General features: G+C 39.8%; 2 protein-coding genes and 1 long non-coding RNA gene across 4 annotated transcripts in view; 1 reads left to right on the forward strand and 2 right to left on the reverse strand.

The window, feature by feature from the left end:
- Positions 1-20596: 20596 nt before the first annotated feature.
- Positions 20597-40484, reverse strand: si:ch211-225b11.1 (uncharacterized protein LOC561694 homolog). Of its 2 annotated transcripts, XM_036143683.1 has the most exons (15): positions 38420-38437; positions 38273-38332; positions 37746-37970; positions 35302-35436; positions 30442-30652; positions 30050-30182; positions 29150-29284; positions 28545-28648; positions 26080-26204; positions 23817-23929; positions 22382-22522; positions 22182-22281; positions 21810-21910; positions 21572-21739; positions 20597-21350 (listed from the first exon to the last, which is right to left on the reverse strand). In XM_036143683.1, the coding sequence occupies exons 3-15, from the start codon at positions 37963-37965 to the stop codon at positions 21237-21239; spliced, it is 1800 nt and encodes a 599-aa protein (XP_035999576.1). In that variant the 5' UTR covers positions 37966-37970; positions 38273-38332; positions 38420-38437; the 3' UTR covers positions 20597-21236. The 2 variants fall into 2 exon arrangements, with proteins under 2 accessions (XP_035999576.1, XP_035999575.1); XM_036143682.1 differs by lacking the exons at positions 38273-38332; positions 38420-38437 and adding an exon at positions 40399-40484.
- A 5152-nt stretch (positions 40485-45636) lies between these two features.
- On the reverse strand, positions 45637-47848 carry LOC118565114. Its single transcript, XR_004932199.1, has 3 exons — positions 47669-47848; positions 45903-46039; positions 45637-45809 (listed from the first exon to the last, which is right to left on the reverse strand). It is a non-coding gene; the product is annotated as an uncharacterized LOC118565114 (long non-coding RNA).
- A 7131-nt stretch (positions 47849-54979) lies between these two features.
- The window catches only part of limk2 (LIM domain kinase 2), a 27093-nt gene continuing 9983 nt past the window's right edge, over positions 54980-72089 (forward strand). Inside the window, exons 1-6 of the mRNA XM_012863548.3 lie at positions 54980-55327; positions 55548-55638; positions 63585-63720; positions 69735-69844; positions 70683-70868; positions 71104-71209. Of these exons, the coding sequence (XP_012719002.1) occupies positions 55237-55327; positions 55548-55638; positions 63585-63720; positions 69735-69844; positions 70683-70868; positions 71104-71209 (720 nt within the window). The 5' untranslated portion in view covers positions 54980-55236. The remainder of the gene's footprint in view (positions 55328-55547; positions 55639-63584; positions 63721-69734; positions 69845-70682; positions 70869-71103; positions 71210-72089) is intronic.

Here is a 72089-nt window from a genome sequence, read left to right on the forward strand (position 1 = left end):
TAACAGAGCGGGTGGCAGAAGTTTGGTCTGAGTCCAGAAAACAGGCTTAGCTCATGCACGAGAGGTCAGGACAGAGAAAGGCAGATAGATCTAAAGGGCAAGGCTGGTAGGCATTGTAACGATCCAGGTCGAGGTCTAGACATCATAAGCTGGGCAGGGAAATCTAAAGAAACAAATAAAGAAAAACAGAGGAAGAACTAGTGACAAGGCCATCACGAAAAGGAACGGCAGACATCTACTAACAAAATGCTTTCAACAATCTGGTGCTGACCCGTTGTCTGTGGTGAGTTTATGAAGAGCAGGAAACAGGTTTGTGGTCTGAACTTGGTTGCAGAGCAGCGGAGAGACAGGCCTGCAGGTGCAGCGAGGCGGCAGGATGAAGACTGCAGACAGGCCAGATCACAACACAATGATCCAAAGCATACCACTAAATCCACAAAGTTTCAAAAAGGTCAGTCCGGTGACATAAATCCCATTGAGATGCTGCACGGTGGCTTGAGACAAGCTCTACACATGATAAACCTTTTAAACAGTGAGTGAGGAGTGAGACAAACTTACCTTAGACCAGTGTCAGAGAGCCGTAGGTGTCTCACTGAAGTTATTTCAGCCAATGATGACACTCTTTTGGGGTAAGTTGACGTAACTTTTTCTTCAGCAAGAAAACACACTTTGTTGATCTTTGTTCAGTTAATGAAACAAGTTTAATTCTTGTTTCCTAGGTTCATCTACATCCCTTTTTAGAGATGAAGAAAACAAGTTGAGAGATCAATATGAGAGCATTTCTTTTCAAAACATTAAATATCTAATGGGATTTTCCCATTTTCTTTCTCAGCGAACTATGACATACAAAGAAGAAACCTGGATCCAAATATAATTTAGGAAGAACATATCCAAGTGACCAAAGCGCAGGAGTGGAAAATGTGTTTGGATAATAAAGTCCAGCAGCTGCCGCTTGAGAGAGTTTTTCCCCTTTGCAGAAAAAGGAATTAAGACTTGGCTCTCCTTGAGCTCTGACCTTAATCCAACAGACCTCCGAAAATATCTGATGAAATTAAAGCTTTACTGAGTGAAACATGAAAGAAACTTTCCACACAGCTGACATGAAAACGTGTTATTCTATAACCGGGCCTGTGATGCTGTAATGTGGGGAGGCAGATTTCACCACATCAGCAGAGAGAGAGGTTTGGTGGTTTGATTGCTTTTATAAAGACTAAAGGTCAAGAAAAGCTGAGGCGAGAAAATTACTGAATTGGAGAGAAAAAGACATGAAGCCTTCAGAGAAAGATGCTTAAAAGCTACTGAGAAGAGCCTGATTGAGCTCTGGAAAGATCCACTAAGGTTTGGTGGTGAAGGTAAGATGAGATCCACCCAGAATGTAGAGCGCTTGAACGGAGGATTGAAGAAAGGTTTTGTTAGCAATCAAGTGATGGAGCAGAAAAAGCTAAGCCAGTATATGAGGAAGGATGTGAAGCACAGAAAGTAGAAAGCTGGCTTGTGTATCTTGATTTTTACAGATTTCCTGGAGATTACTGGAGAAATTCTGCATTAAAAGACCAAGGTCCCCTGTTTCACTCATATCTGTCGTATCCTCATTACATCGGCTTGGAGGTTTTGGTTTCCAGACCAAACATTGTGTGTTTAAAAAGCTCAGCTGCACTGTGCCTTAGCAGAAAATAATGAGAAGTTAAAAAGAGGAGCTGAGATGTGTTTAAGGGGTTTTTATCTGGACTAAAATGCAGACAGGGGCTTGAAAACAACGTTGTGAGTGAAGTGATTTAATGAATGAAACAACTGTACTTATAGTTGGAAATGAAGGAAGCCAAGACACAGAGCATGGGCTGAGAATCCAGAGATGACACGGAGGCATAGACATGGAGCAGATCAAACCAAGCAGAGTAACAGAAGAGACCAGCGAGGGAAAGAGAGAACCAGGTAGTTTAAATACAGGGGAGACGTGAGGAGAGAAGCTAGGCCAGCAGGTGAGATAAATCAGATGTGAAATGAGCAACGGCTGAGAATAATAAGAGCAGAGAGCTGAGGGAGACTAATAAACAGGGGCAGACAGTGAGCAAATCTGACAGAATATAATACAATGTGAACAAGAAAGAAATCTAATCAACAACGAATGAACTGAGATTGTAACTCAGTTCTAAGACTACAGAAATTCAAAAGACAATCACCTGTGTGATGTGTTCTGATATTCCAGGTATTTTTCTGTCTAGTGATCTAAAAAAAATCAATAGGAGCTCAAAACACAATAAACAGGATAAGCACAACAGACTAGCCAGAAAAAGATGATTAAAATACTTTTTGTTCATACGGTCTGTTGTGTTCAGATAATTTTTGCTAACTGCGTAAATTATAATTTGTGACTTTCTGAGCTGCACTGGTATCTATGAATGTCACAATGTGTGACCTTTGTGTTTTGCACATACTGTGAGTGTGAAGTTGCAAGTCTCTTTGCAGGTTGCTGATTCACGTACCCAAAAGTGTGGTTACATGTTCTAGGTTGGTTGTCTGCTGAGGTTTCCAAGATGAAGCGCATCTCAGCTTCCTGGTAGGTCAACCCTGCTGCTCTCATCACTGAAGACGCTCGATTATTCACATCCTGTTCTACAGAAACATAATCTGACTGTGATTTTACACGAGCATTTTGCTTCCTTCCTTTGATTTGGATTTATTTGTTCCTTTGGTTTGAAAAAATGGTTGCAGCAAATTGGTTGCCTGGTTTAAGTTTTTTAAGGTGACCAATCTGTGTTTTTTAACTGTGGCTTGTGATTGGCTGACAGCGGTTGGTCCGTGTGTGTGCAAGCATCTGATGGTGGCCCCATGAATCTTAGTTAAAATAGTGTTCTGTTTTTTTTTAGTTATTGTTTTGAAGCTTTTTAAAGATTTATGTACCTTTACACTGACATTGATATTTTAAATTACCCTTTCCCCCCTTTTGTTAAAAAGAGCCTCATTGTGGCACAGCGTGACCCATGTACGGAGGACTCAGTCCTTGATGTGGCCCTCCTGGGTTCAAGTCTCTGGGCCTTTGCCTCATGTCTCCGTCCTTTCTTTCAACCCCATTTCCTGTCAGCCTACTGTCAAATATAGGCCGCTAGTGCAACAACCAGAAAACAAACGTGTCAATAAATCCCTTTCAAATTACTGCATCCCTTTTCCCTGGTAGGGACAAGGTAATTAGAATGAGCCAAGCTAACAGAGTTGGAACATATAGAGGACAATGAAGCCTTCTTCATTTGCTTCCTTCAATTAGGAATTGAAACTTGACAGAACAATGAAAAATCAAAACAGATGAGAAAGAGTTCAGTTTGTAGTTGTGCTGTCATGGAGTGTGGGCTGGATGAAGGACCACAGGGCAGCCTGGAATGTGGGATGATGACCATTATCAGGGTCTTGATTACAACAGAAACATAAGGTGAACAAAACTAGGAGCACGGGCAGATCATCGGGCATGAAAATGGGCAGTAACTGGTGGTAAAAAAATGGTCCGTTTAACAGGATCCAGGACAGAACGAAGGAAGAATAAGCAATGACAAACCAAGAGCTTGAGTGACAAGGGGAGAATGACATTGAATGCAGGTGAGTTAATCAGGAAATCATGTGAAGCAGCTGGGGCAGAAGGAGCCCTGGGAGACAGACGAAGGGAGTCTATTTAACACGAAACGACTTGAGCTGACACAAAAAGAAATGATCAACCAAGGAGAAAAGATAACCCCAGATGTAACAGCAATACTGCTAAATGTACAAAGAACAAGAGTAAACGAATAAACTGAACACCAACTGAAATGGCGAGACCTAAATGAGCAAAACTCAACAACAAGGAAATACTGCAAACACAATCACAAAAGAAAAGTCTAACACCCTAACACCTGGAGTGTGTGACATATGGGTGCTGATGCTGCAACTATCATATTTGCAGTCCTGTCCAGAGCATGCAGAGACTGTAGGCACTGCAAAAACAAACTTAAAAATAAGTAAAATGTTAATTTGTGTTTTTGTCTTTGTTCTGAGCAGGTAAATTATATTATCTGCCAATGGAATGAGTTTGTTGACCCATAAAATAAGACAATTAGACACCCTGCACTTGAAATAAGACAATAGAGATGAGTTGCTCCTATTTTAAGTGCAAAAATCTTATTCCATTGGCAGACCATCTTATTTACCTGCTCAAAACGAGGACAGATACACTCCTTTTAAGAAATTTTTACTTATTATTAGTTCTGTTTTTGCAGTGGGTGTCCTACCATTTAAAAAAAAAAAACAACAACAGGAAATTAAATCTGAAACCATGTGAACTAGGTCTGATAAAGAAAACAAGCCAGTTTTTTGTCCGTTTCATAAAAAGGGAAATAACCTGATCTAATACAGAGCACTATAGGGAAATGCACAAGCCTATTTGTGTGTACAGGGGGAGAAACACAACAAGACTAACTAAGCGGCTGTTGTTGTAATTTTCAGCTCCAATGGATTTGTTTTTCAGGTCCGTATAGTTAGTTCCTTCCCGGTGGCCTCTGGAACATATCAGTCATCCGTGATGGGAATACCAGTGATGTCTCTCCAATATCAGACACTCAGCAATGTGACACATTCATCGATTATGCACATATGCGCACACACAATCACACTTTCTCACTGGAATATTTGCCATTGATCTTAAAACTGAAATAACAGGATCGATGACTGTAGCTGATGAACAGCCTGTTTGACCTTTCAGCTAAAACACACTTGCCTCCCACTCAGCAGGAAGCATTCTGGCTTCATCTGAAATTACATAAGCCTCTTTTCCTGCTTGTTTTTTATATCTCATCTTTTGCGTGAGTTTTCAAAATGCTGCGTACATTTTAACAGTTTTATTTAGTACTTTATTTGAAAGGTAAAGGGATCCAGTTCTTGGTTAATGCTGACTTCTTCTTTAACCTTCCAAGGACATTCCCTCAGAGAGAGCAATTTAAGGTTGTCCTTTAAAATAAAGTAGTCTTGAAAGGGCATGTGTGGTAGTTTTTACTAATTGGTATTCATTTTATCTGAAATTAACTGTAAAAGAGTAGGTTCAGTGAAATCTGAGAGCAGCGTTGGAGACTGCAAACCAGCAGCCTACCCAGGGATATGTGGCAAGCTCAGTTTACTAGTTAGTCACTACAACGATGAAAGACTACTAATGCAAACAGAGTAATCTGAAACATTAAAATCCTGGTAACATTAAGGGAGACATTGTAATTTCTGCTCCTGTTCTGTCCAGCATTATTACTATGATGTGCATGGGCATCACTACTTCCATTTTCTCCGAACAGCAGTGTCACTTGCTTTACGTTATGCTCATCAGCCGTGGCATATGAAGAGTGCGGCGGCTCTGAATTACAGCTGGATTGTTCATTTCATCATGGGATAATTCAGCTCTCTGTTGTTTCCCAGAATCTTCCCCTTTCAGATGTGCAACCCTGTTGGACTGCTTGAACATCTGCCGACTGTTCCTGCAAAAGCAAACCATTGTGCAAAACTCACCTCTGCTGTCAATGCTGGAAAACTTCACAAAGCCCTGTTAAATCAAGAATATAATTTAAAATTCTCCTTTTCACATGTAGAGCCCTTAATAATCAAGCTCCATCATATACCAGAGCTCTGATTACCCCGTATGTTCCTAACAGAGCACTTCGCTCTCAGACTGCAGGTCTGCTGGTGGTTCCTAGAGTCTCTAAAAGTAGAATGGGAGGCAGATCCTTTAGCTATCAGGCTCCTCTCCTGTGGAACCAACTCCCAGTTTTGGTCCGTGAGGCAGACACCCTGTCTACTTTTAAGACTAATCTTAAAACTTTCCTTTTTGACAAAGCTTATAGTTAGAGTGGCTCATGTTACCCTGAGCTACCTTTATAGTTTTACTGCTATAGGCTTAGGCTGCTGGAGGACATCAGTGCCTATTTTTCTAACTATGCTGAGTTCTTCTACTCTTTTTGTTCTCTGTAAAAAAATACATTTCATAGTAGGTACACCTGGTCTGGCGTTCTGTTAGCTGTGACATCATCCAGAGAATACAGATCATCCGCTTTTACCATCTAATGTAGAACAGATTACTAGATCAATGTGTGCTTCTGTGCTTTTTGTGTCTCAACTCTGTCTTCTCTAACCCCCAGCCATTGAGGCAGATGTCTGTTCACACTGAGCCTGGTTCTGCTGGAGGTTTTCCTCCCTGTTAAAGGGGAGTTTTCCTCTCCACTGTCGCTTCATGCATGTTCAGTATGAGGGATTGCTGCAAAGTCATGGACAATGCAGACTGCTGTGGCTCTACGCTCTTTCATGAGGAGTGAATGCTGCTTGTCAAGACTCAATGCCATCTGCTGGGTTTCCTTAGATAGGAAAATGTTTGACCAATCTGTCTGTATAATCTGATTCACTTGGACTTTGTAAAGTGCCTTGAGATGACACGTGTTGTGAATTGGCGCTATATAAATAAAATTGAAAATTTAAATTGAGGAGCCTCCACCCCACCTGCTGTACCAGGTGTTCTCTGCATGTACGCCCACACCAACAAATAAACCTGGACTCTACAGTAAACCTGTAAACCGCTAGAACTCATCTGCCCTCTGAATATACAGAACCTGCCTGCCTCTTCAACAACCATTCCCAGTCTGCTTCATGCAAGAATCAAAGGATCAATATTTATTTAAAAATAAAAAACATTTGAAATGTCTTTTAGGTGTTTTTCTTTAGATCTGTGCACCAGATTCTACCTAAACAAAAGCTACAAACATTACCAAAACCTGAATGTTGCCTCTATGGTCAGGATGCTCATTCCCTCCAACGCTATTTGAAGTTGCTGTGCCCTTTTTCCTCAGCTCTGGGCTGTTCCTTCCTTCATATCCAAGTTTCCAAACGTTACACTTTCTGGGGGCAAAAAAGGTTTCAAACAAAGAGACTGTTTTTCATGGCTGTTGGAGAAATGCCTGCTTTTGCCCGGTTTGCCTACATGAAGCTCACCCACGTTTCCTGCATAGATGATCTTTGTAGCAGAAGTGCTCAACTCATCCTGCCTCTGTGACGCCAGTGAGTGGGCACACATTAATTCGCCCCCCACCCTCCCTTTAAATCACAAAAACAATAGCTAGCGACAGGTTTCCAGATACTGAAGTGGCAGGCTGTGCATCTATTACTGCAAAGTCTGCATATTCGGCTTTCACATCTGAAAAGACTCCTTCATGCTTCAGGAAAATGTGTTTTAAAATAAATTAACTGCTTTGATTTATTTGTGTAATACTTTTAGTAATTTTAGTGTTTCTTAATATATGTGACATATATAAATGCAATGGCTTGTTTGCACCTTGCACGTTCTCATCTTGGACACCATTGTAAAAGAGACTAATAATCTCTAATCTAATGAATAAAAATAAAAATCTATAGGCTATATTTGTCCATTAAAGTTGAACATCTGTAATGGTTTCCCTTTCCATCTGATAACGAGGAAAAGCAGGACTGCAGTTTAACGTCGTGCTCACCTCAGTAGGGGCCCCTTAGGGATTTGTGATGCTTTACGCACAAAACCCCAAGAAAGGCTATGAACACAGATTCTGGCAGCAGATGTGTGGCACAACACCTTTTCATCAACCTGTGCTGTAAACGGACCTTTTTGTCAGGATATACCGGTAATGGAAACAAATACATGATGAAATAATCTAACTAGCAACAGCAAAACCACTTATTTCAGCACTCACTGTGGTCATTTTGGATGTCTCTCAGTTTCCCTTTTCCTTTTTATAGTTATTTGTTCAGTTCCTCACGAAATTAGGTTATTAGCATAACCTGATATTTATTTGAACCACATTCTTACTTAATTGTCTGTTTTTTAGTCTTTTGTATCGGTCTGTAGACATCATTTTGCATTTATTACGCAATTTGTCTTTCTCTGCATGGTAGATGTGCCTCTCTGTTCTCATCATGAAAAGTCTCTTCAAATAGAGGTCAGTTTTGGTTATGCAATGGGTTCGATAGTTATTTGACAAATTATTGGGTTTACTGTTCACCGGCTCAACACACATGCAAGCTGGTTTGCAAGAGGCAAGAAATGATAGCAAAAATTAACACAACAGATGGTATAACAGTGTTTGGTAAATTAAAAGTAATTTAATCATCTTTTTGTGGCTAGTCTGCTGTGAATTGCTTATCCTGTTTATTATTTTTTTGCTGACTGCAGTCAATAATTCCTGAATTTAAAAACAGATTGTGGCTCTTTTGACTCAGACCGCATGTTGAGGGCAGCACACTTTGCAGGTAATGGGTTGAAGGTACTACATGTTGTTTTTTTTTTTTTTTAAATAAACTGAGAACAAGTTATTCAATTGAAGCAGGATTCACCGAGGGGGCACTACCCATCTATGAAACCGTATGATGGCTGCTGCTCTTAATAATTCAGCAGGCTCATTGAAAACTACCAAAGAAATAATCTGCATTATTTATTAGACTCACTGGATTTATCAGAGATATGTATAAATTATGAAAGTTTTCAAAGCTTTTGATTTAAAAATGGCATTCAGAGGAAGCACTTACCAAACTAAATGAGGTTTTACTGTCCATTTTACAGCCGCAAGAATGCTGCGCCAGAACAACGCGGAGGCTGCTAAATCAACCACACATTTAAACTCTCTGTTCAAGAGGCGGCTCAGTGTCGCCGCTGCAGCACGAGATAGTGTTACCAAAGACCTGCATCGTTCACATCCTCCAAAAAGATAATGATTATTTTATCGAGCTTCATTTGATCTCTCTGACTCTGCTGCCTGTCACATCGCATCAGGCACATCTGAAGCGGATATATATATATATATATATATATATATATATATATATATATATATATATATATATATATATATATATATATATATATATATATATATTTATTTATTTATTTATTATTTTTTTCTCAGCACTGCTAAAAAACACTTGGTTCCTCATGTAATCTGTGTGGGGTTGTGTGATTAATATTTTTGTCACTGTGTTGGCGGGGAGAAACATTCTACCAATAAGAATTAATATAGAGTTGTTATTAATAGACCTGAGAGTCAAGAACGACAAAGGTACATAAAAAAACTTGTATTAAACATCCTTCTTTTTAAAAACCAGTGTAAAAACTGAATGAGCTACAGACATTTGGCAAATGACGAGTATACACGAACGTTCCAAAGAGTATCGGGACACCAATGCTGATAGTTGAAATAAGTGGTTCCTACTCATAAAGCCGAAACTGTATGAATATGGTAATAAACCAAATATCTTGCGAGACTAGTGAACAAGAGGGTCGACTCTCAAACAATTTCGTCTATTAAGGATAAAAAGGGTCATATTAAACTTGATACAATGGACATTTGTAGGATTTTTGGGCAACTTTTATAGACATTTATATAGCAACGGAGAACCCCCCGAGGTGCAGGACCTGATTAGCTGATTTCTCTCTAAATTTACTTTACCTAAATTGACTGAGGAAAAAATACAGGGGCTAAACAAGTTATTTACAGAGCAGGATGTTCTGGAAGCCTTGCAAACCTTACAGTCCGGTAAGTCTCCTGGACCAGATGGCCTTAGCAGCGAATTTTATAAAGAGTTTAAATCTGAGCTTATGAATCCTTTCCTGGAGATGCTAAATGACTCATACAATAAAAACTCCTTAACTAGATCTCTCACAGAAGCTAATATTAGCCTCATACTCAAAAAAGGAAAACCAGCAGATGAATGTCCTTCATATCGACCCATTAGCCTTCTGAATGTTGATTTTAAATTATTATTATAAGACTCTAGCGAGGCGCCTCGAAAAAGTTTTACCCTGTGTTATTAATACGGATCAGACAGGGCTTATTATCGGCAGAAACTCCTGCAATAATATGAGAAGGCTGTTGAATGTAATCCAGTTGTCAACTCAGAGAAAGATGGCGGGTGTGTTGATAAGTCTGGATGCCGAGAAGGCCTTTGACAGAGCTGAGTGGCGTTATTTATTTTCCGTCGTAGGTAATTTTGGTGTAGGGGATGCTTTCAGTAAATGGGTTGGGTTGATATACCATAGACCAGTAGTTGCTGTTCGAATCAATGGACAGGTTTCACCCTATTTTCCGTTGGGCAGGGATACCCTCTGTCCCCACTGTTGTTTGCTCTTGCGATCGAGCCCCTTGCAGAAGCTGTAAGGGGCTGAGAACAAGTTGTGTCCAGTGTCCAGATATTACTGGAATATCTGTTGGCAAGAGATATCATAATATTGCCCTATACGCTGATGATATATTGCTTTTCTTAACTAATCCAACAGAATCTATACCATCTGTTCTGGAAGTAATAAACCAATTTAGTATATTTTCAGGGTACAAAATACATTTCTCTAAGTCTGAAATTATTCCACTTGACAACACCACTCGACCCAACCCTTGTCCTTTTAAGCGGTCACCCGCAGGCTTCACTTACCTGGGGATTTCCATCACCCCATCATTGGAAGCAATGCCCAAAGCCAACTTCTAACCTTTGTTTTGTCACAGATTTGTGACGACCTGGGGAGATGGACTGCTCTTCCACTGTCAATGATGGGCAGAATTGCATTACTAAAAAATGAATACTCTACCAAGGCTCCTTTAACAACATCCTATTTAGAACTAATCTGCAAGCCTGGCGAGCAATGAGAAAGGTAGAGGGTCACTCTAATACGCTGGCTCCCCTAACCCCATTGTATGATAACATAGACTTCATCCCGGCCCGACTGGATACGGGTTTTAAGATATGGGAGGAAAACGGGATTTTAACTCTAGGACAGTTATTTAACCAAGGAGCGATTACCACATTTGAACAGATGAGAAAGAAATATAATCTTCCTTCTAGTCACTTCTTCAGGTATCTCCAGATTCGCAGCTTTATTCAAGAACAGCGTGAATATGACTTTGACAGTGAGATTTCACGGTTGGAACGATTACTTATTGGCAGGGAAAAGAAAGCAATTCTCGGTCGGGGATATGCTGAGCTTAAGTCTGTTAATAACATGAGTTTTGATTATCTTCGAGACAAATGGAACACTGAGTTCAGTCTAACAATAAATTAACCAACATGGCTGGAAACATGGTGGCTAGCAGGAGCGATCTCCAAATGCAATAGAACCAAAGAGACCCAATTTATAATATTACATCGCTTACAGATTACACCACAGCTCAGACACAGGATGAACCCAAATCTCTCTGATAAATGCTCTAAATGTCATACAGCAGTTGGAAATTACAAACATTGTGTATGGACTTATATTCCTGTTGAGGAGTACTGGGGTAAAATTGTTGATTTCACTCGATATTTAATGTCCAGCTGGAGGCTGATCCTCAGGTTTTACTTCCTGGCCGACCTAGTCGTCATATTAAAGGGTCCCATCGAAGACGGTTGCTTGGTATCCTGGCATTTGCTGCCCGGAAAAACTTACTGCTTCGATGGATTGATAATGTGCCGCCCACAATTAAGGGTTGGCATAAAGTGTTACCAATGGAATACTTAATTCACAGATCCAAATGTAGGATTGCTGATTTTTGTAAGATGTAAACGCCTTTCCTTAAGTACGTAGGTAAAAGACTTACGACCATTACACTGAAAGGGATGCCAGATGGCGAATAAGAAAATTGGCTAGTGAATGTTTTTGGATCTTGAGTGTCTCTCTTTGCTTTACGGATGTGTGCGTGCTCTGTCACTGTCAAGTGTTATCAGGACTGAGTGCCTTATGTCTATATGTATATGTATAAACGGGTAGTAAGAGATATTAGTTAACGTGGCCTTTTTGTTGTTGTGTTGTTTTGCTTGTTCTGTTTGTTGTCTGTCAACTTCTAAAAATTCAATAAAGATATGATAAAAAAAATAATAAGGGGTTCTAGACACCTCCACACGTCTATAAAAGCCAGCATCTAGACATTCAGAACAATCCTGCAAACATTTGTCATGACTTGGAGGTGTCTGTTTTTGGTTTTGATTTAGATTCTGGTAGTTTGTGGTAGTTTGGGAAAATGACTAATGGCCTAATGCAGAAAGAATACAATGTGTCATGTATGGTTAGTACTAATTTGAATATTCTTTCCTGATTAAAAATCCATTTGAGTTCAAGAAATGCATTACCCATTTTTACATTGGGGTATTTTCTTCTTTCAGAGTTTATTAAAAGATTAATCTGTTTTTGTATGTACTAAAACTACTTTGTGTCGGGCGTGTCAGCATGTCTGTCCAAGCTCACATCTTCCCTTCTTTACAGTCACCTATAACGCAGAGATCCAAGGTGTCCACTATACCAACATTTAGAACTGCACCCGACTGGCAATACTCATAGATTTATATTAAAGAGTCTCCACAGCACCTTCTTTGGGGAGTCGCTTTTTTTTATTGCAGAGGGGGAGAAAGTAAACGTGGATTTTGAAGAAGCCGTCAAACGGCAGCTCACTCATGTCACCGCTCATTCTGAACACGCCCAGGAGATCTAACCCAATTCACGGTGCAATTTGTCTCGCTGACATACCCCGTCATTTATGTCTCTTTCTTCCACTGCCACCATAAATATGCTCAGATGACCCAAAAAAAAGGAAGGATAGATGGCTTCTGTCTTTTCCTGCGTCCACAAGGACAGAGCAGAATCGGTGAGGATCAACAAGATTCAGCAGTGTTGGTTTGACACAGTTTGTTCCTGCCACATTCGCCTTACTTTAACACCTTCATTCACCCGAACAGACGGCTGGTGCAGCTCAAACTGAGCACTGCAAAGGCTGAGCTGGTATAAACCTGGATGTCGTTTCCCTGGGATGAAAGCTGATAATGAACCTCTCAAGAGAGGGTTTGAAAAATCTCCAGTTCATTAATTCTTCTGCTCAGTTTGCTGCTTAGTCTGAAAAAAAAAAGCTCTCCAAAGGTAATCTTAAATTTGCTGCTCTCTTCTGCCAATTTTAATGGAATTATACTAGTTAAACAGCTGATTGACCAGGTTTTCGTATACATTAAACACTGATGAAAAGAACAAAGTATTGAAAGGGAAAGGTGTTGGTAAGACAAAAAAAACAAAAAGATTCCAGAAATCAGGTTTGGATATATTTGCGTTTTTTTTTTTTTTTTGCTTAAAATAAATAAATAAATGGATATGCTGACAGAAAATGCAAAAGCTACATCACTTCTGAGGGGATCTGTTTTCCTACAATCTAAAAGAAAATAAACACCTAACAAAAAAAACTTATAGACATATGAAATCTCTGCGTGACCTCAAGGTAGAAACACACACTGCATCTAATATAAAATCGTTTATGAGACCAAAGACTTTTTCCTCAACGTATGCCAATTATCTGATTCTGTTCTACATCAATTAATGAGGCTCGTGTGAATGAAAAGGAGCGCTGCTGGTATTTTTAGTCACCATTTCAGGATTCACAAAGCCAAACACGGTTTCGAAATTCAGGTCATCATCTGGAGAAGCGTGTCTTCTGTGCTAATGTCTGCATACTGAGGCAGAAAGGTGATATGTATAACCTCATTTTATATTCCATGTCTAAATCCTAAGATTTTTTTTCTGCAGATGCAGTGCCTTTCAAAAGTATTCATATCCATTAAACTACATTTTATCAGGTTACAACAACAAGCTTCAATGTTTTCTATTTGAATTCTAAGTGACAGAGCAGCATTTCCTGTTAGCATCTGAGGTCTGCAACTCTGCAGCGTCTACGGAGTCACCATTGGCATCTTGGTGATTGATGCTCTCTCCTTGCACGCCGTATCGGGTTAAGCGAATGGCCACGTCTTGGTAGATGTGCAGTTGTGCCATATAGTTTGTAGTTTCAGATGACAGACTGTACAGCGCTCCGTGAGTTGGTTAAAGCTTGGGATATTGTGCTCTAACACCACATTAAACATCTCTGAAACTGACCTGTCTGCTGGGTTCCTCGGTCTTTGTGATGCTGTTCGTTCTCTAATGTTCCCGAACAAACCTCTGAGGCCTTTACTGAATAGTTGCATTTAGACTGGGAATTATATTTAGGATCAGATCAGAGGAAAGGGGCAGAGTACAGAGGCACTGTACACTTATCAGCTGTTTAATTGTATCTAGTTTTGAAAACCAAATACCATTTTCCTTCTACTTCTGAAAAACAGTCCACTTTGTGTTGGTGTATCACATAAAACTCCAATACAGAACATGAAAGTTTGTGGCTATAAAGAGAAAAGGTTCAATGCGGTATGTAAACTTTAGCAAGGAGCTGTATACCTTATAAGTAAAACATATCATTTGCAAAATAGGCAGAATGGCAATTCCTTCAAAACTGAAAAATACTGCAGATTAAACAATTTATATAATCCTGCTCGTCAGAAACATAACAGTGACCCGTTAGTGCAGATATGGAGCTAATTTGCTGCACATTTCAGGAATCTTTGCAAGTAAATTCTGGTTTTAAAGGAAGAAGTATATAAATACATATATAAATCACAACTAGGTGGTTTTTAAAGTGATGAGCGATAACTATATTCTAAACACCAGCTAGCTAATGCTGTGGCCTTATTACCAGCAGGAGATGAGCTCTGTTTAGTGGCAGACTTGTAATGAATGCACATCCTAAACAGCTTTAGAGAAAGCTCTGGGGAGAAAATAATAAAAAAAAAAATCGGCATTATATAAAGGCAACTGCGCAGTGGAGTGCACTGTAAAATTTAGCCCTCAAAGCTCCTATCTGCGTATGAATAGTTTGCAAGATTTAGTCATTTGCATTTGAATGAATGGAGATGGTGATCTTAAATAAACATAGATGCTTACTCAGCCATAATGGATGTCTAATTATAAAAAAAAAGGGTGCACTCACTATGTTAGCACTAAACTCTGCTCACTAAAGTTTGCGTTCGTCAATGTTCAACTCTGCGGTGCAAATCTGCTGAGGCTTTGTCTAAAATGGTTTTGCCGTGCTTTTTAGATTACTTGATTTGACTCATGACTCATGCTTCATATGAGTTGCCTATCAGAGGAATCTGTCCTGCCCGAGAGTTGTGCAGCTAAATGCAAATCAAAGAAACCACGAGGCAGAGCAAATATGTAAACGAGCGCCAGAGAGGGGGGTGAGAAGGCGATTTGTTCATAACGAAGCAAATAACGCTTCATGCAAGCCAGCAGTAGCGAAGAAAGGAGTAAAGAGGAGGGCAGCAAAAGACACGTGATGGAAAAGCCTCCCATGAATCACAGAGGACTCGGATTTTTGTTGTTTTCCTGTGCTGCAGAATGCAGCAACTCAGACCTAGATTTTAATACTCAAAATAGACAACCCCATTCAATAGAGCCCTACTTATAAACAAACAAACAGATCCTAAGTGCCTAAATAAAAGACCATTTCTTCTCTCTTTTTTCTTCTGCCTTCTTGGGTTCAGTCGCAGCGGAAGAAATCTTTCAGATGAGAAATGAAACGTCTTCACGAAACTAGAGAAGCCTGGATGCTTTTTATTCAAGCGAGTGCTTCAGCAGCATTCGCTCGAAGAATTTCACGACCGCAGGCGTCAGGGCGACAAGCCTGTAGAATAATTACCACAAAGAAACGCTGCATATATAGACGTCACAGAGCGCATTAAATGATCACAACAGGACAGTTGGTATAACACTGAACAGGTAAGGCTTGAAAGTCTGTTTCTGAATCGATGAAGCTCGGGACCTCTGGAGCTTATTCATTTACTGGATGATTGATATCTGCCCCAAGTAAATAAAACAGAGTGGCTCCTGAGCTGCAGTCATATAGAAGTTAGAAAATCCCAGTAAATAAATGTTGGCATATTAATGTTGAATCTTATTTCTATTAGTCTTTGGAAAAGAAAAGGATTATTATACTGCAGGTGAACACACTGAACACACTCTCCTTTGATGGTGAGCTGGCCAGGTCCTGCAGCAGCAAAAACATCCACAACTTCCACGTCAGTGATTTATCGTTGATTTGAATATTTTTTCAGGAATTTTTTTCCCTGTGTTTGGTACGTAAAATATGCCCGTCTGTTTTGGTCCATAAAAGATTCAGTTTGAAACTAAGAACAATAATCCAAAAGCTACATCTGGATCTGTCTAGACCTTTGTGAATAAGGACATTCAACGGTGCGACGCTTCGTTGTTGCACAACTCCTCCTGAAGTCAAATTTGTGTCGTCTCTTTCTGGATCTCACATCAAACGGAAGCAACATCCTGCTGGAAGTCTTGTGCTGAGGCTTCTGGGTTTTTTGGAAACTGATTTTAGCACCTTACAGTCTGCGCTCAGGGTGAACTTGCTTCCAATGGCCGGGCCTCTTTTTGCCAAAAGCGATTTTATGAGCGTACGGGTTGGATGCTGTCTTGTGGAAACATTTTAAATCTTTGAATGACTCTGTTGTAACGAGTCCGTCCTCCATGAGCTCTAAGTGTCACCAGTCCCGTTTTCTTTTCTCCATTTAATTCTTGTATGTTGAAAAGTATTTCCGACGCAAAAAGGCTTCAAAGGTCAAGAGTGATTTCCCCCCTGAAACTATTAGGCGTTTTAATGCAAAGAAATGAAGAGTCATCTGAAGAAGTCCTTTAGTTTTTTTTTTATGAAGCCTTGAAATTTCTATTGCATAGCCTCATTTCTGCTTTTTGCCACGGCGTAGATTGATGACCGCAGCACCCGGAGGAATTGTTGTGAGCCTCCGCAGGAATTACTCCACTACTGGAAGAAAAAAAAAACTAAGCTCAATTGCTAATTTAACCCCCTGGCTTGCAGAGATAAATAGCTTCATACCACACAACATGATTTAGATAGCGACCCATCTCCCCTTTCATTGCCCATCCAGACTCACAGCCACCTCCCTCTCCTAGGTCTGGTCATTAATTTACTTCCCCTTGGGCTCCACTGTCTATAGCTATTGATCGCACAGCCCCCCCCAGTGCTAATTTAATGCCCGTGATACGTTCTGTCATGGAGGAAGCAGGAAGGGAGTATTGATTAATGTACAGTTCTGCAGAGGGCACTACAGCAGCACTTTATGACAAGGGAGTAATTAACTTCCTTTTTAGAGCTCAGCTCCGATCTCCTGTGGTTGAAGTGTTTTTTTTTTTCCTCCAGCTTTTTGTGTTAACCACACAAAGAGATCATGATCTCAGGGTCAACCTTCTCACAGTGCGTGCCAATGAAAAGTCAGCATGATTAAGCGTCCTCTGCACATAGTCCAATCCTGCGTCTTCAGAATATGTTCAGACAGCATGGTTTATTATCAGCTAATGCATTTTATTATTTTCATTTGAAGCCTTTTCAGCACTCTATATGCAGAGCAGCAAAGTTGGTCATGATGAGGAATGAAAACGGGAACAATGTAAAGGTTTCTAACGCTGTTGAGCTGAAGTGTTTTGATGAAATAAGATAAACAATCCTTTAAATATCAAATGGTTGGTTTGGCGCATCTGGGCAGAGGCGTACCATCTCTGTGAAAATAAAGTACAGCAGCTGAAACAGATTTTAATGCGTAATTCTGTTCAAGTATGAAGGCCGTTGGTGTAAAAAAAAAAAAAATATTATGGTAATTTTATCTATGTTGCCATGCTGCCACCCAGTGGCGACGGTAAAGAAGGCACCAACAAGAGGAAATATGTCAATGTCAAAAGATACCATAACTGGGACTTAGAAGACAGGAAAACGAAACAGTCAATTGTTAGACCCAGATGTAAATAATTAAATCAACTTTGCATTTGGCTGTATAGGAGACTGGCATAATTTTGTGTTTGTGACAATGCATGCCTTTACAGGCATAGTTTTATGGATATCATTTTATTGTGATAGAAATCCTAATTGCAAAGGGGGAAATTAAACAGCCCGGTATTGTATTTATGTTCACTGTATATGTATCTGTATCTGTTTTCCTTTTTCTGATGCATTTCCAGTCTCATTAACTTCCTGTCTCTTTGTAAAGCCTGACAACAAACAGTTGATTAAAAGGGACAATCTTTTTATTTTTAAGGGCAAGATTTTATAGCAAAGAAAGATGACCATATATTCTGTTTTTGTTGCTGAGAATAATAAAACAAAGATAATTCTAGCAATACAGCGTATAAAAACATAGACCTGAAAAAGGTCTCTTTACAAAGATCAGGTTACTTCTTTCATTTCATGAAAATGTTAGATGTGTATTGTTTTTGTAATTTTTCTGGCCCACAAGTACTTTCAACTTGACAGCGTGGACAGATGGTTACACCTGCATAGATCATTATGGCTATTACCATTATACCAACACAAGAATGCTTTTGCTATACTGCTAAAAGGCATTTGGTGTGATATTTACTGTAAATAACTTAACATGTAAAATAATCCGAGTACATAACTCTGACAGTTACCAAATTAGTCTTCAACTATGAACTATAGTCCAAATTTCTCTGGTTCAGTTTTGACATTCTTTTGATTTCGAACTAAGTCAGGTTTTATCTGCAAACATCTGTGATACATTTCACTTTAATTCTTTAAAAAAATAATTTTAGTATTACCTGAAACATCCTCTCCCAAACGGGCTGCAGAGTGAAACAGCTGTTCACAGTGCTACCTTGCATTGTTAAACTGCAGCTTATATTCATGACAGGGTGAAATAATTAAGCTGTTCAACGTGTCACTACTCGATTAATTAAACACGAACTATGACAAATTAGAAAAAAAACTAATGAGAGAGATGTGAGAAGGAAAAAAATTACGACACGGACATCTTTCTTTACAAAAAAAGACTTTATATGCAAAAGTATGAAAACAAAACTATTGCAATATTTTTAACATCGAGTATCAAAAGCAGCATAATTGAGAAACTTGTTCCATTTAATTATTTAATCATGCTCACACATGCATTTCTCAAATAATATGTTCACCGTGTTTTGGTATAACAGGTAGGAAGTTCGTTTTTCTCTAATAATCAAACAACAGAAAAAGCAAAGGATGAAAATCAGAACTTCCTAAACAACTTTAGATTATAGTCTCATTCCTGTCCCTCACATTTATTTTTCCTAAGGATTGAAAATTAAAGTTTCATTGCTGACTGAAGTCTTTCCATTCAGTTTTGACTTTTCCCCTTACAGAGTAAATCATTCATATATTCTCTAAGATTGTAGGACAATCTCAAAGCGCGAGTTATAATAAATTACATTTCAACAAGAGGGAATCCGGTAGCTTTCATCTCTCTTAACATGTTCTGATGTTAAAAATGTTCATTAACCGCGATCTTAAAAATCCCTACTATGGTTGAAACCAGATTATACTGCCTCAGAGAGGAATAAAGCAACTTCTATTTAGAGTTCAGCACCCGTTGAAGACCAGGCAAATCCTTCACCAGCAGACATCGGTTTACCATTAATGTGGACCTTTGATCATCTACTCACCACTAAATGTGAAGGTGATTCATAAGAAGGGATTTTTATAGAATAGATTTTTAAGAATATTCATGAGCGACAGAAATAAAACCTAAAGTCTTCAACATATGAGCTCAGACATATTGTAAACATTTGATTGAGTTTTGCATGAAAAATTTCCTAACATTTCGATACATGTTGGCAGCTAAACGTAAGCTGTAGCCAGCAACATTTCAGAAACTTCTAGGAACCTTTAACTCAACTTTTTGATTGCTGTTTGGTAAAAGACTTGATAAATAAACCGGACTTGTTACATTAAATATTTAAAATGTTCTACTTTTCAGGTGAAATGTGATCATTTTAATTGCATCATCGTAAATGGATCATGGCTTATGACGAAACAAACTGTCTACATTTATGTTCAGATACGATACAGTTTGTTGAACAAGTTCCTATTAATTCCTATTAATTTCAGTGATTCTCTTGGAAATTTTCCAGTTGAGAATATTTCCAAAAATTCTGAGAAGTTTGCCGAAATGTACAGAAATATCAGTAACTTTGGCCACAAATGCAGTAACTGCTTACTGTAACCTGCGATAGACTGGCAACCTGTCCAGGGTGTACCCCGCCTCTCGCCCATTGATAGCTGAAGATAGGACACCAGCAACCCCTCACGACCCCATGAGGGATAAGCGTGCATAGATAATGGATGGGTGGATGCTTACTGTAACTGCTTTCTGCAGCGCCATCATCTGTAATCTCAATCTTACACAAAAGACAAATTTAAATGACGTACTTGTTTAGTCGTCAATTGGGAATTCAGAAATTCTGACTTCCAAGAACACGGTGAGACAGATGTTGATCAAAAACACCAAATATAGAAAAGTAGCAACTATCTGTGTGGTGTCCGGTCAGACGGCAAGCAAAACGGCAAGTGTTTGTCCCTAAAGTGCATTCAAAACTCACAGCAATGTGATGATCACACTTCTGATGTGTGTAAAAGCAACCCTAAAAACTCTGTAAAGAGTTTTTTTCCTCTGTTCCACCTACTGACAGAAACGCTCCTGTGAGCCACAGCTTCTCTGAAGGAGTGAGCCTCGCGGCATCAGAAAGCACAATTTAGCCACAGGACAAACAGGATAATTAAGTCTCACTGGACAAAGGTTCAGCTGAGCATGATGGAAACATTTACCCGCCTTCACCTTAATTATTAATTTATAAACATTTAATTAATTCCTTCATTTTTTTTCTCTTTTTGGCTAATTTAATAAAGTAGGAAGTAAATTATCTGTTGCAAATTATGCTCGCTTTTTTTATGGGCTGACCATTTACGCCTATTTTTTCAAATCTCTGTACTTCCAGCATCATAAAAGTAACTCCTTGATTGATAGAATAAAAACATAGTGCTGTAGAAACAGCAGAACGTGAGTTAAAGGGGGATGAAGGCAGGAAAAGGCAACGCTTTGCTGCCGCCCTCGTTGTAGAGGAGCTCGACCCCTTAGAGTCACGGATGTGTCACTATGACCCTGAAGCAGCCATTATCTATTAGATTTACAGAAGCATTAGTTGCCATTCCCTTAGAGTAATTAAGCTATGAAGCACATTAATCAAGATCACCCTGAGAAAATCATCCCTGCAGTAAGAAAGTGTAAAGAATAACCTGTTAAATTTACTTTTTACATTGCAATAAGACCCTAAACACAATATTTCCTTCTTATGCATCTTACAGATGATAGATAAAACCATAGATTTAAAAACTTGACAAAAAAAAAAAAACTACAAAAAAAATTGACCATTTGTCTGAAGTTACATCTTTTGTAAATATGTTACCGTCTAAAAACAGATAAATACTAATATATCAGAGCATCCCACTGCAGGACTAATCGTCTCACAGACAGAGCTGGTTTTGGCTCTCTGGTTACACTGATGAACTTAACAGCTTTTCTAACACTGGCTTGTCTAGATTTAGCTTTTCTAGCTGAGGATCCAGGGCATCCAGGTCTAATGTAGGAGTCACCGCTTTTTGAATTCTCTGAGGGTTAAAAAAAAAAGTGGAGAAAGAAGAAATCCTTTTTACTTTGAACAGTCACCATGTTTAAAAGCCAATAATAATCACATCTATTCTCAAAGTCATTCCCCCATAAACAACATTTTTCCCAATAAAATCCGATCAGATCAGCAACTGTCTTATCTCAACTAGAAAATGAAAACGCAAGCAAGAAAGCTGGTTCAAAATATATTGTACTGGCTCACCTGCAGAAGTGATCCTTTGCTAGTGTAGAGCTCATGAACAGCACAAAGTGGGATCCATATTATGGAGACCAGAGTGATGACCCACCCCACAAACTCAGCCCACGTTGGGTACATGTACTCTCCATAGCGAGGAGGCGTGTACTGAACAATGCTGGAGCCCAGGACGCACTGTGAAGAGAACCAGACCAGCCCTGAACACTGAATTTATCTGGATTTGTATCCAAAAATCAGGACTCACCACAATCAGCAGGGGACAGGTGAGCAGCCAGCAGATGCGGAAGTAAATGCTCGGGGACTCGCCTCGCATCCTCTTGACCATCCGGGAGAGACGCGACACTCCTGACAGACAGAATTTAAGAGATGAAGCATTAGGACACTCACCCTGTGTTAGGTAGATCATTCAATAAGTCTGCAAGTTGTTATGTGGAAAACACTGGACTCCAAAAAAAAGAGCAAATGTGATTGAATAAAAGTGCTTCAAATGTCAGGTTACCTTTAGCGTTGCCATCAAACTAAGACCTTTGCACTTTCTTTTCACCCCTACCTAAATCCTGAATGACTTTGCAACAAATGTCATTATTAAAAGGTTGACATTAATGTGAAACTTTACCAAAGATCCAGCATACAGACACTATTTCGAAGAACGCCAGGAAGATGAGGGAAACCACAGCAGTGCAGTGGTCCATCAGCTGGAACACATAAATACCGCCCTGCAAGAAACAGCAGAGAAGACATTAAATGGCAAAACGTTGTGGGCTACGCAATATCATCGGATGCACCTTCTTGAATTTGAATGTGTGCGTTTTTCACCTTAGTGACATGAGGAATCCCCAAAACAAGCCCCGCAACACACACAAGCAGAGTGAGCAGCTCCTCTCTCTTCACGTACTGCAGAACTTTGACTCCAAACTCATCCTTCAAGAAGGTCACGGCCACCTCCACGTTGCCAAACTGCGGAAAACACACTTTATTACCTTCAAACTCACAACAACACAATTACATCGTTAACCCTGTTGTCCTTAGAAAATATTGTCAGACTGAGAGCAACACGTGGCAGTATTAGGACGCAACAGTGGAACTGATGACTCATTGGTTGTGATACAATGAAAAAAAAACAAAAAGGTACAAAACGGGTAACATTTAATTAGATTTTATTTTCTAATTCATTAGATCCATCAAAACTAAGAACTTCCACCATTTTCAATCTCCAAATGCACCAACTAACAGCCTGTTTTTGATACATTATTTTCAGCTTTTAATCATAACCAGATAAAGATTTAAAACTTGAATTTGACGAATTTGACGCATGAATAGGGCTCATCTTGTAATTCCCCGTGTTTTCTCCCCGGATTCATTCAACTAAGCCCTCTATCAATAAGCTTGCACCTCATTTCTCCTCCTTTTTAAGTATTTCTCCCAACATGAGAAAATCAAAATGGAACAAAGTTAGAACTAGTAGTGAAACATCTAAGACAACCAGAAATTGGTATCAGGAAAAGCCTGATTGGTCCATCTGTGTATTTTCTGCCATATTTTAGTTCGCTGAAGTTTCAAAGTTAAAATGGTGAGTTTTTTTAAGCACTTTCTACACCTGGGTAGTACGACACGAAAGCTGGTGAAATATTTTCAATCCAGTTCTTACAAACACACGGCAGAAGACGGACTGGATCTTAAAGTCCCTGTTTTAGAAAAGCTCAGGTGCTTTCTAGGCCATGTTAATTATTCCATTACATTACCCATTCTCTTATACGTTAAAGAACAAACAAGGGTGGTAACAGGCAGCAGACTGAACCAAACATTACCCAGGAGACTCTGAGCGTGCGTAAATTAGAGAATAAGTGCAGCGTTGCCTGTAAGAAACTAATCAGAAAAATACTGTCTGTATGAATGGTTATAGTGAGCACAGCTTGCTGTGTAAAATGCTTTAAATTACAAAACAAGTTAAAAAATTAAGGTACTACATAAATCTAGCCTAGTTACCATTTGTGTGTGCTCTGAGTATGCATGTGAGGAAAATACTGGCTATGACGTTTTGTTTAATAGGGACAATATAGAACGTAACGTGAAAACAATTTTTGTACAAAAAAAAAAAAAAAAAAAAAAGAAACCAGATAAAATCATTTTACATTTACAACCAGATCAACCCTGAAAGTAGAAATACAAAAGGTGTTAAAGGTTCACTTAAACGAGACAGGCTGGACAGAGATTTTGAGGCTTAGATGTTAAAGGAGGTGTGGATGTTTACCTGGCTGTCGAGACCGAGACACAGCAGCATGAAGAAGAAGAGAGGAGCCCAGAGCTGAAAGCCAGGCATGGTGGAGAGGACTTCAGGGTACACAACAAACACCAAACCAGGACCTGAGACAAGAGACAAAGCATTCATGGGACTGACCAACATGACTTCAGCCTTCTATGAACTGAACCATGTTTTTACTTATCATGCCCTGATGACCATTTACCATCATGTCTAAAATTAGAAGGCAAATACCACTGTGCAATTAACAAAATACAAGGAACATAGTCTATGTTACAGCCAGTGGCCTTCGTTTGTGTTTTTTCTCTTTCTTCTCATGTTATTTAAATTTGTGTGCAGTTGCTGCCTCCTGCCAGCTGGCTCCGCTATGGGATTTTGATGCAGACCTTCTCCTGGGTCATGTTTTGTATTTCCTCCAGCATCACTTCCTGTAAAAGCTCTCCTCCCAATTGGATACTTACCTTGATTGTTCCACCAATCCTGAAAGAGTCCTCCTTATTTACAGATGGGACAGCTGTGTTTTGTTGAGCAGCTTGCCTCGTATACATGATGGGTCTCCCTTTTTGTTATGGCCTTTGAGCCAGGTTGGAACAAGTGGGGGCTCGTCCGGGAGCTGAACCCGGGACCTCTTGCACCCCAAGCAAGAATCACACCCCTATTGCTGTTTACAGAGTATTACAAGCATTTTTGTTTACTTATTTAACGGCACACATTTGGACTCCAGAGTATTTACTCATATTCTGTCATGTTACAACCACAAACCTATTTTTATTATGGGATGTAGCAACAAAAAACATCTTTAAATGCATTCACAGCTGCAGCTCTTGGGGTTTGTCTCTACAGGCTTTGCATATCTGAAGAGTGAAATCTTTACCCCTTGTTGTTAATGAATTACTCCAAGTTCTTACAGCTTGAATGGGAAGCATCTGTGCAACAGCAGTTTTCAAGTTATGCCACATATTCTCAGTTGTAATTAAGTCTGAACTTTCACAAGGTCTTTCTAACACATGCTTTTCTTCTTTTTATTTTTGCCTAAACCATCCCGTTGCTGCTCTGACTGTAGGGTTAGGATTGTTTTCCTGTTGGAAGGTGAACTTTCACCCCTGTTTCAAGTTGTTTGCAGCCTCTCTCTCAAGTTTTCTTCCAGGATTGCCCTGAAGTTAAGGTAATTCATCTATCTTACCGCCAACTCTGACCAGCTTCCCTCTCCCTGTAGAAAACAAAACCTCCACCCAGCAAGGATGCTGCTGCCACCATGTTTAACCATGTGGATGCTGTGTTCAGGGTGCAGAGTTAGTTTTATGCCCCACATGGTGGTTTGCATGTTGGTCAAAAAGTTACATATCAGTCTCTTCTGCTTCTGACAAGAGAACCTTCTTCCACAAATCAGGTGCCACCCCCCGCTGGCTTTCTTTCAATCCCAATTTTCTTCTTGACACCATTTCATAAAGGCCAGATTTGCTGAATGCCTGAAGGATTTTCCTGCAAACCGATTTTTCTCAGTTATGCATTAAAAATAGACATAATTCCTAAGCAGGAATTAGATATTTTCTTCTAATGACTTCAAGTTTTATGATTCTGATTGTATGAATAAAGAAAAGAAACTTGTGTGCCAGGCAGCTGCTTCGAACCCAGAAGGGAGGAATGGGAGGAGTCACGATGAAACTTAGACTTTATTAAAAAATAAAAACTATAAGAGAACACATTCGGATGCTTAGCTAGAGCGATAGTTGTCTCATTTCAGAACACCTTCCTTGTTCAACTAAAAAAACGTATCATTCTCACTGAAGTTTCTTTCTGGACCACACAGCTTCACCGGCAGGTTCAGAACCAGAACTGTCCTGCTGTGAGACAACAACAAGAATAACCCCGCTCCTCCACAGTTTTTACTGCAGCTGAAACAACTAAAATCACCAACAGCCTCTCAAACATTATAAAGTTCCTGAGAAAAAGTCGCCTAAAAAGGCTGCCTGTACTTGGTGGTACTGTTTAGTAGTAAAGTTAAAATCTAAAATGTCTTCATGTAAAAGTAAGATTTTGGCTTTAAAGAAGTAAAATTTTGATTTCCACCACATTTTAAAGTCTGTGCTGAGTTGTTCCGAGGAAGAGAAAAAAAAGAAGATAAACATATTTCAACGGAAATAAGAAAACAATGTTTCAAGAGAATGACACATATCACTCTAAAGTCCCATTTAATGTATTTTTTAAAGCCGCTGGACTACAGTATGATGGATCTGCTTGACTTGGTTCTTACCATCTGTAGCGATGTTGTCCACTGGTAGATTGTGTTTATAAGACATGTGGCCAATAGCCGAGAAGATCACAATGCCAGCCAGGATACTGGTGAATGAGTTGGTTAATGACACTATTAACACATCCCTGCAAAACAACAAACAAACCAAAACAGGAAATTAAACTTTCACTCTGCTGAAAATATCTAAAACACAATAAGCTCCTCACAATTGATTATTGAAACATTTACAATAAATGCCGTGTCTGAAATAGTAGTAAATATTCGGTCATTCATGACTGTCTACACCTAAAAACCTTACCTCCTCTTAGGGCTGTGTAGTAATCCTATTTATTGCTCAATTTCCATTATGACTCCAAACAATTACAAAAAATATTGTGATAAAAAAAAAAAAAAACTTAATTTGCAGTCAAACACACAGGGGCTTCAGAAACCAATGGGCTTTGTCATTTATTTAGTGCTAACTACTATCAGCAATAGAAAGCGGTAATGCATTTCTCTCCATTTTCTGAGTTCAAACACAAAAGGAACAGGTTTACGAATAGATATTTTACAGCACCATGTATCCTGTTGGTTTATTAAGAAACAACCCATCATACGAGGTGATAAACATCCAATACCGGCAACTTTCACAACATTTTGTAAGGGCAGCCATTTTGGATGCTAATCTTGGTATTGCAGAGCAAGCTCCGGCTTTCCGGGTTGGAAGGTGTAAAGATTTCTTTAGAGATCAAGTTGCGCTCCATCCAGTTATTTACCCTGGAGAAGCAGTCTTCTTTTATTATTGACTTCTGTGGTCATAAATTACTCTTGAAACAGAAACTATACTTTAAGATATTTAATCTAGCAAGCCAGAGGACTGATACAGCTTCAGTACTGGACTCTCATACATGAACAGGATGCAGGAAAGGGTAAAATAAGGAAGTGAGAGACCCGATCGTCATTGACATTAGCATTATATAGAACCTAGAGAGTACACTCCCATGCAAGGGAGTGCACCGTATGACATCAGTGTTCCTCGCATGACGTTGGTGGAGAATGTCTCACCATATTCTGGGAGTGACAAGGCTCCAGAATATGGTGAGACGTATATTAAATCAGTCCATTTAGTCCAATCTAAGCCGGTCAGTCTCTGAGTCCTCAGTGTCCGGGAGTCAGCTGTTGCTCCCAGTAACTGCTTTCTGCAGCGTCAGCATCTGTAATCTCATAATCTTTCACAACGGACAAATTTAAATGACGTACTTGTTTAATTGTCAACTGGGAGTTCAGAACATCTGACTTCCAAGTACATGGTGAGACAGATGTTGATCAAAAACACCAAATATAGAAAAGTAGCAACGATCTGTGTGGTGTCCAGTCAGACGGCAAGCACAACACACCACAATGACCAGATTTCACTCTGAATCACTCAGATGTCAGATGGGAAACCTTTGCGAAACCATTAAATGTGAGCTTAGAGTAAATAAACAGACGACGAGGAAGAATAATGGTGATAGTTTGTGGACTAATGTTAACAGAGAAAATACATTAAAAAGGCGTTGGGTAAAGGAGTGGAGACAGAGCAAACAGCTGCTCTACATCCGCTGCACTGTGATATAGAGGTGAGCTGTTTTTTTTTTTTTTTTCTCTCTGGGTTTCCTCTCTCCTCGTTTTCTGATTAGCTACATGTCACATTCACCAGGCTGCCTGCTCGTTTGTCTTCGGGAAAAAACACACGCTGGGACATCAGGCATAGACAACCCAACGTGTTGAATATCCCCGATTTGAGGTCAAAATAACTTGGTCGTGTTTAGCACTATTTGTGACAGTTATTCTTATTTATATGAATGAATGGCTTTATTTAAATGGTAAATGGCTTGTACTTGTATAGTGCATTATCAAGTGTTACGACCCCAAAGTGCCACCATTATGTGTCATGCACATGTGCCCAGCCCCCATGGGCTTTATAATTCCTTCAGTACTTTCTATGTTTACATGGGATGAGGTAGGATTTTTTTTAGATTAACGAGGTACTCATTTTTATTTCTTCATTAGTGTTTATTAAATGTAGGACCTTGGATAAAAACATTTATACTTTCTCAGTTAGGTTAGGGGTCGACCAACAAAAGGGTATCAAACCAAATTTTATGGTTTGATACAATTCACTATCATTCAAGTTCAATAAAAGCGCTTTTCATACCCCCGGAAAAAAATCTAATCAAATAATCATGATTTCAACATTGACAGAAATGACCAAATATAATTTTATTGCATAATCAAGCAGCCCAATTTCCCGTAAGGTCCAGATGTAGTGTAGTAATGCTTGAGGGTTTGTAAGCAGAGTAATATCAGGGTTTAGTCATTATAAAACCTAATTTGCTCTCCTTGCTAAAGAGAATCCCGGAACATCTTGGTCGTTAGTCAAATATACAATGAAGCTTTTATTAATTTTTTTTTTTTTTTATTGTAGTGAATAAATCGCATTTTACCTGGTGATGTTATTGTTGAACTTGTTGTAACTAGCCATTGAAATCATGCAGCCGAATGCTATTCCAAGTGAGTTAAACACCTGGGCAGCAGCATTCACCCAAACCTGTGACAGACAGAAGAAAACATAAAGACCAGATTTTACACTTTTAATCGTTTTTGCTGACTGTTGTCGTTTTAATCATAGATTTAGTTTTAAATTCCATTTGTTTCTTTACTGTGTTCATGCAGTCATATTTCAAAATAATAACACTGAAGAACTCAGCATTACCTATAGAGATTATAAAGACTTATACATGTGTGTCCTGTTGGAGCCACTGCATGTCAAATCTGCTCAAAAAAACGTAAAATGTCTGACTTTACTATACACGAAGGGGCATTTTGGATAATTTGGCTTGAGATTTCAACCAACTGAAATCCTCTGTTTTTACCTATTTTTTATGTACTTATGTTTTTCTTTTGACATCTAGGCATTGTTTTAACCTTGGACACAGTTAGTCTAATGACATACACACCCAAGATGGGCGTGTATGTCAAATATACACACCCATGTATACGCTAACCGCCTATAATGATTTGGTTGTTGCTTCATCACCCACAGTCTCACCTTGACTTCGAACAGTTTGCTCCAAACAGGTGTTATAAAATAGAGGATGCCCTCCTTGGCTCCAGGAAGCTGGACGTTATTGATAAGCAGGGCGAACAGGATAAAGTACGGAAAAACAGCAGTGAAGTACACCACCTGCGTCGCAATGAGAGAAAAGAAGACATTATGTGTGGAGGGGTCTATTATTAGGGGTTTAAACTTGTAATTATCACGTGTCAGGTCAAAACATGTATTTTTAAGTGACATAGCTAACCAGAATTATCAAACCTACTAAATGGTCAGGAAGTATTAAAAAAAAAAGCCCACAAGAATAGAAGCGGTACCAGATTAATCTGCATTGTTACTATACAGTGCTGTAAAAAGAAGTTTGCCCCATTATAGATTTCTTCTGGTTTTACTTTTTTTTTTTTTTTGGTCAGGTCATGATTTGTTTTTGCTAAACGGTGGATGAATTGGGATTGATCACATTTTTCTAAATAAAATTTCATGTACTACATCCAGGCTTAATTACTGCAAGTTTAGTAGAATCTCGAAATCACCTGAATACAACCTCAGAGTACGTAAATTAGGATAAAGGATCTCAAAAAACTAAACACCATGCTAAAATGTAAAGACATGGAAGAACAGATGGGGATTCATGTTTGAAAACCTCCAATGTTTCTCAAATAAATCCGTCTGCAACAGTTCGCATTAAACTACGATTTTGCATTGGGCCAGGTTGGCTTGAAAAGCTTTTCAATTAATAAATCACAATTTGAATATCGCCACCTGATATAAATATGTTTCATGATGTGACGCATTTTAGAGGGATGTAAAAAACAACACAAATAAGATATCTAAAAGGGGGAACAAATCACTCTATATTCATTTATTGGGTGGAAAAACAAAGCTTATCCAGACCTTGCCAGTGGATTTGACTCCTTTAAAAATGCATAAATAAATGATGACCCAGGAAAGGAGGAGACAGCCAAACACTTCCCACTGCATGCCACCAGCTTCATCAATGCCACCAGTCTTCTCTAAAAGTCTGTGACTGAAAAAACAGGAAAAAACAAATCCATTTTTTTATTTCTTGTTCCTTCCCTTTTCCATTACTTGAAATTGACATTTGCTCATAAAAAGAATCAGACAACACATTTATTAATTTCTAAAACAACCATTAAATGACATATGAGCAAATATTTCCAAACTAAAAATTATCTTATTTGAATAAGTGCTTGTAAATTAACTGTAATAAATATAGATGCACCATGTGGAGTGTAAATGTAGCAAAAAAAGTGATGGCTTCTCACTCGAAGAACTGTTGGCTTGAAGACTGCTGGTGGCTGGCATTGCCAGGAAAACCACTGGAACAGTTTTCAACAACGTTCCAAGTGTTGTTGCAAGACGCCCAGGGGAGGGTTCCTCTGAATGAGTTGAACAAGTAGAAAAGGGCCCAGCCCATGAGCACATTGTAGAACGTGCAGAAGACGAAGGAAATGACAATTGTGGCCAGACCTACACCTGTGGAGTGATATTTGGAGGAACAGATGGTGAATTAAGGCCATGATTCAGCAGAAGTTATGCAATCTGTCTGGATTTCACTCAAAGCATTACTTATTACTGTAGTCTAGAGAGGGAAAAAAAACAACTATTTTCTGGCCCAAGTTAAGAGGAGTTGCTCAGATCATTCTCTTCAAACCCCACATTGTTGTGTGTGTGGTTGTTGAATATAACAGAAAGAAAAGATCAAAGTCCTTACGACAGCTGTAAATTATTCAATCTTTAAACAAACGTGGTTCCAGTCTGAGTGCATCGTGTTTCAGACTGCAAGAATGCCATTACTGAGAGGTGACTCAGCAAAACATGTTCCCTCACCAACAAATAATGAACCATGGTTAAACACACAGTCATGGGAAAAATTAGGACACCCCATTAAACATTTAGTTCTTTAATGAGGAATGTGTTTATTGATTTCTAGTCTTTTTGGTTTTGATTCTTTGTAAAAGAACATCTTGGTTTTCAGTCAGTCCATGGTGGATTTATAATACGTTTTAGGTGCTTCTCATGTTGCAGGGTCCAGGTCTAATTCAACTTTTCTTTTTTTTTTTCTTTTTTTTTAAACCAGGCGGTCCCACAACTCTCCGATAAAGGGTAAAATCTATGGTGGATTCTGTAATGGTGAACTGGCCAGATCCTGCTGCAGCAAAGAATCAGCTAACTGTGACACTCTGCCACTGTCCCCTGCAGGTTTGAGCAGAATGCAGTGAGTCTAAAGCGGCATATTAGCCAGATGTCATCATCTGCCAGGAAATGTTTGATTGCTGAAACCGCATTGCCTCCCAATTCTCCCATTTGCAACGTCTTCCAGTAGTGCATTACCCACACACACACACACACACACACACACACACACACACACGAGTGTATTTCACTGTTTACAGCAATTAAAGTAATCACCTCACACCATGTCACTATCGATCTGTCAGTCTGCGGTACACAGAACCCTGGTGATCATCCGGCAGAGGAATGTGACGGCAGAAAACCCTGATGAAAGGTTTGATTTAAGATTTAAGTTGGTTTATGAGTACTTATTTTATGCATTTGAATAGCCCTTACATATAGTTAGGTGTCACCAGTTAGAGCATAAATAAATCTGCGGTTTTGAATGCTTATGATAAAGCCGATCTATGATTAAAGTCTGATATGTACTGAAAGTGAACGTCTGACAGGAACCATCATGCAGTTTGGCAGCGATTTACCACTCCAACGTCTTCGTTGCTAATTTCCCCCTGTCTCCAAGATGAGCGCACGCCTGAGTCAGAGATGCCGTGAGGACCGCACATTTTCCCATAAAGTATTTTTCTATTTATAGATCCCAACTTTTGCACGGAAAGTTACAGTTTCAGGCCCCATTCTGAGCGTACGCAAGCTTTACAATGAGGCCCCAGGTCATTTTTCTCTCTGAAACCTTTAGTCAGGCCTTCCTCTTTTCTTTTTTATTTGTTTTTTCAAGAGAGCAGCGGTTTTGCTCCTTGCACACCTTTTATGAAAGTTACATTTATGCAGATTATTTCTGAATGTTGAGTAATGTGATATGCCTGTATAGAATTATAGCAATTTTAATTTGGAATACGTGTGGGGTTACCCTAGTTTTCTCCTCACCAGAAGAAGCCTTTTATTTTATTACATGTTGCAGAAAGATTTAAAAGGTCTTACCTTCAGTTCTTGTTTGTTTCAATTACATTACTTGAAATTTATTGATGTTGAGAATAAATATTCATATTTTCAATTATGTGAGAAATGTATGCAAATTTTCTTAGGGTGTCCTTAAATTTTTTACATGGCTTGCGTGTGTGTTCTAGTACTTGCAGCTGAGCGAGAACATTTTTGCTCACTTTACTAGTAAAAGGCCTGAGTTGCTGTTGAGTAAAGCTACAATATTACACAGAAATAAATGATAGGAATTAATCCTAGCATAAGTGTTAATTAATCAATTCTTGTGTTTTAACGTTTCTCTTCAGGAAGGGTGTGTGTATAAAGTTTTTCTTATGTTCTTCAAAATGTAGATTGTGATGGATGCGAATATCAGGACCTTGTTGGAGACTGTTAGTATGTATCTGGGAACGAGGCCAACCAGGAAAAAGTCCAGAGCTGATTTTTAGTCAAAGTCTGCCCCTGGCCAGAAGATTATATGAGCACTGACAAGCCAAGCTAATAATGCTGGTTATTTCCTCATGTTGCCTGTAGGAAGAACACATGGATCCAGGATGCACTACAGGAGGAAGGCAAGGCAGTGGAGGCAGGCTGATCCTTTGGGCAATGTTCTGCTGGCAAACCCGGTTTCCTTGCATCGATGTAGACGTTACTATAACCTCTCCTATCCTTTCATGGATGTTATGTTTCATGTTATTTTCCCTGAAGGCTGTGGCATCTTGGAGCAGGATAATGTGCTTTGTGCTTCATAAAACAAAAACAATAAAAAACAGGTTCTGAGAACACAAAAGTTTGTTTGAGGCGTTGACTTGACCTCCAGATTCTGCAAGCATCAGGGGAATGAAGCTTCTGCAGGATGTGCTGGAAAAACAAGTCTTGGGATGTCTTGGAAAAATGTGCCACATTCTTCCCGATTTCAAATTAAGGCTTGAACATTGAGTTGCTCTTGGTTTGGGATCCTGTTTAATAACCTAACCTTTATTCACCTGATGTTCTTTACAGAACAACTGCCTTTATAATGCAATTACATTACACACAGGCAGACTATTCACTTATTAGATTATTTCTGAAGGCAATTGGCAGCACTGGATTATATTGGGGTCTCGGAATAAAGGGGATAAATATAAATGCACACTACATTTCTCAGCCATTGAACTGTGAAAACTTTGAAAACAATCATATTCCATGCACTTCACTCTTATGTTGGCCTGACAAATAAAAATCTCAATGAATATCTTGAAGCGTATGGTGGTAAAGTGAGGAAATTGGAGAAGGTACATTTGTTATTCAGCATCATGAGAAGTGCATTGCAGTAAAGTGAAAAGACGTTGCACAGGTAAATCATTCAAATGAGCATACAGAAAACAAACTACCTGCTTTTGGCCCTTGTTTAGGACAGAGCAATAACCAGGAAGAAATGAGCGATAAATCAAGTGAAGGACCCAAACGATTTGACCGGGTAGATTATCTCTGCTTTTAAAGGAGATAAGAAAACTATGGAGAAAAATGTCAAGTTAGTACAGCAAAGGCAGCATTTTTATTTCATAGCCACAGTGTGTTTGTTGATGGCTGGACGCTTGCTTGATCTGGACAGTAATTTTCACACTGGCGTGGTACAAGGTGTGGATCATCAATAAGGCATGTGTAGTTTCACTGAAAAACATTTTACTGCATTTATCTTATAATAATACAGCAGCAGGTTGTGTTACAAGTCTAGAAAAGGATTCACATTAAAGGAGAATTTAATAAATTTGGATTTATTATCCACACATTGTACTTGAGTGTGTGTGCTTAACAATCAGGGTTTAGCCTCATAACTGAAACATTTTGAAAATTCAACAAGCAAATGTTTTTTTTTCTGGTAGAGGAATATTCCACTGAACAAGTTTTCATCCATCAACAAATAAAACATTTAAAAAAAAAAAACACTCACTAGCTTAATAAATGCTGAATACAATTCTTTAGATGAAACATAAGAAAAAGGATCATTCATCGCCCTGAATAGGATCCCCCCCTATAGATCCATGATAATTTGCCGCTGATGTCAGTGAACATAAAAGACACAGCTTACACAAGGCCATTTATCTCCCAATATTTGTTTAACTCCCTTAGAGAATGAATAGGGATTTGATGGGTGAATGAAATGTATGCATAACGTGAGCACAGGAAAAACTTGAAATCAGTGAACGGAAACTGATTTATGACTGAAATGAACACTCTTGTATATTAAGAAGGGGATTTCAGAGGTGGAGGTGTGCAGATCATTAATACAGAAGGAGCGTAGGATGTACTTGTGCAAGAGGACGAGTACATCCTACAACTGCTTTTGTTGTTTTGTCTGTTTGAACATACATTATGTTGCCACCTACACGTCTATAGAAACGGTGGCTGGCTCTAATTTTTAATGTTTTGTAACAGGAGTTTGTTTTTCCCTTATTCGTCTCCAACTACAGCACACATATAGCCACGCTTGTCTCACTTTTGTTAGCTTTGAGTGACATATTGTTCACCAAATGTATTTTAACAATTCATAATTTATGAAAGGATCGAAACCAAGAACGTTAACCTTGCTAACACTAAAGCAATGACTCTGCCAGAACCTGAGGCGGTGCCCGAAGCCAGTGCCGAGGGAAAATAATCTATATAATACAAGAGTTCCAGTGTTTGAATTTAATCACTGACATAAATCCACTATTTAATAATAAAAGTCAAATTTTTTTGAGATGCAATAAAATATATACAGAAAAAAAAATAGGGAGTTATTCAGCACATATTTGAATGCTAACCAACTAGCTATTTAATGGATGTCCAAATTAATCCATTAATGCATCCATTTATAAGCTTTTTACATGCAAAGCCCAAGTTTTGGGGCGTTTCCATGTGAGAATGCAAAAAAGCCAACCAGAGGTTCAAACTCCATCCACACGAGGAGCCTCTGTCAGAGACGAGTCACTCACCTTTAAAGAGGGGACAGATTTTGGCGAATGCATGCACTGGCCCTAAACGAGTATACTGGCCAACAGCAAACTCCATGTAGAGCAGAGGGATGCCACAGAGGAAAACCATGGTGAGGTAGGGGATAATGAAGGCACCTAAAGCAAAAAGTTGCAAAAATATTCAGTCTTATGTCTGGATTATTCCCAAGTAGGTCATGTCACTAGAAAACAAAAGTAAGAAAAATGCTTGAAAGGGTTTAAACAAAAGCTTTCTCTCATTGCAAAAATGTATGTATGTTCATCAGTTCCTAGATCCTGCTTAAGCATAACTGAGTGACATTTTTTGTGGTCGTCAAAAGCCAACCGTAGGGTTTCTGGTTTTTCACACAGTGAAAATGCGCTCATTATAATTAGTCTGGCAGCTCAGTGGACCTGATGTGCAGGAAAAACACGACTACGACATGTGGGCTGTTAAACAGTTCTACCTGAACTCTGAAAAGGGCTTACATAAATTTAAAAACCGCAGGGGATCACATGTCAGATTGGCCTTTACATGTTGAGGTTTCAAAAGAGTCTGCGACGTGGAGTTTTGTTTTGCAATGAGTGATGAACCACAATCCATCCTCTGAAAAACTTAATCTCTGGTGGATTATCCTTCACACACAAAGTCTTGACAACCTGATGATCCAATAATTAAATGGTGAAATTTTCCAGTACTGTGACACTTACGTACATGCTGTAAAAAAGTATCTGGTTTTCTTCGCCTCCTTCTCAGTTTGACTTGAAACTATACCTGAAATCAAATTCTGTTTGACTTTACTTTTGAAAATTAACATAAATTGTTCAGTGAGTATACTAAAACCACTTGCTTGCATCCAACTATTTCTTTCAAATTAAAATTTTAACAAGAAAAAATAAATAAAAAGGGGACATATGCTTTTAATGCCTTCCGTTTCTCATTGAAATAATTGAATATATATATATATATTCTTTTATATCTTTTATATATATATAAAAGAGGTTTAGTCTCAGTTCCTCCTTATTGTTGGACCACAGCACCCCTTTTCCCCCCCTGTTCTGAGGTTTGTCTGAGAGCAACTCATTTTGGTGCCGTCTCTTTAAATCTAAACGTGGTACTTCACACTCCGCCCCTCTCCGCCCACAGCAGTCTGAAGCTCTTTTCCCATAGTGTTATTACTGTTGACTCCATCAAAGGAACAGGAGCTATAAATTAGACGTTGGCTCAATCTGAATACCCTTATTGAGTAAGAGCTCTTTAGCCCAGGCAGAAGTGCATCAGCGGTCGCCATGATTATTGCTGTCCAAATAGTGCAGTCAGTAAGGAAGGAGGTAGGAAAAGTAGGCTGTATCCTCCCTCTCACGGCAAGTTTTGCCAAGGAACCCTGCGATGTCCCTTACTGGGGGCAAGAAGCCTTAAGGTATCCCACAATCCTTTGCATGACATGACATATATCAGCACAGCCACCTCACGGAAATCAACGTAAATGTCTGGAGAGAAGAGAGTGATCATTTTGTAGTTCATTTTCGAAATGCTGTGGGCCCAGATTTGACTCGCATCATCCATGTGTGTCTCCGTCACCTAATGGCTGAGCGAATTTGCCACAGCAGTCCGAAGTTCCTTTCCTCCCCATAATAAAGTTCTTACTGCTGACCCCATGAAAGGTGAAGGAAAAGGAGCTAGAAGTTATTATTAAGGGTTTTCGAATGGAGCTGAATACCCTTAATCATAGCTCCTAGCTCCTGCTCCTACATCGCAAGGTTCCCAGGCTAAATTAGCCATGCGAGGAAGCATACAGGCTCCTTTTCCTACTTCCTTCTTTACTGGCTGCACTCTACAGATAAAGCCTTATTCATATGGAGCCTTTGACTATTCCACTTCTAGCTTTGGCATCAACTTGGACAACAAAATCCCGGCAAAAAAATAAATAAAAAAGGGCCGATTCATGAAGTTGGTATCTCTTAAAGGCCATGACCTTGTTTGGTAGTTCCGTAGCAAATACAGCATTTATTGTAAAAAAAAAAAAAAAATGTAATAGAGAAAAGGAAGAAAAAAAAATTACCAGCTTAAAAAAAAATATGACCCAAAAAGAATATAAAGTCTCGACAGACTACATTCTCATTTTCTGCACTCCTAGAGACTCCCAAGTACAGAACAAAACATACTGCTCAAAAAAATAAAAGGGAACACTTGGAGTTACATTGTATTAAGTGTTTTTTTTAGCAGTATATATTGAAGGGGTAATATATATATAAGTGATCCTCCTGGTATTTCAAACGTGTAATATATCAGTGCCGTTTAGTTTAAAAGTTTAGTTTTAATGCTGCTGCCCAAAACGTGAAGGTAACCCAGAGACCTGCTTGTTTATTTCTGCAGACTTGTTGCTGGCTGTATTTTGCATGTTACAATAATTAAAGCAGTGGGTGGCTGTCTAGCAGCCTCTTACCTCCGCCGCTGCTGTAGCACAGATAGGGGAACCTCCAGACGTTTCCCAGCCCCACCGCGTACCCCACCGTGGCCAGGATGAACTCCAGCTGCCCGCTCCACGTGGGTCTCTGCGCCCCGGTGTCCGCGCGGCCGTCGGCGCTGGCTTTGGCATCCGGACGCTGCGGGTCATAGATTCTGTTCTCACACCGCGGCTTTGAGTTCTCGGCTCCGAGCTCCATTGCAGCTTTATGGGTAATGAAAAAAATGTTTGGTGGGTTTGAGTGATTAAAAATAAACAGCGGGCTCCAATAAAAACGCCATACAATTTACAATTAAATAACCCTAAAACTGTGGCCTATGGTTATGTATTGAGTTTATTTAACATCATGTACACCCGGAAGAAAAAAAACATCTAAAAGCATGAGAAAGCTGGTTATCGTTCTGATCAGATTCGCATCTTCAGAGCTGTCTGAAAGAAAAAGAAGGAAAAATGTGACAGCGACGGATGGTCCGTGTAAACCCTGCCGGTTATCTTTCTCCATTCACCCAGCCCACTCTTGTGTAACGACCACCGGCGTCCTTCGCCATCCCCACCGGCCGGTGTCCCTGTCACACAAGCAGCGGAGGCGAGTAAGACACGCCTTTCGTTTTTCAAAATAAAAGCCTCCAGTCTTTATAGCCTCCGTGACTTACATGACCTGAACAGGTGTTTCACAACATTCACTGAGCCGGGGGCGGCGCTGATTGGGAAAAAAGATGGTCACGTGTTTTGATCAGGCTTTGTCCCTATCACAACTTTGAGGAAATGATAATAGGACCAATCACCAGGTGACATTTGTTGTGACACTTTTATTAGGTACAAAAGAAAAAAAAAAAGACATCATAGCTCACTGACATAAGACTGTGTATCTGTGGTCATATACATATAGCTATCATAAAGTCTGACCATCTATATTTAGACCTGCACCTCATGTAAGATACCTGAAATACATTTTTTATCAGGTGTGTGGACTAAAGAAAGTCACATAAAAAACCTTTGCTTTCTTATGGCAAGTTAAAGTAGAATCACATTTTCTGGTAACAGCTTGTTACATTTGTCACGCTGGTCGGCCAGCCATTGAAGTGGGACCCAAACGGGCAGCAGACAAACAACAAAGTGACATAAGTGGATTCTTGTTTATTATTATTGTTGTTTTTTTATTTTATTTTTTTTATCCAACAGTGTAACAAGCTGAAATACCAACACCCAACAACAAACATCTAACAAACCTAAATTGGGGGTGCGGGGGGCATATACAAGGACCAAAACAGTACAATTACAAACTAATACAAACTGAAAAAACCTTAAACACATTCCAATAATAAAATTAAAAGATATACATTATCAGAAAAATCCCTTCCGACTAGAACCACCCCTCTTTAAGCCACGTCTTCATCCATCCCAGAACCAACGAATTGAGCATAAGGCCCCGTGGGGCTGTTTTGTATGCGCGCCTGCTGGGAGATGAAAAATGGCAGAGGTAAGTCTTTGCCAGAAAACAATACTTCTTACTTAAAACACTTGCTTTATTGCTAGTCAGGCATTGAACCATCCATCCATAACACGCCTATCCCTTGTGGGGTCGTGAGGGGTGCTGGTGCCTAAATCCAGCTGTCAATGGGCAAGAGGCGAGGAAAACCCTGGACAGGTTGCCATCACAGGGCAACACAGAGACAAACAGGACAAACAACTATTCACGCACACACTCACACCTAAGGAGAATTTGGAGAGGCCAATTAACCTAGCAGTCGTGTTTTTTTGGAGTGTGGGAGGAAGCCGGAGTACCCGGAGAGAACCCATGCATGCACAGGGAGAACATGCAAACTCCATGCAGAAAGACCCACTGTGCAGACCAGGCATTGAACCACTTGAGCCAATTGTTTCTGCAAAGAGATAATTTCTCAAAGCCCCAATTGCATATGAAACCACCTACTGGCCGAGTACATGATCGCAGTCAGCAATATAATCTATGATGCGTGCCTGTATTTTTCTCCTTCCGGGCCCTTGGAAATTATCATTAATGAGAAATAACCATTAATTACCCTCACAATTATCACATGTGTATAATAAAATATTTTTAAACATGTTCTGTGTGTAAGGAAAGCACAATCTTATATGGCTTGGCTCTGTACGTTTTTCTGTCACCTTAGTGTAATGGCATGGGCTTAAGCAGACAGACAGTGAAAGTGCTTTTGCAACTTGGTCCATGATGTGCAAAATATGAGATTTTATTCAGAAATAAGAGTTTTTCAACATTTTTTAAGTTTTAATCCATCCTTTTTTCCTTCTTCTTTTTTTGACACTGCCTTTGAAAACACCCTGATGAGGTGGCCTCCAACTTCTAATGCAGCTGCTGGCACTGCCATTGACATCTCCTGAAGGTTTTGCTCCAAAATCTTCATGAGGGGAACCACTTTGGAGGGGGAAACATTTTCCTCTGCAGACAGCTCATCAGTGGCATCATAAAATGGAGACAGCAAAGAAAGCCACAATCCAATAATGCTGAACTCCTCTGACACTAATGAAGGGATGTCAGTTTGTAGGCAGCGAATGCACCTCACTTCTAAATAAATTAGGAAACAGGGAAAAATACAGTTGTTGATAATCAGATCTAATGTTAGATTCACCTTACCTTATTGGGAGAAATCCAGTCTAAATGTTCCTACATTGGTGGAATCCTCCTCTCCCCAGCTGGCTCCATCCTCTGTCCTCTCCTCCATCTCCAGACTATCCTTCCTTCTCTCGCCTAAAATCTCCAAACTATCTCCACACTATCAAAACTCTATCTGAATTGACGCCAGCTCTCTGATAAACACCCACGTTTTAACTGAATACTGAGGTGTTTAAATGCCTGTCAAAACTCGCATGCAGTCTGAACAGCTTCCTGAAGCTGTCAGTTTTGTATGGTTGGGTAGCAAAGCTTCAGCCGTCATCATTTCTGGTTCCTCCCCTAACTGAAGCAAGCCTCGATACGCACTTTGCAGTAATGCTCCCTCCATTAATCGACACACGCTTCAGAGCCTCGGCTCATCCTACAACATTACTAATCTGCTTGAATGTTATGCCGTTAAATTCAGTCTATAGAAATGCTGCACTGGAAACTAAACACCTATTGTTTTTTTGTTGTACTTTACAGAGTGAATGCCAAGATGAGGCTTTTCCACTCCATGTGAAGACACACCTAGAAAACAAATACACGTCCAACCAAACCAGATAAGTTAGCTGGAAAAAACAATTGCTGTGTTATTTAACTGGTTACCATATATGCATTTTCACAAACAATTAATAGTATGCAATATTATTGTAACACTGGCTCATTGTCACACAGCTCCCGAAATATTTGACCATTTGTATTTCAGTCTCGCTCTGGATTCGGAAGATCAGATAGTCGCAGGATCTGAAGAAACACCGGAATCATTTAGATTGAAAATAACAAAACATCACGCCTGTGCAGATTCTCATCCAAAGCATGGCAACTAAATCTGGCTAAAAATCAAGGGAAACAGGACTTTTGCTCAGTTTTTGTGAATACATTTCGACTCCAAGAATCAACAAAGACACCTGAATAGGTGTCAAAACGTGTTTATAAAAACTGGGCAATAGTCCGATGTCCTTTGATTTTAGCCAGTTTTAGTTCATCTTAATGCTAAAATGTGCTCACAAACCAGAACACCGGACTAGCCAATGCAGAGGTTGGTTTCTGTAATAATGGATCAATGTTGTGTGGCAAAGCAAGCCAAGGCGAGTTTATTTTTTACAGTACATTTCACTAACAGGACAATTTAAAGTTGCTTTACGATTATAACATAAGAAAATAAAAACGCATAGAAATAGCGTAATAAAAGTGGGTAAGGAAAAGGTGGATTGCAAAATAAAAGTAATAGAGCATTCAAAGGCAACTCTAAACAAACATGGCTTTTAACCTTGTTTTAAAGGAACTCAAGGATTCAGCACATGTACAGCTTTCTGGAAGTTTGTTCCACATAAGTGGAGCATCTCAAAATTAGGATCTTCAATTTTTGTTCAGCAGATAAATGAAACTCTCCTTCAATATTTCAACCATTGCTAATGTGTGTGTGTTATGTGTTTTCTAAAGGACGGATGTTCTTCTATGAATGCCAGAATCCCTCTTTGAGATATTAAACACTGGGTTATAGGCTTAGATCCTTACTTTGACGTTTTTGTTGTTGCAGAGTGCTTGATGTCATCCACAGTGTTTGAGCCCTTTTGGCTGGTTCTTTCTGTGGCAGAATACCGCCTACTGTGCAGATTGTTATCACAACTCTGTCTGTTGTCAGGAGGTAAGCTATTTCCCAGAGCTTCAGTCATTTAGAAGTGGAGCAAACCTGTTTTGCAGTGAGATTTTAATATTTCCAGCTGGTTTGCTCCTATATACATTCCTAACCAATTGTTTTTCTTAAATAAAATAATAATTGGTAAAGATAAAGATGTCTGCATTGCTGATCAGGGCCAGTTGAAGGCTGTATGGAACCTGTTGTTGAATTTCATTTGGGGGTCGTCTTCCAGCTAAAGCACATTGCAATTATGGAGACTCTGGAGAATCGAGGAGGAGAAAGAAAGTTTAACACAAAAGTGAAAATACAATTGTTAATGTCTCTTATTTGGTGAAGGTTTTCCTTACTATTTATACAACTACATTATACAACTATGTTTTCTGTCATATATTTGTGTATTGGCTATTTTTCTTCTATAATGTACAGTGTGCGGTAGTTTTACTGAAAATGTTTTGGTAATCATTTCTGAAGTTCCTTTAACATCTGCAGATCATCTCAGAGTTTACAGTTTGGTAATTTACAGGCCGCAGCAGGGTTCTGACGTCAGTTTAGGGAACCACTGTTCTATATTTAGTTTTTAGATTTAAATTGTGTGGCATTATTTTATGGTCTTCTTTGCACATGAAACAGCGATCTGTTGTGAGAGTAGGGAGCAGCTGGAAAAGAGCCTGGAGAGGCGGAGACATGCTCTGGATTAAAGCGGGTTAAAGCCTGCAGAAACTAGATAGAAAGTGTGTCTGTAAATGAGTTGGAGACAGAGAAAAAGTTTTAAAGGCGATGACTCCAGACACAGACACAGTGCAGAGAGGGTGGATCATCCAAACTGATGATTTGTGAAAGGGTCAAGGCCAGAAAGAGGGGGAAGGTTTCCAACGTGGTGCTGAACTTGCAGTGATTTTTTTTTTATTTGGAAGCAATGGTCTTGGAGAGCTGAAGATGTTGAGATATTTATTGGGAGTGACTGAAATGGCCAAGATTAGAAGTTACCATATAAAAGTAACCCCTTACATTTTTAATTAAGAAAGAGTTAATGAGGTAAGACAGAATATTTAGGCATGTTCAAGGAAAGTGCGAGAGGACTTCATAGTTATATTTAATCTGTCTGATTACATATCATCACCTGTCTGGATTTTACTCGGGAACTGAAGCACAGAATTTCTCATTTTGAGAAGATTTGGTGAACAGCAAAAACATTTATGAGAAGAAAAACTAAGGCTGAACCCCGAGCAGAGTTTCATCTGGTCAAATCTTCCCAACAAAATACTTTGAAGCTGAAATGAACAAAGATGATTCATGCATTAAATGGTTCTCAGTCTACCACACCACACACAATCAAAACAAGTCATTAATCTTTTTATTATGGATGGATGGATAGATATGTGAAGTGAAACACATTATATATATATATATATATATATATATATATATATATATATATATATATATATATATATATATATATATATATATATATATATATATATATATACTGATGTTTTCAATTTTTATTTCTGTCAATTATGATTATCTTCATCTTACAGCTAATAAACCCACAGTATTTTAGAGTTGAATATTACATCAGATCATTTAAAAAATATTTTAACACAGAAATGTGGGCTTAATGAAAAGTATACATGTTTAAGGGTTGCTATTGACCAAAGGAAATTTTAATCTGACAAACAAGCCTCCACATTACTCCAGACTTTTTTGAATTAAGAAAGCTTCCAGGAGAGGAAGTGAAACGTCTTCAAACTTCGGGAAAAAGTCCAGTTGTTTTGTTTTTTATTTTTTTGGAAATATCTGTAATCCATGTACAATACCTCTGTGCAGGTTTGACATTTGTTCCTACTTTTCAGTTTTTCATGCTTATCTCGATCATAGGCTGTGAGTCACATAACAACTTCATTCCTTATCAGCCATCCGCAGTTTACAGCAATGTTTTTACATGGTGTATAACACTGAGCTATTTCCATTGACTGAACATGATAATAGGTGTTGTTTTAACACATAATACGTTTTTTCCCTCCGTGTGGCTCCCCCAGTCAATATTACCCTATTGCCCATGGCAAACACTGCCACTGTTCATCTATTATTCTTGCAGTTGAATAGGATTTATGTATGATCATGTATAATTCACAATTACTTACATGTCATGTGTTTGTTTTACATGCTTTAATACCAAGTATGTCATATCTGTGTACAGGGAAAATGTCATGTTTCTAAATGTAGCAGACGTATTTAACTTACTGCTCTACAACATCCGTTGAATTCTGTACAAAAAGTGACACATCTGTTGAGAAGAAAGAGATTACCTTTATTTGAAGCCATGTCTTTTGCACACCCAAAAGATCAGTATTTGTCAAAAGAGAAAGACTGAAAATAGCCGGTCAATAAATCTGTTACATTGTGTTTTTTTCTCCTCCTGAGTTGGTTGTGTTTGTGCATGGTCACTGATCATGTCAATGTCAGTCGGGTCAGATTACTCCTTTGTCTCTCCAATAGGTAAACCCTTACCAAACGGACCTTCACGCTAAATAACTTCCAATTGGTCTCTCATTCACTGTTTCTTTCTAAACTGATTGTAAAAAGGTGATTTTTTTTTGGGGGGGGGGGGGGGTAGGTCAACCCACTACTACTCTGCTCATAGATTTCCCTTGACAAATCTCCTTAATATGCTTTTAGAAGCAACCCTGTTCACCCCAGCTACACTAACTTCCACAAGAAATGACTTTTAGTATAGCCTGGATGAAAATACAACTTTATTGACATTACATTTAATGAATTTCAACGATACATCTAAAGCTAAATGTTCAGAAGGGTTTACTATTTTGATTACACCCTCTGTTTCTGCACTTTATATTAATGTTTACAGTAATTAGTGCTGGTATATCTTGTGCCATGTAATTAAGTAAATCTGAAGTTGATAAAGTATAGTGAACCACAGACTTTTGCTCCACAGCCAATTTTGACTTGGCAGGTATTTGCTTGCATGTCTTGTCTGGCATGTGAACTTAGGTTACATCTCATTCCTCATTCTTAATCCACAGCACTTAACATGACGTTGGTCCTGTGATTCCAATTGACAAGCAAAGAGCCTGATATTCAAGCCAGACATGCCAGCTGACAGCTCTGCCAGGGCCCGGGACAACACAGTTTTTTTGGGCCCCCCCTCTACACCTACCCCCCCCCCCTCTACACCTACCCCCCCCCCCCCACACACACACACACACACACGCACGCACACCTAAAAAGAGTCAACTTCACTGTATACTTCACTCTCCTTTAACTTTTATTTTATTCAATAGTCTGCTGTTCACAGAAATATTTTCTTTGTCCTCCAAACAAGTCTTAGAAGACTTCACTTCATAAATGTGGTTAGACTTGGTCTCCAAATGCCAAACGGCAAACTTTTTTGTGACAAAGTCATTTATTTTATTTGGTATTTTGACCTGCTGCATATTAGCAGTCCCTAACAATTTTTTCCCTTCCATTGTGGAACGCAGAATATGTTAGATACTTTGGGAATTCTCTGCCCTCTGAATCTGCCTGCGGTCCATCTGCCATCTCTGAGAAAGGCTTCCTTTTTGCCATTGCCATTCGATCGGAATCAGCCATTTTTGTTGGCCATAACGTGGGATCATTGAAATTAACGCTGTGTTCTGTCTCTGAGCGACTATGCTCAGACTCCAATCGGGCATCCCCCCCACCTGCACTGTCGCCGCTATCGGTAGGGATGGCACACGTCCATCTGCAAAAAAACAAAAAAAAGATGTTTTCCCCCTTACACTTGCTAGCGGATGCTATACTTTAAAACCACATTTATAAACGCATTGCTTCTTACCTGGCTCTGGATGGGCACCAATTCTCTGCAGTTCCGTCCTTGGACCTGTTCCTGATTCATCCTCAGTTTTTTTTTTTATATTTACTTGTAAAATCCCTCAAGCCTTTGGTGTCATCTTCTCTTTTCTTTTCTTTGCGCTGGACAGATTGGCAGAGGATAGAGTCAGTTCTGAGCAACAAGTTTGGGTCATACACAGAAGGCTGACATAAAGATCCATAAGACTTGGCAAGGTTTGTGGTCATGAGAAGAGTACTGAGTGTGTCCAGAAAAACAGAAAGCAGAGTATATGTCTGACAAGGCCTTGGCAAGGCAGGAAACTGTGGTGACTCTGGCTCAATGGGTAGAGAAGTTGTAGAGTAGTAGAAGGTTGTGGGTTCAATTCCAGCTTCCCCCCTGCCACATGTTGATGTGACCCTGGGCAAGGCACTTGACCCCAAGTTGCCTTCTGATCTGTGTATGAATGTTTGTGTGTTAGTGAGAGAAATTGGGAGAATGTGGCTAAACTATAAAGTGCTTTGAGTGGTCAGTGTGACTGGAAAGGTGTTATATAAGTTCAGTCCATTTACAAAATCCATGAAACTTGGTTGAGGTCAGGGAAAATGCTGGATATCTACTGGGACAATACTTTCAATGATCTGGATTCTGCTGGAGTGCAGTCAGCAGAGGGACAGGTGAAGGAGATCAGCTTGATTGCACTACAGGCTCACCGGTACATCTGATGATTAAGGCTACATTCACACTGCAGGCCTTAATCCTCAATTCAGATTTTTTTGTGAAATCAGATTTTTTTGCGTCGTCATTCACATTTCCAAATATATGCGACTTGTATGTGATCTCCTGTGTGAACTGAATGCGTTCAACCTAAGTGTCCCGCATGCGCAGTAGAGGACGCGATGACGTCACACGTAGCAAGCGTCCTCATTGTTTGCGGAAGTAAACATGGATTATAATGCTGGCGTGCATTTTGCGATCCTTAATTTCTTTTCAAACCGGAGCTTTCTCTCCATTTACTGCTCCCCTCATTGTTGTCCACCATGGGTGTTGTTTTTCTTCCCGCTTCTGCATAGCAGGACGCAGAATAGTGACATTTGTCGGGTATCGGTGACGTACAGGTCGGATAAATGCGACCCGGCCGTACAGACACAGGTCGCATTTGAAAAGATCAGATACGTATCGGCATTAGGACCACATATCCCATTTCCCCTTCTCACCCATCGGCTCATATGTGCATATTTTCAAAGGATAAATACACAGCAGAACATCATCACCTGGAGGAACATGTCTAGTGAAAAAGTAAGTAACTCATAACTTTATAATGCTGTTAGTAAGAGAACATTTTGATCCGTTGTGTGTGCCCTCCGCCATTTTGTGCCTGCAGGCATTTTATAGGCAGGGAGTGGGTAAGCCCAGAGTGGCAGCTGTTTGCATGCACATAGGTGCATGCGTGGCCGGCATGCAAACAAGAGACCGCAGAACAACACGGAGAGATAGTGTGTGATGTTTAACCATAATCCATCTAAAAATATATATTTAGTTCTTCACAAAAAATTTTTTTAATTCTTTCTATCTAAAATAATGACATTTCACTTATTGCTCCTTTAAATAGAGTTTGCAAAGTCAGCTAGGACAGTTACAGCATTGTACATATAAAACAAACTCAACACACACAAACACCCTCCCCTTCAAAAAATTAAAATAATCACTTTCTAAAAAAGAAAAGTCAATTCTGCACCCAGAGAGTTAGCTATGTTTATACACATACATACACAAAGGAGGAGAGACGACCTCCAGAAGACCAATAGAAAAAAAAATACAGAATCCAAAACTAGTCTGGGATTGTTGGAAGATTAACTCGTCTTCCCAGTTGTTGTAATGGTTGCCAAGTTTGAGAAAGTGAAGAATATCCCTGAGCCAGTTTAACAAAGAAGTGGGTTGGGGTGTTTTCCACTTGAGTACTACCCTCCAAGCTCTAGTCATAAAAGCTAGAGAATTTTCCAGAGGTGGAGCCAAAAAAGGCTGTCCAAAAAACCCTGAATAAAGCACTCAAAGGATTTGGGTCAATTTTCTTCCCAGCCACATCCTATATAGCGCCCTTCCCCCGCCCCCCAAAAAAGGGCCGAGGGCACAGCCAGAACATGTAAATAAAGTTTGCAGGAGACTGTTGGCATCTGTCGAATGCTGGAGAGACAACCATGTAAGTTTTAGCTTTGGTATAGCATACACCATGTACAAGCTTGCGTTGAATGAGACGGTCCCTAACACATGTACACATGTTGAAATATGTGACCATAACTCATCTGAGATATTTACCTCCGTATCCTCTTCCAACAGGGTCTTAATCAAGCAGAAATATTTTAAGCAGCACGAGGCGATTGAGTTATATAAAATCTAAATAGAATCTTTTAACCTAGAACTGGACAAAAGCAAGGAGTCAAATCCTCAGGCAAGTAAGGAGACGTTGGAAAGTTACTGCGAGCACCATATCAATGCGTCTTTAAAAGTCCATATGCCAAGGTCAGACCTAGCTGTAAAGGTTTTGTCCGCAAGAGAAAGAGGTAAAATATAAATAGGAACATGAGGACATGAGAGCTGTAGATCAAAATAACAGAGAAATTGGGTCCAAATCTTAAGAGAAGTTCTATCTAATTTTATGCTAAAAGATGGATTGGTGAATTAAGCAGGGCCATGAGAGAGACAGGTTTACAGAGTCTGTCTCCCGAACTAGCTAGGCAAAAGGAGGGAAAGTTCCACATTTAAGCCAGATTTCAACATTTAATATTGGAGGCCCAACAATCGTATCTGAAATAAGGTAAGACCATCCGCTCTACTGACTTAGGCCTTTGCAAATATTCCCAAGGACGGATTACGGACCGGGCCAGTGGGGCCTGCGCCCAGGGGCCCTCTGGGGCCAGGGGCCCCGGGGGGGCCCGAGACCAAAACTGTTTCAACATATACGATACAATACATTGTTATTTCATAGGGCGTCTGATGAAAACAAGGAGGGAGTGGGGACCCCTGACATTTGGCTACCAAGGGCCCTTTGAGGGCTGGGGTGGCGAGTGGGGGGTACTTCCTACCAGGGCCCTCTGACCAACCACAGGCCCCTAGGGTGTTTTTAGCGGGCTCCACAGCTGCTCCTGCTAGTCAGCCATGGGCCCTGATGAAAGCACCCCGACCCTGGAACCTTGGTAAGAGTGGATGTGGTTGTGGAAGGGCCCTTGCCCTGCTTTTGGGCCCCTTATGAAAATGGTTAAGGGGTGCGGGTGGAGGATATTTTCAGCAGGCCCTATGACTACCAGGGCCCCTAGCCCTGCTTTTGCCTTATGACAACGGATGGTGTGGTGGGCCTCTGACTGATTTTGAGGGCCCCTACCATGGGCCTCTGACTTACCACATGCCCCGGGTAAGGGTGCTTTTAGCGGGCCCCACATGGATCCCAGCTAGTATGCTTAAAAGAGGTGGACTCTAGCTCGATCCACATGTAGTGTCATCGCTAATGGCGTACCGCGAGGAGCTATTTTTAGAACATGACGTCATATCACGTGGTACGAGGCAGGGCAAATATGCGTTTTCCTCCACTCTTTCGCTGTAGTTACCCTTGGTTTTACTCAGTAAAACTACCGCTTTTTCTAAGTCTAAGACGTCTCCTAACCGTGGTTTATAAACATTGTTGTTATGGAACGTGCAACAGCGACCCGAGGTACGCTGATAGGCCGCATATGAAGGATGTTAAAGCCGCAAGCGGCGTTGATCAGCCCTCGCAGACAAGCGTCGCTCCGGCCTATTGGCCACCGCTGCGGTGGGGGGGCGGTCGGCGGGGTTCGCGCACCGCTGCGGTGCCTGCCAGCCAGCTGACCGGCGTCCACTGGGCGATTCCCACAAACGCTTTCAGCAGCACTCACCCATGACTCACAACAAATCTGGTGCAGACCGGTCGATGCAGCGAAAAGAATCACCCACCTAATAAGTTCCAGTACTAATTAGTATTCAGGATTAGTTTTATATAATATACGCCATGAACGCCGAGCATGAGAAAAACACCACTCACCGTTCTATCAACTTGGCCAGTTTTCCAGTCTTTCTAAGCCCTCAACACTCAAGCCATCGTTTGAACTGAACGTTGGTATGTTGTTCCACAGTTCTACCAGTAAACTGGGCGCCTGGACATCCTCTTGTGAAAGTTTAACAGCGGAAAAGTTGGTCATATAGTTGTGTCTGTTGCATGTGTAACGGCTGGTTGCTACGTGCGCTCTCACACCGTTTGTCCTACCTTAGCGGCAAGGGGCGTTGCTCATGAGATGGTGACGTCACGTGCGCGGTACGACATTGTAACTGCACGGATCTCAGCATGGATCTCAGATATGTCGTCAATGACAAGACTTCAAATAACAAATGTGTCACTTGTGATGTGTTAATTGTAAAATGAGACCTGTGTTTTACCATAGTAACAACCGGGGCTAAAAAAGGGGGAGAAACAAAGTGCTCTACCAAGTGCGATGTGTAATAAATTGGAGTAAAGAGAGAGCAACGGTCTTAAACTCTGGCATGAATGCAAAAGTGCTGTTTCATACAGATCCGAATTACAAGCAAATTCTACCCAGTACCACAATTTTAATTTGGAGACAGATGATGAAACAACAAGTAGTTTTATTGTAGTAGCTGTGGCTACGTATGTGTGTTTGTAACCCTGATATTATGTTCATTGGAAAACATATTTTTTTCAGCTTATTCGATGTTTTTTTTTTCCTTATTTCCTCACAATTTGGACCTAACATGTTTCATAAGCCTGCTGTAAAACACTCACACTTAATATGTATTTACAATGATAAAACGTAATTTAATACTGCAATTAACACAGCATTTTTAATTTAGCCAACTCACTATCTTCCCTAATCTCTGTCTTCCTCTCCATGCCTCTGTCACACACATGCACACAGCATGCATTTTTTGTAGTAGATAGTGGCCCCTCCTCCACTCTCTCACTCAGTCTAAACCTTTGCAAGTTGTTAATTTCATTGAACATATTGACAGTGTCTCCGATTGCGCTTAGTTTCAACAATTTAATTCTCTTTGCATTTTTGAATTTACATCATTTGAGATCGTGTGCATATAGCTGCACCTAGTATTTCTGCTAGGTTTCATTGAACTCTGGCTACTCCGTTGCGACACGAGTGGCTTAATGTGCCACGACCAGGCAGGCTATAATTGTTCAGAAAGACGTAAAGTGACAAACCGCTTCAATTTATTCACAATCCACAATAGCATGGTTTGTAAACTTTTTTTGGGGGGGGGGCTGGGCAAATTCTTTGCCCAGGGGCCCAGACTACCCTTAATCCGTCCCTGAATATTCCCCAGACAACCTGGGAACCTTTTCCTCCCTGAGAGAATCTCAAATGTGAGCATCTACCATCTTCAAGAAAAAGATAATAAGAACAACTGGAACACATCGAGAGGGGTAGTAAAAAACTTGGAAGGACATTCATATTAGCATAATTAATGCGAGCCACGGGAAACGGTTCATGTAAGGACCAAAGCTCAAAATCTTATTTAATTTTCAAATGCAGTAGAGAAAAGCTGGCCTCAAAGAAGTCCTCAATTTTATACACAAGTTGAATTCCAAGATAGGTAAAACTGTTGTAAAAGCTAATGCCCCCTGTAGGCGGTTGGATGCCTCTGCACCCTGTCTGATCCTTTTACCCCGGAGAAGGAATTGAATAACGCATTGAATAAAAACTTTTGTAGACAGTTTCTGTTTCTCAAAACAGAAACTATACTTTAACTCTTTTAATCTAAACAAGCCAGAGAAATCAATTAGTGCTGAGGCTCTCTTGACAGGTATCAACATGGAGAAAAGGGCATAAGGAGCCCAGAATACTGGTCACATAGTCTTTATAAGCTAATTTCCTCCCCTATGCTGAGTGGTTATATGCTGAAAACATATAACCACTCAGGTATTATCTGCCAGACCGTGGAATAGCATGGAGTCAATTCAGTTCAATTTTATCTATATAGCCTCATTTCACAACACGTCATGTCATCTCACTTTATAAAGTCAAATTCAATCAAACCACACAGACGGATTGGTCAAAAAGTTTCCTATCTGTCTAAAGTCCTAGGCTGTCTTAAGCTTGCAGACTAGGTTCTTCAGTGAGCACGGTAGTAATCTCCACACACTGACAGATGTTTTCACTTCCTTCCATTTACCCAAATAATAAAAAATGGGTCACAAGAGACATTAAATTCATCCTGATTCTGAATAAAAGTGTTTTTTCACAAGGGAAGAGAATTTTTCACAAGGTGGAGAATAACATCTGGCAAAGGAAGAGATGCAGGGCAGGGCAGCTGTGTGGAGTTATCGCCAGACTGGTCCAGCTGCCTCTGGGCCTTGGTTGTGTCCCTGACCAATGGAAGAAATCTACAATAATCCCAAATCCCAGAAAGGTGCATGCAAAACATTTCCATGCAAAACAATATAAACCAATGGCCCTGACTTCAGTGTTATGCAAATGCATAAATAAAAAATACGACTTGCTTAAGAAGGTGGTGACTGCCAAACTGGATCCACTTGAGTTTGCCTATAAGGCAAAGCATGTGGTAGAAGATGCCAGCCGTATGCTTTTAGAAACCATCAATGAACATATGGATTCAGCACGGCCATGCATAGAGCAGGGGTTAATATTCATGAAATTTCCTCTGAGTTCATCACTGTAAATATCACCCTGTTAATGCAATGCCTTATAGATCCTCACAGGGTCCGAAATTAACACTCGCCAGTCGCCAAATGCGAGTAAATTTCCCGTTTGGCGAGTGAATTTCAGAGGGCTGGCTGCCACATGGCGAGTATCAAATAAATTAAAAATAACATAAAAATAACAAATCCCATCTGGGCTGTGGATGATCCGTTCACAGCTCTGTCCATCCAGAGCTCAGTCTAAACTCCTCCTGTGGAGCAGGAAGCATGAGGGGCAGAGCGGCTCCCAGATGAAGCCTTTATTCAGAACCAGTCATGGCTGCACGCTGGATCAGAAAACAGTTCTGCTAACCAGATTCAGTCTTAAAAGCCAATTAGTCTGTTTATAAGTTTCGTTCTTATTTATTATGCATTTTTTTAACTACGTGCGCTGTGTCTCTGTGCTTCACCGCTCTTACTGCCTCATTCACTAATGAGACCAACATGGATAGAATAATGATAATCTGTAGTGTTTTCTTATTGCCTGGATGTGAATCTGATCATTCATATTGTGCCTTTTATAATAAACTTAATATTTTCCTATCAAAGGTAGGAAACAAAGATTTCTCTTCCAGGGTCCAGTCAGCCACGACCCCCAAAATTAACATAATCTCACTCTTAATGTTTGGTAAAAATTGAGAGGTCTGGTGAGGATTAATATTTTGGCCTGGCCGGTTGATTTTTACATCTACCTGCCAACTTGGCCGGTGAATCAGGAAGTTAATTTCGGACACTGGATCCTCAACCTCATCCAACATTGGTTTTATGGATTCACAACGTTTTACGGGACAGGCAGCAGGTCTTCTGACATGGTTTTTAAATCTTCTAAATGGGTTTTAAAAACAAGCCCCCCGTAGGGTTGTGTTTTATAACCAAAGCTGTTTTCAGTTTACACCAACAGCATCAATACTGAAACAGTGTGCCTTTTAAAATATGCAGATGGAACGGCTCCAGTGGCCCACATGACTGGAACTGATACTCAGCCCCAGTATCAGAACACAGTCAACACCTTGATAAAAACCTTTACTGACAATTCCTTATCCTATATCTCAAAAATGAATGAGTTGTACTGCTGGGGCAGAGCCAGAGCCAAAGGTGGCGAAGTCATCACTCTTCCAGCTTTTTGTTATCCTGGGCCAGCAGGTGGGAGTCTTTTAATGTACATGTAAACTCCATTTGTGAAAGGACACAACATGTCACCACCTGCTGAGAAAACTGAGATTCTTTAATATTAGGAAGCAGATTTTCATTCTGATTTATAAATCAATAAGTGAATCCTCAGCTTCCACGTGTTATACTGGTATAACTTCGTAATGGTCCAATATAAAAACAAACTGTCGCCGTATTATCAACCAGGCCAGCAACATGACCAGATTACAACAAAAACACCTCTTTCTGAACTGTTTAAAAGCTCTGTGATCAGGAAGGATACCTTGACCACAGAGGATCCGTCACACCACACAACCTTCATTACTCATTCTAGGTGCTCTAATCAGGCAGAAAGTCTAAGGTTTTCAAGAAATCAGTCATACCATTTGTAATATGCACTCTAAAGTCTTTAAAATGAGAACTGCTTTTCTTTTAACTAGTTGCTGAAGTAGCTTTAGACATTCCTCTTTCTTTACGTGCTTTTTGTGTATTTTATATGTGCAATTATTAAGGCGTTTGTGTACTTACGTGGGAAAGCCTGTTGATGGAGCCCTTGTCAAATAGTTTCTGTCAGCAGTTGCAACCGATAAAGTTGTTCTATTTTCTGTTTCTATGTCTAAGATAAAATAACCACACAAGTACACCCTGACCCACTGTCGCCTTTGTATGTCCAGTTAAACTGATTTTGTTCTGTGGGAGGAAACAAAAGACAGTAAACAGACGTGCTCCTAAAATCATCATAATGCCAAACTCTACCCTACATGTCCAAACACATCATAAGACTATTATTGATATTAATGCTAAGTGTATTGCATAAACGAGCCTCTTGTGTTTGGTTGTTGTCGATGCTTTTATAATTTAAGATCTTTGTAAATGTATTGCCTTAGGTAAAAGGGGCCGATAACATAGGATTACTCTTTCTGCTCCCTTTCATTCAGGACTTTAGAATGTTTGTTTTACGTTTAGTTGTTTTGTTTGAACACAGTGAATGAAATAAAAATATAAATAAACAAGTAAAAAATGTCAGTCATGTATGCTTGGGTCAGTTTAGCTGTAAAAAGCAGATAAAAAGTGTAAATTATTAGTCCGCTCCGTCTGGCCATGTTAAAAGTCCAGTTGTGTGTGCAGTACTGCCACTTGGCCTATAGATGGCGCAAGTCCCCCTCCCTTCCAACATTTGGGCTAAATTCTTAGCCGCGCTCCCATCTCCAGGTGCTGCAGTTGAGCCTTTCCGCTCGCCGTACAGGAATGTGGCGATCGCATTACGTCACTTATCCTGCCAGCAGGCGAGAGGAGCCGCTCCGTCCACCAGGAATTTGCTCTCTGTTTTTGTTTTGAGCTTTTTAAAGGGTGGGCAGTCGGTGCTTTTTTTTTTTTTTTTTTTGTTCCTTCCTTCTTTGTCGCTGATGTGTTGAGAGCTGGGTGGAGGTCCGGCATGTCAACGTGAGGCGGCTCATGACGGCCCCCCTGCTGCAGAATGAGACGCTCGTAGACGGAGCCCAAATCACGACGACGCTCTCGGGAGAGTCGATGGAGGAACCAGAAGGTAAAGGAGTGTTTTCAGGTTGTTGCCCTGCGAGAAGACGAGTTTCTATGCTTTTGCTGGACCAAACAGTTTTAACGCTTTAGAAACAGGACCCCCCTTTCCTCCGTGGGGTTCTTTCAGCGTTTCATTGCTGTGGACAAGCGCTTATTGAACTGAATTCATTTTTTTTTCTTCCTCCTCTCTGCGAGTATCGACTAAACACTCGTTTATTTGTGTGCAGATAATTGCTCCTGTGCGGGCTGTGGAGGAAAAATTCAAGACTCGTTCCAGATAAAGGTCCTCCAGGACACCTGGCACAACGCCTGCTTTCAGTAAGTGGTCCCAGGTTAGGGTCTCTCTCTGGACACGCCTCTGCAGACCTCTCTGTCTGACGAGCGCATAAAAAAAGTAGAGGAGCTTTTTTCTTTTCTTCCCCCCTTTCCTGTTCTCTCCAGATCTAAAAATAAGCTTTTATTGGTGACCCCAGAAGCTTCTTTGTATATCTGTGCACAACAACCCCCCTCCTCATACAGCTCTGAGCAGAGTCGCTGATGGTCCTGCTCTTCTAGAGGACTTTGTCCTTGTGTGCTGAAGCTTAATGATTGCCTCGGTGGTGATGCTGCTCAGATCTCTCTGGCTCAGGATGTGTGTGTTTGGGACAGTGAACCTACACAAACACACACACACACAGGTGCATACCTCACATGCCAGCCTAATATAACTCTCCAGGGTTTTCCCCCTTTGGTTAGCAGTCGTTTTCCCCTGATGATAATCTGCTTTACCTTCTAGAAATCGCCTCTCTGACTGAAGCTGCTGCCATAAGATATTCTGAAATTGTGCAAGTCCTCTTGCATGTTTAAAGGAAATGTAGAAGAAAGTGAAACTTTTACTTGTGAATGTGTTTGAATATTTCAAGATTATCGTTAGAAGTTATCAAACTTTTTCAGTTGTAAGATAAACCTTTTGATTAGGGGTGTTTTTTTTTTTAATTATTATATTTATTAGTGATGCACGATATTAAAAATTTCAACCGATATCGATAACCGATAATTTTCTGCTTTTCATGGCCGATACCAATTCCGGGTCCTTACGGAAAGGAACACAAAATCCACAGGTCTTGTCCCGCTTTGGGGCTACTCTGCCTGAATAAAATTCTACCAGATTTAATTAATTTATCGGCTATTTCTATCGGAAAAATTTACTAATCGGGCCGATTTAAAAATAAAAAATTCCACCAAGTCGGACGATATTTTATCGGTCCGATAAATATCGTGCATCCCTAATATTAATTTAAGACGGATGGCAGCACACATTGAACACAGTTAAACCCTGTAAATGTGCCAAAATTTACCCAACAGGGACACTTTTCACAGACTCACAGACAGGTTTGGTTATGGCATACCAATAGCCTCAATCTCACACTTGTAACATCTTCTTTGCTTAATAAGCATTTGATTTATTCAGCAAGATGTCATCACTTCTGTGGTATTTTACTGTTTTACTGTAATATTTTTTGATAAAGTCGTGTTTATCCAGATTTTTTGTTTGTTTTTCGATTCACGAGTTTCACCCTAGCTCAGGCTAAAAATGACATCTTCTGTCCTGTTAAGAAAACTGGTAAATTAAGTGGTACCTTTTATGGCACCATGGCTAAAAATAAGACCTGGTTTGAAAAACATTTTAATTTCAGATATTTGTGTTGAATTGGAAACTGCCCAACAATAAATCAGAGTATCTGCAATCACTAGTGTCACTGATCTAACCCATCACTAATCACTAACCCACAATATTTTTTTAACTAATAATACAATATTGCCTATACCTAGAAAGCATTTTATTTTTTATTTTATTTGCATTTTTAACTTCTGTTTTTTAAAAACTTTCCTACTTTATTTTTCTTGTTTTTGTTGTTTTTTGAAAAAGACTTTTGCCTTTTTCTGTGCAGTTTCAACATAGAACCAGGTCGATACAGGCTATAAAGAAGAAAAAAAATTAAACATTTAGAATTAAACAATTAAACACGTTTTGATGTACAAATAACAGAAAAATACACCACTTCCAGTGGCAGGATGAAGCTTTTACAATAGATACCTAGTTGTACTTTTTGGAATCCATACAGTAAATCATTAACAAAATGTTATTTTTTGGCTAAGAAAAAGGCATATTGTTATTGACTAGGTTCTACTTTATTGTATTATGGTGTCTGATATTATTGCGTTAAAGTAAAACGATAAAGATTGGATTTCCTGCTTAAATTCCTGTAAAACGTCATTTGAGACCCCCCCACCCAATTCACCGACTCTACAGCGACACATTAAACCTGCGGTATCGACTCGTTTAAATGTCCTGACAAAGTTACGCTATGACTCACCGCCTTCTTTATTACTATTTTCATACGTTCTGTTTTTTTTTGTTTTTTTTTTTTTTTACATTTTCACTCTCTTATTGCTGCGTTTCTAAAAGACTGTGCTCTGCGCTGCCATGGTTTTGCATGTGTGTTTGTAACTCAGCACCGCGGCAAACTGACACTCTTATCTCTGGTGGCATTCTTTGGCAGACAAAAACATCTTAAGAGAACAAAAATAAAAGCACGACCTTGCTGAAAGAATCCCCCTTGTGTTCCTGTTGTTTCTCCCCCTCTTTTTTTTTTTTTTTTTCCTACTTTCCACATGTTGCTGGCCTCTTCGCCCTGCGCGCACCTCCACCTTGTGCAACATTCTTGCGAGCGAACGTCACCGCTGTTCCAGTAAACCTGGTGGTGCTGTTGAGTCCCATAGGTAGCGCTGCATTCGACTGCGCTGTGGTCTGCATTCCTAGACGGCGATTCAGATCGTTGCTGCTTCAGACAACGTTGAACCCCCTTTTCTTTTTCTTTTTTTTTTCTTTTAACAAAGCAAGCGTCTCGGGTCTTGTTCCTCACATGCCGCGCTGCAGATATTATCAAGGTTTGCCAACACAGCGCAGGATGGAGCAGCTCGGCCTTCTTAATTCCCCTTCTGCTGTGTTCGATTTCAAAGAGGGCAGACAGGCGTTTGTTTGAGCATGCAAAGACACCGTCCGCCGATATATTTACCTGTTAAAGTCTGACGTTTATGCTGTTGGTGCTTGTTTAAAAGTTTGTCTTCCTTCTGCGGGCAAATGTGCAGAGATTAAAAATGATTCCTGGTTTCATGAACAGAATATTTCTGGAAATTACTAATCTGCACACTTTGGGTCCTCAAAAAGCTCTAACCCGGTGCTTGTCTCATGTTTATACTTGCTGACTTTGATTTTGGTGTGTTTTAAATCAATTGTGGTTCTCGTTGAACAAATAAGCTAACTTATTTCTTTCATGCTTGCCATTTAAAATCACTGGTGACAAACAGATCTGCATACGAGGCTTACAGTAAAGTATGGATGACGCCCCAAAACGAGGTTGCAGTGCGGGACGCCCGCAGACGTTCTAGGGTTCACTGGGCACGTCTCTCCGTGTTACTGCCTCCAAAGGAATACACACCAGCAGGAATGTGGATTTTAGGAAATGAGTAATGTTTGTTTTGTAGTGTTTGTGCTGCAACGGCAATGGCATTGTTCTCAGTAGAACCACCTGAGGTAAAGTGCCCTGCCCCCATTCAGCGGTGTGTGTGTGTGTGTGTGTGTGTGTGTGTGTGTATGAAGGAAGTCAGGTGCCTTTTATAAGCACACTTACATCATGCCTTTTAGGTCCTACTTGGACATAATTACAGTGTTTGCTGGTTGTTGAGGATGTGTTTGCCTAGATCATGGTTGAACTTTGTCTTTTTTGCTGTTGCACCTCAACAGGCGATGAATGAACTGTTAAAGATCTGTAGGAAAGTGTTGGGTGTTGACAATTTGTAAAGGCTAAAAAAATAAATAAAATCGGACACTGAACATAAATGGATAGCCTATACATAACTTGGCCTATTTTCAAGAACCAGAACCCCGTTAAGCTAGACGTCAAAGAATAGTGACCAACATAAGTGGAGCAAAACGGGATTTTCAAAGTTAACCATTTGGGTTTACTGGAATGTCTCTAATAGTTTCTCATACATAGTTTCTCAATCTTCATCTGAGACACGAGCAGCGGTTCTTTTCATGTCTGCGTTGAACACGCAAACTCCACGAGATAGAAAAAAGGATGTGGATGTTATTACAACATACTTGGCGGTCGGATTTTTAGAATAAGGGGCGTGAGACTGAAAAATGTGAGCTTTTAAAGGAGCTGCTTCAGACACGTAAAGATGCACAAAATCCGGATTGTTGCTGAAAGTTTGACTGCATCATTTAAATCCTTGAACTTTTAGAATGAGTGACTTTTGAGGCCGGACATGCGTTGATCTTTAATTAGACGTTCTACAAATAGAAGAAATTCTGACTCAGGTTTCCAGAAGACGTTGAGTCAGTCAGAATGTACCGCAAACACTTTGAGATAAGGTTCGGGTGGAAAATGATGCTGTTTGGAGGTGAAAAGTTCAGCGTATGAACTCGTGGTCTCACGGAGCATGGTGGAGGGAGAATCATGCCTATGAGACGCCTGGCGTCCTACAATCACATAAGAGTAAATTACAAATGCTATGTTGAAGCGTTGCAGAATGTAAATCGTCCGGCCAGCTGCACGCACCCTGTAATTTGGATAAAGTATAAGAATAAGGCGTGTTTTTTTCTAAATGTTGTTAAGAATGCTCTTTAGTTTTAAAGAATAAACATCTGTTCATTTAGATGAGGCAATAGATTTCTGTGGAAGTTTTCTTTTTTTAAATTCAATTGAAAAAGTGGAACTCCTCGTTGTAGAGACTCATTACGTACAGAGTGATATATTTAATGTGCTTATTTCTGAAAGAGACAATGTTAGAGGAGTAAAATTCACCTAACATGTGATCTCAGGCAGACTGGACTCTGCTGAGCAGTTTTTGTAGCTCTTGGTATATCTGTGTTTGGAGGCTCTTGATGTACTCAAACTGCATAAATGAATGTGCTTTGCTTCACAATCCTGTTGCCTGGTCACCCTTTTCTGCCACCCTTTTTCCTTCCACTCAACTTACACTGCAAAAACGGATCTAAAAATAAGTAAAATGTTCTTAAAGTTAGTGTATTTATCCTTGATTTGGGCAGGTAAATACGATTATCTGCCAATGGAATGAGTATTTTGACCCCTAAAATAAGATAATTAGACATCCTGCACTTGAAATAAGATGATGGAGATGTATTGTTCATATTTTAAGAGCAAAAATCTTATTCCATTGGCAAATCATCTTATTTACCTGCTCAAACAATGACAAATACACTTATTTTAATTTTTTTTTACTTTATTTCTAGTTCCATTTTTGTAGTGTACCATTAATATGTTTGGAAACGGCAGTCATTACTGAACCTTAGAAGGTCTGGGAGAGTATACCTAATTGTACTATGGTCTTTATTAGCATCTATTTGTAAGATCCAAAGGAATATTTTTAGTTTTATAAAGGTTTTAAATCTAAACTTAACCCACGTTTTCAGCTTGAACCCTGGGTACTAAATGTATTTGGATAAACTGAGCAAAAGTAACTATTTGTGTAATTAAAATAGTGAAGTTGTTTTTTGTTTATATTATTTGTGTTATGTGCCAGGCCTTTATAATGTCAAAACAGCCGTCCTATTGGTAAGCCTCTCGGGGAGCAAAAGAAATTTAAGTTTCATTCATGACCATATTTTTTCTTTATTTATATTGTACATATTTAGACTTTTAGAAAGCTTTACAAACGTATTTGATGCCAGCAGTTGTATCCGAGTCACTGAAGCTATCTAGGTTCCCTTTTTACTTGCATCAGACGTTTGGCCTTTAATACAGCTATAACCCATGCAGCCTTCCCCTCAGCAAGTTCTCCGTTTTTGACTCATCAAATCACAGTGACTCCTCTCAGGCCGGGGTAATTTCGCTGACCTCAGCGCCGTCCTGAGCACCTTTTTTCTTCACGTTTTTTATGGAAGCGGTAAGGCGCATGTCTCTAGGTGTTAAGGTTCTGCTGCTGTGTCTTCCCGAGAGCCGGCGATTATTCCAGTCCTCTGCGTTTCTCTCTGCAGTTGAAACAAAACCATATGTTCCTCCGTCTGCAGGACAGCTCCTTCTAAAGTAAAGCCAGATAACTCCTGAAGTATCTGGATTCTGCGCCAGAGTCAATAATCCTGGATCAACCATACCTACGGCGCAGAGAGCAACGTGACGTGCTGGGTGTCTCGTGCGGACTGGGAGCTAAAGCAATGGACAAAATGCTGATAAACTGCTCAGTCGCATGAGGGATCAATTAAGGGTTCCTTTGACTTGTCAGAAAAGTGAAAATTATTCTCTTAATTGCATTTCTGTCAAAAGTAAAGAGGGCTGTCAATCAGGGCGTCAGTGCGGTTCAGTCGTGGTTTATAATTGCAGCCGCTCCTGAGGGCCTTGTTGCACGATAAATATTGTTTGCTCTTGGTTTTTTTTGTTTGTTTTTTTGTTTAGTCTTCACATCTAAATTGGGGGGTGAGGGGTGGTTATGGCATACAATGCTATTAATTTGTCTGCATGTTAGCGCCTAAGTCTCAGATCTGTTTCAACACGCTGTGGTAAGACTGAGCAGAAGCCGAGGTGGCCGGGGAAGAGTAAAAGAGGCCCATGAATCAAAGCAGCAACACCAAACGCATCACAGCAGACTTTTCAGTGATGTAAAACTCTGACGTTGCGGTTTCATCCGTGATTTGCATGCCTAGCGCTGTTTCACGGAGGAAATGCCTGTAGTTTGTGAGTACTTCCTAGTTTGAGGGCATCTTCTCCATTCCTCACTCTGAACATTTTGTCACAGAGTTTTTGCCAATTGAAGTTTCTTCCGTGCGCCGAGCCTCTCCCCAGGTGACCGTTTTTAGTACGAGACTGAAGCAGCACAACAGGAACTGCGGTCGAAAGCAATTCAAGTAAACAATTGCGTTGATGCCAATCGTTATCTCTCTTTAAAGTCGAAGAGTTGCCAGAAGAGGAGCTTTTCCAAGAATACTGGACCCGAGAACCTGTGACTTCGTTTGTGTTTGGTTTTGTACCTCTTAGCCTAAAGGTCAACATGCTGGTTTTTAAGTGTCTGCATTGACCAAGATAAGAAAAGCAATACTGATGTATAGTTTTCAGCAAAAACAAAAAAAAAACACAGAAAAAACAGGAGGGCGATCTGCAGACTTTGCCCTTGTAGATATGTGGGGTTATTTTTGCCTACTTAGTGGTTTTTGTTGTTTTCTCTCTGTTTCCTTGTTTTTTGAATAGTTTTATATTTTCAAGGTCCTCGGATCAGACTAAGTTAAGTAGATAAACATTTGGTCATCTTTGCCGGCTTCATGGATGGCACAACTCCTGCTTTTGCTACAGGGCAGCAAAGCTAAAACAACAGCAGCCGTGCAAGTTCCTACACATCCCAGGGACGCAGTGTTTTCTGTGATCTACGCCTGGTTAAACAAAGAAAAGTACATTGTCTCCCTGCAGTAAACACCCTGACGGAGAGTTTATGTGCAAGCGCTGTGCACATTACTATTAAGACCTGAGGAACAGAAACTGAAAAGTGTTATTACTCTATCAATTGTTTCCAAATATTTTAAATTGGAGCTGTACTTTAAATGTCTCTTGTGTGCCAGTGGCTCTTGGCTCTCATTGTTATCATTTAATTTTTGCTTTTTCACCTAAATCAAGGAAAGCATATAAAATGTGAGGCTTCTCATTAAAGTCATGTTAAAATATTAAACATTTCTGAGTTACAGACTGTGAATGTGGGATTAATTGACTCAAGTGTTTTCATTTTGAGGATAATTTAAATCTGCTAGACTGTAGCTCTGTGTTTTTTGCATGTGTGAAAATAACCCGCTGTTACGATCAAAGAGAGGGCCCCAAGCTGAACCTGGCTTGTAAAAACAAAGACTTAACCCTTGACTTGGACTTTCAAAGATTGACTTGTGACTCGTATCCTAAACCCACTGGGAAAAAGTTAGATCAACCATCTGTCTGTCCGTCATCTGAGTTTTTTTGGGTTTTTGCAAGTTTTCTATTAAAAGTCTGATCTCAACAGAGAAATATGCTGTAAATTCCTTGTAATCATTCACATTCATACTATTAGAATGCATAAAAAATGGACTGAGATCTCCACTACTTTACATTTGTGTGGACTTTGGTCATGAAAATGTTCAGAAACTTAGTTGTGGACATATCTGGTTCCAGTGGATAGACCCACTGAAGACAGCCTGGCCTGCTTTAAACTCTGCAGCTTTCTGACGGTCTTTGTCTCCTCAGATGCTCCGTGTGCTCCGACAACCTGACCAACTGGTACTATGAGAAGGACGGCAAGCTGTACTGTCGGAATCACTACTGGGAGAAGTTCGGGGAGCTCTGCCACGGCTGTTCTCTGCTGATGACGGGACCGGCCATGGTAAGGCTGTCCTTTCCTCTTTACCGAGGCATTAGAAGGCAATACGAGCCGATTATCCTAAATCATTAAACCCCAGTGTGGTCAGTGTGGTAGTTTGACATGAGTTTTATTTTTGGGGAGTGGGCCGATGTTTATGAATTCAGTGATTCGAGCATCTAATGGTCACAACAGCGTGGAGCTGTAAGGTCTCCATGTTTTTATTTTAACTCCTAAATGGAACTGGAAGCAAGTCTTTTTGTCCAACTATCAGTCTCTTACAAACCCAGTGGCTATAGAAATATTTTTATTGGTTATTTGGCAAACTAACTTAATCTGAAATTTAAATGGTTTTGACATCAATCTGAAGCCAATAGTTCTCATTTGATTATAGTAATTTATGCAGGAATCTTGGAGATGTCAGTCCACATTTCTTATATGTGGGTTGTTTTTTTTTTTTTTTCTTTCGCTTGGAGTGAGCCGCTATTTTATTATGAATGTGGTCTAATTATCCAAATGGGTATAATGATAAATTCAGATCTTTAAATCTGAAAGGCAGTTTCAGAGCAGGGAGGACTGAGCGACGTGGAGCCTCCAGCCAAACTCGCTTCTTGGTTCATTTTAGCTATTCTCTTCTTTCATGCTGGTTAAAAAATAGTCAGATATTTGTTCTGATGTAAATATTAATACCAAATGGTATAAAACTGTCAACGAGGGTATTTAAGTAAATTATTAAGTGTGAGAAGTATATATTATGCAGAGATGGACAAATGTGTTGGGACTCTTGGTAAGGATTAGTAAAAATATTTAAAATAAAGGAATCACTTTCTTGAGAAAAATCCAACCTTTTAATTTGAGTGCATTTAATCAGAAGAAAAACCACAAAACCCCTTTACCGTCTTGCATGTTTTCAACAAAAGTAAAGGTCCTCATCCAGCCTAGTGCTCAAAAGAAATGGGTAGGTTGTGTAATATCTGACCCCCAGTGTAGCAAAAAGAAACTTAGATTCATTTGAGACGCTGAAGTATAAGTTAAAAATGCATAAATTACATAATGTAAAGATATATTGGGAGTACCAATAAGTCTGGCATCACTAATATTATTTGATATATATATATATATATATATATATATATATATATATATATATATATATATATATATATATATATATATATATATATATATATATATATATATATATATATATATATATATAGTAGTATAGTTTCACGCCGCCAGGTTAAAGCCTTATGGTCAGCTTTGCCTCGCCTGTTTTACATCCTGCAACACAAACCCTTCAACCCGCCATAAAACCATGATGATATTTATTTGTAACGGAGTGTTGTGGCGAGAAGGAAAGTGGTGTGTGTGTGTGTGCACGGCGATCAGAGTAAAGTCATCTAGGTAGAGCTGCATATCATTACTGTTCCCAACCCTTACTGAGGAGGGACATTTGGCCTGACAAACAATAAGCTGATGTTATTTTTTTTTAATGAAACTCTTTGGAGAATTTACATATGCAGCCAAATCAACTGCATGAAATGGTTTATACAGGGGTGTCATGGCACCTTTTAACTATTTTTTTCCCCCACTGTATATATTTTATCAATTTAAAGGTTTGGTGTTTTTATTATTTTTGCAGTGAGATTGTTACTGCATTAAAATCCATTTTAATAATGTTCTATTCAAAAAGTAATTTTTTTTTTTTTTTTACAAAATGATACAGGCAAGGACTTTGTACGACACTAGGTTTGGAGTTGCTGGGTAAGTGAACCCATCAATAAACGCTGATTAAATATATTTTTAAGAGTCATTCTCCACTTTTTTGGCATCTAGACCTTCTTGGATCAGAGCTTGAGATTGGACCTGTGTGTGGTTTTAAATCTGGGTTTGGTTTAAGCATCAATCTCAGCAATGAAATGCTTTCTAACCCTTTTTTTTTTAACTTTTACAAAAAGAAAAAAACGGCATCAAACATTATCAAAACTGTAATTTAAATAATTATATTTTGTGTTGGATAACTTGTTGCAGCTTTGACCGATCTAAGTAGTAATAATAACATTTTATTTATAATGCCTTTACATTTCAAACAAATCTCATGGTGCTACAGAGCAGAGGTCTTAAAACAGTCCCCGGGATAATACAAACATTAAAAACAGCATTTTATAATCACCATTAACCAAATAACACACATAAAACCATGTTTCTAAAAAGCTTCTTTAAACAAGAATGTCAAAGGGCCTTTTTTTTTTTAAGACCTTCACACTTTGTGAGGCTCTCAGGGTCTCTGGGAGGGCATTCCAGAGCCAAGGGGCAACTGCCTGGAAGGCCATAACTTATTAACTTTTAAAGAAGTGCCGATTTAACTTGCCAAAATCAATAAATGAAATTGCGCCCCGTCACCACGCTGTTAAACCACAGCCTAACTGCAGCATTGTGTTCTTTCATTATTTATTCCACATATAGATATTAAAACCCAACTGGGTCGTTTTTTTTTTGTTTTTTTTGAGTCCTCATTGCATTAAAACCTTCAAAATGTGAACATTTGAAGATTGAAAATTTGTATTTATTAGAGAAAAAATAGCATAATCACATAATTGTTTGTGATTGACATGTTAAAAATGTCTACTGTGCACTGTCCTCCAAATGTCACGCAGAATATAACCCTGCAGTTTTATTCTTTTGAAGACCTTGTTAGTGAGACGTTTTGTTTTTCAGTTATATGCGAACGATTATTTGGCCTGCTGCTTAATATTGCAGAAGGGGGGCTCTGTGTAGACTTGCGAATTAGTTTTGCCCCCTTGAGGCCCCATTCTGCTCCCTCTCTGTACAGAAGTTCTCCACGGTTCACTTCCCCACATGCAGAATCTGGTGGGAAAACAGCAGAACATGTGGTGGTTTTGGAGCATGTAGAGTCCAGTGTGGTGAGAAAGCTCTCTTTAAGTTGCCCACAGTCAGGATGATCTGCATGGATGGCTTTTGAGATCCAATATCAGTACTTGACAGAGTAAACGGTGCTTTGCTTGCTTTATAAAAACAAGGACTATAAAGAAAGGAAATAAATGCCCTTCTGCCTTGACTTTGTCGTCTTAAAGGTAAAAGATTAGATTCAGCTGACAGCTTCTGGTCACAAACAAGGTCGCCCAGCTAACATGCTGCCAGACTGAAGTTTTTCTTTCTGCCAGCAAGCATCAGGCAGAGTGAGTTTTTTTTTTTTTTTTTTTTATGTCGGCCTGTGAGGCCGAGTGTTTTTGGCAGGGCCGAACTGGCACCGCAGCCAGTCAGCCAGAAAGAAAAGCATTGTGGTCCAGCAGCGGAGGAGGTTCATCCAAAGCTGCTTCTGCCGCATGCTCAGCATTCAGGCCCACAACACAACTGTTGTTGTTCTAGTTTGTTTGTTGACAAATTGGGACTTTTTTAAGGAGGTTTTCAGTTTATGAAACCCCCGCTGCTGCATTTGTCTTGTTGTTTTCCCGAGTTGTTTTTTTGAGATCCCCCTGTTCTCCGTCTGACTGTCTGGATCCGGGGCAGGGCGTGATGGCTGCTGGGGTGGCTTTGTTTTGTCGCCTTAAGGTGAGGCGTTGCAGACAGGCTCATGAGATTTCACAATCGTTTCGCTGACATCATCTTCCAGCAGCAGGGAATCCTCTCCCGGCACAGACAACCTGACTCACGGCTAGAGAACATGTTGGAAAAATACTACAAATTTGTCTGCGCTTAAGTCGCAGGTAGATGTGAATATTGAAGCAAGAAGGTGTAATTTAGTTGTTTTTGAGTTTTCAGCTCCTCTTGCACAACGCAGCGCGCCAGTATTTTCAGAGGAGTGCACAAGTGGAAAACTTATGAATGCTTCTGAAATAGTTTCTATACCCATTACATTGTGTGGAGAAGGAATTTTGCCTCCAACTTCTGACGGTTGAATTTTAGTTTCTGATTTAAAAATCACAACTGTGTTTTATGATTTCATGGTGAATAAGTTCTTCTGAAATGTGATTTTGTTGCAAATGTGCAATGGTTTTAATATCAATCAAACTTTAAATTAAAAGCTGATGTTGTCAATTCACTTTCCACAAACTTGACTGTTTTATTTGGATTTTATGTTATAAACCAACACAGAGCAAAGTGTGATTGTTAAGTGGAAGAAAAAAGAGACGCAGCTTTTCCATTTCATTTTTTCCCCCCAATAAAACACTGGAAAGTGTGTAATAAGTGTGTCCCTTACTTTCAGAGGCTATTAGTCAGCGTCTGATTATTGTCAATAAAGGCCAATAATGTCATGATGATAAAAAAAAAATGCCATTCAGACCCTTTTGGTCTAGTAAACTGAGTCCACCTGTGTGTGATTCAGTCTTAGCATAAAACCAGCTGTTCTGTTAAGGCCTCAGAGGTTTGTTGGAGAACATATGAGAACAAACGGCATCATTAAAAACAAGGAACACGGGGGATGAGTCAGGGAGAAAGCTGCGGAGACGTTTCAATGCAGGGTTAGGTTATTAAAGGCCAACCAAGGAGAGCCTTAATCAGAGAAGCAGCCAACGGGTCGATGGCAACTCTGGAGGAATTGCAGAGATCCGTGCCTCGGGTGGAAGAATCTGTTGACAGGACAAATATCAGCCACGCGCTCCACAAATCTAAAGTTTATGTAACAGCGGCAAAAAGAAAAAAGGTAGACGACTCGGTAAGCATGGAAAAGAAGATGCTCGGGTCAGATTATATCAAAATGATTATGGATAACAGGGAGCTGGGCAATACATCAAGATTTAAAAAAAAAAATATTGATATTAAAAAATAGAGAGAGATAAGATGAGACTACATCGTTTAACATAGACGTATTTCATCTATGCTGTTATAATTATACTTTTATGTATTCCAGTAGGTTATTTTTCAGCTACTTCTCATATTTATCTACAGCTGTGAGACATTTGGGATAAAGCTTGGATTTAGAGATGCCTTTTTATAATTATTTTATGAAAAGACAAACACATTGAGATAAATATCATCTACCGGCATTCAGCCTAAAAATATCGAGATATTGTTTTATCGCCCAGCTTTAGGATAACGGCAACAATAACACTGCAAAACCCAGTTTGAACCACCCTGGCAATGAATTATGGAGGTGGCACCATCATGCAGGGTGGATTTTTTTTTTTTTTTTTCTATTTTTATTTATTTATTTTTTCAGCAGGGAAGCTGAGAAGAGTTGATGGGATGATAGATGGAGCTAAATTCAGGGAAATCCTGCAGGAAAATCCGTCATTGGCTCCAGAAGACATGAGTCTTTCAGTCGGACAACGACCCTACATTTACACTCGATAATTGATTTTAACAGACACTGAAATTTGGTTAACTTGGAGCGGTTTTGTGAAGATGAATGGTCCGTCTCTGGACGTGTAAAACTGGAAGAGACGTACACTAAATGACTTGTAGACGTAAGTGCCCCAAAAGGTGCTTGTGCAAAGTATTGAATCCGAACAACCAAGTAGAAGAACGCATCATCACTGCGATATCGTTTTACACGACATCAAGACCTTAAAGGACCGTTCGGAGGGCAATAATTGTATTTCACGTGTTAAGAGCTTTGCATTCTAACATTATATTCTGATTCAAGAGGAGTAAATCCTTTTTACAAGGCGCTGTTGTATTTACTCAGACCACCATTTTGCCCAAAACATGATCTCATCTTGCATGGGAGAGAGAAGGAAAGACAGATGTTAAGAAAGCGTGACATAAACTACAGAAAGGGAAACTGGTAAGTCATGTGCAGCAAGTGTCAGCGAGGGGGGGTTGGGGGGGGGGGGGGGGAAACGTGAAAGCAGCAGTGAAACAAGCTGCTCAGACCTGCCGGGGATGACGTCGGCGCAGATTCCAGACAGGCTGAGAGAGAAGCAGGTGTCGGCGCTGTGTCACCGCTCGCCGAGGAGGAGGGTTCAGAGCAGCAGCACGTTTTCATTAATGCCACTGCAGAGGATCCCGACGTACCTTTTTTCTTTTTCCTGTCCTGGACGGAGGATCAGCTGGTCTGCTTCTGGTTGCAGGTGGCCGGAGAACACAAGTACCACCCCGAGTGTTTCGTGTGCCTGAGCTGCAAGGTGGTCATTGAGGACAGGGACACTTACGCCTTAGTCGAGCGCTCCAAACTCTACTGGTAAGAGATTTACTTTGTTTTAAGTTGTTGTGGAGCATCTTTACGGGCTTGAATGCAGTGTGGAATGGTCAAAATATAAGTTATTGGCTGTGAAAGTTAAAGGTGTTTAGGATGGAGCGGTGCTACTCATGGGATTACTACATTATCTTTTGAATTTGCATTCAGACTTCGCCTTCCTGAAGAACTAGTGTGATCCACAATCCCGTTAGAGGATTAATCATTTCGAAATTAATACCGCATGTCATAATTTAAGCACCTTTTTTTGTAAAAGAGTTATTCAGGGCATGTTTAAATGTGTTATGTATAACTAGGTATTTAAGTGATAAAGTACACTGAAATTTGAATTCAACATAATTTAAAGCATATGCAGCTATTTCACTGTTTATTCTCATTTCCTAGTTAGGTTGTTGCAGTTCTCCATGAAATAATTTAATCTGTGTGTGGTTGGGGGGGCGGGCTCTAACATATGATTGGTTTTTAGACTCTTTAGACCAATCATGTGGACTGGAGCAATGTTATCCTCACCTACCGACTCCAATTGGTGGAGCTGCAATAAAATAAAGTCATGAAGAAATTAATATTCTAAATAAAAAAATATATTTTCATTCATACAATTTTATTAAATGCATATTTAATGAAGCATTGGCATATTTTCCACATAGTGAATTACCTTTTTCAAATGATGACGCAATGTTTAACTTATTTAGTCAATCGTGAGACTTTTGGCTGCAATATTCAGTAATTTCCCTCACGCTAAAGCTAAATAAGATTCTTTTATACACCTTTCCTAATATTCCTTAATAATTTGAGCTGTAACTGAACCGTTTCCTGTCTGCAGTGGAAAGTGCTACAAGCAGGAGGTCCTCACGCCCATGTTGGAGAAGCGCTCGCACGACTCCATCTTGGACTCGCTGCCCCACACGGTGACGCTCATCTCCATGCCGTCCGCTGCCAACGGGAAGAGGGGCTTCTCCGTGTCCGTGCTGAGCGACGTGAACGGCTCGGCGAGCGTTCAGGTCAAAGAGTAAGTGGCAGCCCGCCGGCGGCCGATCCGTGCGGCTGCTGTGCGAGTAGAGTATGAGTAATGCTTTATGTAAGACTTGATTATAGGTTTGGGGAGCCGCTGCTGTGTGCGTTTGTGTAAAAAGTGTGTCACAGCGAGTGAGGTAGTGGTGGGAAGCTTGATGTCGATTTTGAAAACTGCACGCCGTCTCTGTAGCGCGTATATCCTGCTCACGTCGCCGCTGTTTTCGTTTCAGGGTCAAAGGGATGCTTATAAGTCCGGAGGTGCGAGGTGCCATCCACGGAGGAGACAGGATCCTGGAGATCAATGGGCTTCCTGTTGGGACGCTGATGGAGAAAGAGGTGAGCCTTTTGATTCTCAGATCCTCCACCTCCCGCAGCGATGCACAATCTGAAAACGCTTCAGATCAAACAAACAATGTTTCCTGACCAGCTTCATGCCTCAAGGGCACTTTTCATGTTCTCATCAGACAACTTAAGGTGGATTTTTGCATTTCTCACATTCCTCCATCCTTTGTACATTCTTCAGTTGGGAGAGGAAGATATGTGAATGACTTAGAGGCTCATTCTCGCAGCCTCTCCCTTGAATTCTTAAGTAGTCCTGTTTTGTTTTTGATGTTGCTGATCTAGTCTATTTTTCTTTTTTTTCACTGCACATCAATATGGCTGTCCAAAGGTTATACTTTGTTGTTCTGCAATAACACCATAACCTGCTGGGAATCAAATTCTGATAGTGGTGAAGCTTTTTGACCTCTACGCTGCAATTGTTTTTTTTTTTTGTTGTTGTTTTTTAATACATATTTGTTAAAACATTCATATAATGAGAAATATAAGTTCTTTTTTGTGACCCCTGGTAAAGATGTGTAAAAAATATAGTAAAAAATATAGTTAATCTTTACTCGCAGCGGTATAATCTGACACTGGAAAGTTTAGAAACGTCCAACTTTTAACTTGAGTGAATTTATTTAGTCGGGGGAAGAGAGAAAAAAAATCACATGTTGAAAAGCAATTGAGTAAAATCCCTGTTGGCATAATTATTGTTCCCTGTAAAACACTGTCAAACACACAGTTCTTTTTACTTTTTTTTTTGGTTGTTTTTGAGTTTCTAGTAACATTTATTCATTAATCTATGACTCCCTGTTTCTCTGAGGTCTAGCACTGCACGACGTTGGAGAATCATACGATATTACTGACAGAAAAAATAAATAACGTGATGAAAGCA

This window comes from Fundulus heteroclitus, chromosome 12 (genome assembly GCF_011125445.2).
Source record: "Fundulus heteroclitus isolate FHET01 chromosome 12, MU-UCD_Fhet_4.1, whole genome shotgun sequence".
Classification (NCBI taxonomy): domain Eukaryota; kingdom Metazoa; phylum Chordata; class Actinopteri; order Cyprinodontiformes; family Fundulidae; genus Fundulus; species Fundulus heteroclitus.

What these genes read in the sequence shown, in the direction of transcription:
- si:ch211-225b11.1 (XM_036143682.1), bottom strand. Translation starts at nt 37,965, where the DNA reads ATGGAGCTCGGAGCCGAGAACTCAAAGCCGCGGTGTGAGAACAGAATC. An exon ending in GGATTCCTCATGTCACTAAG is followed by an intron (nt 22,282 to 22,381) that starts GTGAAAAACGCA and finishes TGTTTCTTGCAG; the next exon opens with GGCGGTATTTATGTGTTCCA. An exon ending in CCTGTCCCCTGCTGATTGTG is followed by an intron (nt 21,740 to 21,809) that starts GTGAGTCCTGAT and finishes TTCTCTTCACAG; the next exon opens with TGCGTCCTGGGCTCCAGCAT.